The sequence below is a fragment of the Sander lucioperca genome, chromosome 19, assembly GCF_008315115.2.
Source record: "Sander lucioperca isolate FBNREF2018 chromosome 19, SLUC_FBN_1.2, whole genome shotgun sequence".
In the NCBI taxonomy this organism is placed as follows: Eukaryota; Metazoa; Chordata; class Actinopteri; order Perciformes; family Percidae; genus Sander; species Sander lucioperca.
This window is the reverse complement of record NC_050191.1, coordinates 18584272-18655922: the sequence shown is the minus strand read 5'-3', so window position 1 is coordinate 18655922 and position 71651 is coordinate 18584272. Positions and strand designations below refer to the sequence as shown.

Sequence of the window (71651 nt, the reverse complement as noted above, 5' to 3'; positions counted from 1 at the left end):
TATTGTGCTCCATTTTCCCTTTAATGAATATCAAATCACATGATCCTTTCCTGGAACACCCTAACAATTGACAGTTACATATTAATTTATTTCTAGGAAATCAAAGAAGTCTGGGACCTACAAAATAAAGTGTTACCAAACACACCAATGACCAGCAGACATCTCTAACAGAGACAATCACACAAGCCGAAGAATATCAAAATTCAAACACAGGGGAGTCTCAATCGTCACACTAGCTAAAGGCATAAGTAGGCCATTTAGTTTTTGTATAGCTAGCCAAACACTCCACACACACCAGTTCCAAAATAAAAGCCAAGCTGTCCTCTCTGAATAGCCGAGGTCTTTATGTAACGGTGTCATTTGGTTCCTCAGCATCAAGGCTCATTCACATTCAATGCCAGATCAACTGTAGCCACGAACAGCCTCATCATCTCCGGCACAGGGAGTCGGCGTTACAAGATTGGAGGGATGGGAGGATGAAAGAGAGGAAAGGATTTAAAGGATGGATGGCATCTGTCAGGAGACAGTGTGAATATGGGCATATGGGGCTCTCTGTCTATGGTTATACTGTAGGTGGGTTGGCTGAGAGAGTGTGTGTGTTTATATTACAACTCTAATATCCTGCACCTCAACCCCTCTGGCACTGCAGCGAACCCCCTAAGTGTGTGTGTGTGTGTGTGTGTGTGTGTGTGTGTGTGTGTGTGTGTGTGTGGTGTGTGTGTGTGAAGGCTGACTTTGGCATTGGTGACAGTGGCACTAGTGGGTTACATAACATAGGCTACTAACACACACACACACACACACACACACAGACACATAAAAAGGCAATCAACACAGCTTGAGTATTGTGGAGCCTCCTCTTCAGGGAAAGAGGGCCAGATAGGAAAAACACTGAGTGGACTTATTGTTAGTATTGCTCTCTCTTTCTCTCTCTCTCTCTCTCTCTCTCTCTCTCTCTCTCTCTCTCTCTCTCTCTCTCTCTCTCTCTCTCTCTCTCTCTTTCTTCCTCTCTCCTGATCTTCTCTCTACACCTCCTCCTCATTTCATTCAACTCTGGGATATGACCACAGATGCAGACACAAGATCAGTGCTCGGAGGTAACGTCTTCTTCATCGTCGCTTTTAATCCTCTCCTGTTACATGTTTTAGTTCTTATTTGTTGGATAAATATAAGTAGCTGTTCATCATTCAGACATTAAAATCAGTCTCATTTTGTACATCTGTGTCAAGTTATCAAGGTCAATGCTTTTCGTAGTTTTTGAGAAAGCAATATATGATGTTCAAGGTCTCGCTTGTTTGGCGCAAGATGCTTTCAAGCGCTGATGAGAGATGTCGGTTTATGTCCCATGTGGACTGCTGCTGTAGTGTTCAGTGGTGAGATATTGTGGATTGGATGCACATTGAAGGCTGGCAACCTGTGCTGTCTCAGGGAAAAATATCTTTTTCTAACAAACAGCACTAAATTCTTGTTGGTGCAGTGAGCAAGGGGCGTGTTGGACGCCTTGAGGGATTTTAGGAAGTACCTGATGTGCACTTTCTCCCCCTCTTCCTCTCTCTCTGTTTTAGCGAGAGAGAAATAGAGAGAGAAAGAGAGAGAGTGTGTGTGTGTGTGTGTGTGTGTGTGTGTGTGTGTGTGTGATCAGGTGGCTATGGGGGACAGATTAATAATATATCTGACCTGAGTTAAGGGAGAAACGGAGACAGCAGTAAAAAGTAGAGGCTATATTTAAAAACTGCAGAGTCACACTTTTCTCTGAAAGAGGCTGGGGGTCAATGGCAAAACAACACACTTTCTTTCTCACCCTTACACATCAAAGCATACCTTTTCTCACACAGTCCCTTGCTCTCAATTAGATAAGTGACTGAAAGGTCACTGGTAGCGTCTCATATCTGTTTATTCTTCGTCTGATCCACATTTCCAGGATGTTTTCCTTACTGCATCACCTGTCTACCACTGGTGTCCTCACATCTATGTTTCTCATTTATTCTCTCTGTTCTCTACTCTTTCACTCACTCCCAAAGACAAAACTCTGATAGGATAGCAATGCATCAAGAGTATTTAATGTGGCCTTAACTTGTTGGCAGCTCCAAACTTCGAATGAATGTGAACTCAGTGAATTTCCAAATCCGGGTTACTTTTTAATTCTGAGCTCAGCGGGTGAATGACAGCAGGCTGTATTGGAAAAAAAAAAAAAAAAAAACTGCCTTCAAGGTTACATTTATAGTAAGTAAGCCAAGTTTGCATTCAGCATTTTACTATAAGCAAGTTTTTTGTCTTTATGTGAAAGATTACAAATTAAGAAAAGTGTAGTTTCAAATGGAATGCAAATAATTGAGGAAGTGCTAAGCTAGAAAAATGTGTCCCCACTTAATGGTGTTAGTAATATATTGATAATGCATGGGACCAGGTGTGTAAATAAACATAGTTGCAGATTGATTCTGTTTCTCCTTTTATTTGGCTCAAAAAAACCCATCCGTTTCATGGGTTTAAATACCGTTCTATCCATTTCGTTGCAGGTGAAAGCAACGCAGATGTAAATTAATAAATGTATTATTTAATCATTTTGTTCGATTTTTAATGACAGTAAATAGAAGTGAGGTCTATATTTTTAATAGCTGAACTCGAATGTAGGAGCTTATGAGGACCATTTGAAGCCCCTCCCCCCCCTCCCTCCTGAGGGAAATTCATTCAGCATGCATGAAACACCAAACTGTAGAGTGGAAGGAAACAGAGGCGGGACGTCTCCGCCCTGAAAAGAAAGGGAAAAAGTCTTCTGGATGAAAATCTCGAAGAAGAGGAATGCAGTGTAGTTCGATTATATGCCTGCCGTGGACCCTGAAGTCTCTCTCCGTGTTGTGATTCGGAAAATAAAGCATCCCTATGAAAGACAAAACAACCGCTTTGACGTGTAAGTAGGCTGTAACGTTATTCATTTTAAACCAACAGCGATGGGTTTCTCCATTCGGAAACCATCGCCATAGTATTCCTATAATGCTCCTGTAGGGAACTGTAGTTCTGTATTGTGGGAATAAATGGTATTGCTTCGGTCTACCTTTTATGTCAGGAGTGTCTGTGGTTGGGAAGAAAGCACAGCCAGACATACTTGGGGGGGCGCTCTATTACCCCATAATCGCGTGACCTAGATTTATGATGCTGTTATCTATAGAAAAAGATCGCTGATAAGGAGCGTCTGTTGAAAGTGCCAGAGAAACCTGGGCAACTCTCTTTTGCAACTTGTTGAACGCCGAGCGCTGCAGGCAGAGAAATGAGAGTTCCTTCCGATCTGAAAGGTTTGTTTGTATTGTCTGGAAACTAAAGCTCATATGTCTTTTCAGGCTAAGAAACCGAATACCTGTGAAACTACACCGTGTTTTGATGTTTTTACGCAAGACTTTGTAAATTGTATATTGTGCAGCAAATTTACAGTTGAATAAGTAAAATCGTGCAGCGCCAATTACTTAAATTAGTTTTTGTTCTGTCTTCTTCCTTATGCACGGTTATTATCAGTAAAATGGGTTTGGCCTTCATAGGTGATATCGTCGTACATACTTTCATTCCACCCATGTATGTTGGTTAAACTTGAACCAGGTGCCTTACATAACTGTAGCCTACCTAACTGAGCCCGTCTGGTCTCCTGTCTGCCAGCGCACAAAACGCAAAAAGAGAGAGAGATTTTTCCACATAATTCCATTCTGATCATCACATTGAAGTATTTTGGCTTCTTCTGAGAGGCTTGCCGATCTGTGTTTTTTTCTCGTTTGAGTTGGATGTATTCAGGAGTTTCTGTCTGTACTTTTCCACTAGCAGCGGCATTTTCTTGGCATCGGACCTCCCTCGGCTCAGCTTAGGCTCTCCCTCCTTTTGTATACCGAGGGAACCTGCGTCACCCCCGGCCGTTTTAATTGAGAAGTAGCCAAACGGTGAAGCTGATAGGCCTAGTTAAGTATATCCGATTATTTGTACAGGACCAAGTTGCAGTCTCAGTGGGGGCTAGGCGGGGAACATGGATACACTGTAATAAAAACTATTCAGCAGCTTGGAGAATAATCCTGAATCTCATGAACTCTCTAGTTTCAATTACTAGTGTTCACATGTTTGTACAATCTGCAGTTTATTCTGTACTCTTGGCAAGATTAAGGGACACCATTAGTAGACACATCTGGATGTGATTAGCCTATAGGATTAGTTTTCGCAGCTTAGTGTAGACTGAAGTGTTGCTTTCTTGGTGATAAATTCAGATTGTGTGAAAAGTTGCCATGGTGTTGAACAAACATATGTGCAAATAGTACAGATCGACCTTTCAGTGAGTTGTGGTAAAGAACTTTTTTCCCCCTTTTTCCTATGTTTTTGACGCAAGCACCTCTTGAGGTGCGGCTATGACGCGCTAGGAGCGCAACGGCCTCTTATTGGTCGAGAAGAGGGTCGATCTTCTTCTCACGGTCCATTTAGCTGAAAGGAATGTTTGCAGAGTATCACGCCCACCAAGGGGGTGTGTGTGTGTGGGGGGGAGCTCCTCCCTCCTCCCCTGTCAGTTATAAAACAAGAGCCAAAGGCATGATAGTTATATTTTAGCTGACAGGCAGTTGATGAGTACAGAGCTGCCGTTCAACTCATCATGACGATTAAAACAGAGACAGAAAAGTCTGCCCTGACTTACTCCAAATCTAAAGGGATAGTGGCATTAGTCACCGGTACGGAACCATAACTGGATAATTAAAGCTGATTCTTCATGACATGGATGGACATCTTTTTGTTTTTTTATTTACAAATCTAAACATTTTTCTCTCTCTTGTGTTGCAGCATTTATGAAACAGAGGAGAATGGGTCTGAACGACTTCATTCAGAGGCTTGCCACAAACTCCTACGCCTGCAAGCAGTGAGTACCATCTGACTCATGTTATTGTTCTGCTTTCACTGGAGGACAAACATTTGGAAACAACCAGACATGCCAGTCATATGTCCTCTGGGGAAGCTTTGTGACTTAATGTGACTCCCAGATCAGCTGATTCACACAGAAAAAATCCTGGATACTTTAGATACTTTGTTAAATGAACTAAGTTTGAAATCTTTGTGGTTTTTTTTCAGTCCTGAAGTTCAGTCTATTCTGAACTTGAGTCCCCCTCAGGATGCTGAGCTCATGAACACAAACCCCTCTCCTCCTGTAAGTATATTTGCATTAAACAGTGTAATGTCTGCTTTTACCTTTGTTTAAATTTCACCGTATGCAGAGATACACACACATATCCTCTGTTTGCATGTTTACCATACATCTTGGGGTTCATAATGTGGCTATAACTTGCTCATCTCCTCTCACAGCCTAGTCCATCCCAACAGATCAACCTCGGTCCGTCCTCCAACCCCTCGGCCAAACCCAGCGACTTTCACTTCCTCAAAGTGATCGGCAAGGGCAGCTTCGGCAAGGTCTTGCTCGCACGCCATCGTGCAGATGACGAGTTTTACGCAGTCAAAGTCCTACAGAAAAAGGCCATCCTCAAGAAGAAGGAGGTAAATGTGCATGCCGACATACCAAATGTACGCATGCAACAAAAAGTGTCAACCCCTCTAACAGCCTGCTCTTTGTATTCCTCAGGAGAAACACATCATGTCAGAGAGGAATGTGCTGCTAAAGAATGTCAAGCACCCGTTCTTGGTGGGCCTGCACTACTCTTTCCAAACAGCGGACAAACTCTACTTCATCTTGGACTACATCAATGGAGGAGAGGTGAGTTACCGGTTGAACTGCTGCCAGAAAAAGATGAGGACATGAAGCAGAGATGATATAAGAGAAGGGAGAAGCTGAGCTATTTAAAGAAGGAGCTAAAGATAAACGAATGGCCTAGGAGGACATTTTAAATATGGATATAGCTGGAGGAATAATATTGTAGTGCAAGATGAGGTAGAAACACAGACAGACAGAGGGGATATCCTGTCATGAGAAGCAGAACAGAAGCTGTCGCTCTGTCTTTCTTTAAAGGAAACACCTCTCAGGAAATCATGTGGTGGGTTGGGACAGTGGGACAGACTTGGGCCAAAATTAGCAGCACCATTCAGACTCAGTGTGTTAATTTCCTGCGATTGTTGGACGAGCAAAGACAGTGTTGATTAAATATGGGCCTCATCGAGAAACAGGAAGCATTTACTCTCCTTCTTCCCTTTCTCTTTTCTTCCCCTCTTTTCCCCCTCTATCCTGCTGCGTGCCACCTCTGGCCCTCGTTCCATCTGTCTTCCCTTGTCAAACTTTTTAAGCTGTCGCCTTCCTGCCTCTTTATTTCCTCCTATCCAATTTCCTCTTTGTCTCTGTATTTGTCTGTTTATCCTTGGTCTTCTAATTTCCTATCTCTGCTCATGTCATTTTGTGGATAATCTGACATAATCAAGACATTTTAAGGTTTTGTTACTCAAAACACTCTTTTTCTCTGTCTTCCAGCTGTTCTACCATCTACAGAGAGAGCGCTGCTTCCTCGAGCCCAGAGCCAGGTTCTACGCGGCAGAGATCGGCAGCGCACTGGGCTACCTCCACTCCCTCAACATCGTCTACAGAGACCTGAAGCCAGAGAACATCCTGCTGGACTCACAGGGACACATCATTCTTACAGATTTCGGCCTGTGCAAGGAGAACATTGAACCCAACGGGACCACGTCGACCTTCTGCGGTACGCCAGAGGTAAGGACAAAACATCCGGTGATTCGGAAACAGCACTAAAAAAAAAGTCATATTCATAGTCATAAAAAGTAATATTCAGTACTGTAACTTACCATTTCTCTCTACAGTATTTAGCTCCTGAGGTTCTACACAAGCAGCCGTATGACAGGACGGTAGACTGGTGGTGTTTAGGAGCTGTTCTCTATGAGATGCTGTACGGCCTGGTGAGTAACATTCACATTCACCTTACATGCTTTTATAGTAAAGTTACACCCCACCCTTAATGTTTTCTTGTCAGAACTATATCTGATAATATTGAGTTATATTGTATTGAATTATACTGATTTAAAATGACGCAATCAGTGTTCGTCATGTGGATTTCTCGCTCCTTATTGTTGCCAAGATGCTAATCAGTTCTTTTTGTTCCTCCCCAGCCTCCATTCTACAGCCGCAACACAGCAGAAATGTATGACAACATATTGAACAAGCCGCTGCAGCTGAAACCCAACATTTCCAATGCAGCCAGACACTTGCTGGAGGGCCTGCTGCAGAAGGACCGAACCAAGAGGCTGGGCTGCACAGACGACTTTGTAAGTGTTTGGTCATGTTGATCGTATGTGTGTATCTGTATGCATATTAACATATTATTTACATTAAAGGACATTGTTTAATTATTTGTCTTTTGTGTCTCTTCGCAGATTGAAATTAAGAACCACATGTTCTTCTCCCCTATTAACTGGGATGACCTCAATGCCAAAAAGATCACCCCTCCCTTCAACCCCAACGTGGTACGTTCCTTTTTAATACCCCAATAAGTGCTGATTATGGCAGACTTTTGATTTTCTACAGGAGACTTGCTCATGTCCTAGTCCTCAGTATTTACATTTATATAACTAGACCAAGAGCATGGAACATCCTCGCTGAGGTTTAAAACATTTCCAGTTATGGCAAGGTATTCTACAGCCTGACTAATCCTCTCCTTCCCTCCTTCCTTCTTCCCAGACGGGACCCAACGACCTGCGGCACTTTGATCCAGAGTTCACAGACGAGCCAGTGCCAAACTCCATTGGTTGTTCCCCAGACAGCGCGCTCGCCACAGCAAGCATCAAAGAGGCTGCAGAGGCCTTTGTGGGCTTCTCCTATGCCCCGTCTATGGACTCCTACCTATAGTATTTAAACACAGGCACTCAATGGACTCCAATTCACACTTACAGGACATGAACTGTGGCGTGTCCATGGACTTGCATCTTGACCCCACGTTACATTTCCCGTCGGGATGATGGACAATCCCGAAGCAACGCTTGCAACAACTCTGCATCTGCAAATAATTTAAACATGTGTACTTGCCATGATCTCTCCAACTCTTGAAAGAAGACTTGCTACAAGAGGAAGCCTGCCATGATGAGATGACTTATTGGGGTTTGTAATCCTCCATCTTACCCTGATTTACCAACACACAAATACTTCAACCTTCCACAACAGACAGAGACGCTCTGCAGCCTTCATTGCCCATCTCTTACCAGATAGTGGAGGTTCTTTGCACACAGCTCAGGCAGCTTTAAAGCCTCCCTCGACCCTAAAGCCACAACCGACAAGCACACACACCAACTTCCATCTTTTCTCAAAAGAGGAAGGCTGGACCGTACCGTACCAGCCCTGACAAGGATTTCCATCTTCATCGATGTAGCGAATCATCTTCCTTCTTTTGAGTTTCTGTCTAACAACCCACAGGGGACCTACCTGTTGTGTTTGAATAAGTAGCTTGGAGATGACATTTATTTTGGTGCTTTAGTTTTTTTATTTACTGTCTGTGTGGTTGAACAAGGGAGTCATTTGAAGCTGAATGTTACAGAGGGGGATGTTTAATTTTTTTCTCTCAAAGGTGCCTTTTATTTTTTTTCTCTCCATCAGAACTCACATCTTTTGGGTTTGTCTGCGTCGACCTTAAGGTCACCACGTTTCATTTAGCTCCACACCTGACACCAGCAGGGGAGACGATCTGTTTTGAGAGGAACGATGTAGCACCAAATTAACACACCTGTTCTGGCTTTAACACGCGAGACGTAAAGAACTCAAACGATGTTTCATATCTTCATTTGCACATACAACAATAATGGTGATAGAGAGAGAGAAAGAGAGAGCACAGCTGCTAGGTGAGAAAGAGAGTGATGTGTTCAGAGGTATTTGTGTAGTTCTGCTTGCCAACTGTGTCCCCCTCATATACAGTAGTCTTCCATTCACCTCACAATAGTAAGCCGACAACATCGAAACTGAACATTCCATTTTAATATTGCTGTAATGCAGTTTGACGGTATTTAAGTTTGTTTGTATATTTGGAGTTATGTGTACTAGATTTAATGTATATTGAACAAGAAATGACTAAAGGTATGCTTAAATATGTATATGTAACAATTCATGTTAAATGTACTGTAAATTGTAAAATTGTTTAAGATTTATGTGACCATGTTTGGTTTGCAATAAAAGTTTAACTTTATTACACCTTATAACCTTGTTTGTAATAATTGATAAATGGACTACATGTACGTGAAATTGCTTTTATTGATTTTTTCTTTGGTCTGAAATGTGCAGATCATTGTTATATAATCTTTTCTTGATATTGCCAGTTCAGTCCAGGAGAGTCCCTATAAAATAATGACATCAAAGCATTTATTAGTAAGTTATAAAGTAAACTAAAAAATGTAAAAAATGAAGATCTGGTATACATTTACTAGTTCTGGTTGGAAGGAGTTTGGGCTACTGACTCCTGCCGAACGTCCTACATAAGTGTAGAAAGGACTTTACCCCACTCCATGCGTCAGCAGCTTCACACAACAATCATTGTGATGTTCATGTGTGTGTGTGTGTGTGTGTGTGTGTGTGTGTGTGTGTGTGTGTGTGTGTGTGTGTCTGTGTGTGTGTGTGTATGTGTGTGTGTGTGTGTGTGTGTGTGTGTGTGTGTGTGTGTGTGTGTGTGTGTGTGGATCTGTTTGTGGGGAAACTATTGGCTGACCTCAAATAGACTGATAAGGCCACTCCAGGTCAAAACACAATATAAGAACCAGAGCAGTTTTAGATAGCAGTAGCAGAGCAAGCTATGATTGCATTACTGATAATTTAGGTAAGAATGATTTAAATTTGTATTGTGTCTTTAATAAGATTACAGCAGGAGGGTGTGTTCAAGAGGGACAATGTACTTATGAGTCTGCTGGGTGTCTTTAAGGAGGACACTGAATGTTTTCCAGATCCAGGAGGTTATTGTGCGGGTGACCTCTGACCTCTAACTCCTTGGGAACGGGAGAAAGTAAAAAAAAGAATTTTGCCATGAACATTTAAATTATAAGAGGACTGTGGGGAAGATGTCCTAGTGGAAACCCATAACATGTTTAACTCTCTGGACTTAAACTCAGAACATTTTGACATTTTTGGTCTAAGAAGTTGCTTGAAAAGTCAGTGAATCCAGATCAAAATGTCCACACAAGGTTTATGCACAAGTTTTAAAAGAAACTAAATAACATCTTCAGAATTAGAAAATCTGCTAGAGCTGCTATTTCCCTATCTAAAATAATAATTAACACAAATCTTGCACATATTATATCTGAGATATCAGACTATTCAAATTTCGAATTCAAAGTTTGGCTTCACCCTTTGTATCTACCTAAACATGACTTTGAAAATAAAGTCCCTGCTGCTGCGGCTGCTGCTGCATGGATGTATTATATTGTGAGTAGCACAGTACATTCATCCTTTTCCTCATTAGTGTCCAATGGTATTAGCTTTCGAAAAAGATAAACAAAGGTACTTATTGCTGATTAACCCCCATAATATTAGCTTAACCTGTACTTTATAGGATCTGTCTCTTTGTAAAACGGTATTGGGCCGAAGATGTGCTATAATCTGTTCAGCAGCAATGGTCATGCACTGCCATCTGCTGGCCAAGTCCTGAACTGATAAGGTAAACAAGTTGATTGTACAACATATATAAAAGTGTATAGCGGATAAGTTCTCATAAAATTGTGCATTTTATGAGGACTGTTAGAGGTCAAATCCAAGACGGCCACTGGTAATATTTTCAAATTAATTGGGGATGCCCATTTGTGTGGTGAAACTTTTGAGATGGTACATTATTTTTACATTCTATACTATGACTTTTTTATGACTTTTTTCGAGATACTATAATATGACTTTTAAAAAAAATAAAAATGACGACACACTATACTGTGACTTTTTAATGATTTTCTTCGACATACTATGACTTCTTAATGATTTTCTTCGACATGCTATATTTTTTTTGAAACTAAACTATGACTCTTTTGTCACACATTGTAGACTACAGTGCTGTGGCTCAGTGGTAAGCACTGTTACCCCATTGAGAATTGATGTTTCAAAGTTTCTGGTATGGTTCCCAGTTAGGGCATGGTGTTTGTGTGGGTCTCCTCCCACCACAAAGACATGCGTACTATGACATCTTTGTCATACTATTACCTTTTTAATGACATTTTTTTCTTGATATACTATACTATGACTTTTTTTCGACATACTATACTATGACTTTTTTCGACATACTATATTATGATTTTTTTATTACTTTTTTCGACATACTATAGTGTGACTTTTTTCGACATATTATATTCTGACTTTTTTATGGCTTTTTTCGACATACTATACTATGACTTTTTTCGAAGCTAAACTATGACTCTTTTGTCACTTTTTCGACATTGTGGACTACAGTGCTGTGGCTCTGTGGTAAGCAATGTTGCACCATTGAGAGTTGACATTTCAAAGTTTATGGTTCGGATCCCAGTCAAACCATGGTGTTTGTATGTGGGTCTCCTTCCAACACAAAGACATGCATATTATGACATTTTTGTCATACTATGATCTTTTTAATGACATTTTGTACTATGACTTTTTTCGACATACTATGCTATGCTTTTTTTATGACTTTTTTCGACATACTATACATGACTTTTTTCGACATAATATACTATGACTTTTTTAAAGATTTTTTTGACACACTAAACTATGACTTTTTTTGTGACTTTTTCTACATACTATACTATGACTTTTTTGAGACTTTTTTCGACATACCATACCATTACTTTTTTTATACTTTTTTTTCGAAATACTATACAATTACTTTTTTCGACATACTATACTATGCCTTTTTTATGACTTTTTTGGAGATACTATACTATGACTTTTTTATGACTTTTTTGGAGATACTATACTATGACTTTTTTCGACATACTATACTATGCTTTTTATGACTTTTTTCGACATACTATACTGTGACTTTTTTCGACATACCATTACTTTTTTTTATAATTATTTTTTCGAAATACTATACAATGACTTTTTTTCGAGATACCATACTATGACTTTTTTATGACTTTTTTCGACATACTATACCATGACTTTTTTCGACATACTATACTATGACTTTTTTCGACATACTATACTATGCCTTTGTTATGACTTTTTTCGACATACTATACTATGACTTTTTTCGACATACTATACTATGCTTTTTTATGACTTTTTTCGACACACTATACTATGACGTTTTTTGTGACTTTTTCTACAAACTATACTATGACTTTTTTGAGACTTTTTTGGACATACCATACCATTACTTTTTTATAATTTTTTTTTCCGAAATACTATACAATGACTTTTTTGGAGATACTATACTATGACTTTTTTATGACTTTTTTGGAGATACTATACTAAGACTTTTTTCGTCACACTATACTATGACGTTTTTTGTGACTTTTTCTACAAACTATACTATGACTTTTTTGAGACTTTTTTGGACATACCATACCATTACTTTTTTATAATTTTTTTTTTCGAAATACTATACAATGACTTTTTTGGAGATACTATACTATGACTTTTTTATGACTTTTTTGGAGATACTATACTATGACTTTTTTCGACACACTATACTATGACTTTTTTTGTGACTTTTTCTACATACTATACTATGCTTTTTTATGACTTTTTTCGACACACTATACTATGACTTTTTTTGTGACTTTTTCTACAAACTATACTATGACTTTTTTGAGACTTTTTTGGACATACCATACCATTACTTTTTTATAATTTTTTTTTTCGAAATACTATACAATGACTTTTTTGGAGATACTATACTATGACTTTTTTTATGACTTTTTTGGAGATACTATACTATGACTTTTTTCGACATACTATACTAGGCCTTTGTTATGACTTTTTTCGACATACTATACTATGACTTTTTTCGACATACTATACTATGCTTTTTTCAACATACTATACTTTGCCTTTTGTAATACTCTTTTCGACATACTATACTATGGCTTTTTTTGACATACTATACTATGACTTTTTTAAAGATTTTTTTGACATACTATACTATGACTTTTTTGTGACTTTTTCTACATACTATACTATGACTTTTTTGAGACTTTTTTCGACATACCATACCATTACATTTTTTATAATTTCTTTTCGAAATACTATACAATGACTTTTTTCGACATACTATACTATGCCTTTTTTATGACTTTTTTGGAGATACTATACTATGACTTTTTTCGACATACTATACTATGCCTTTGTTATGACTTTTTTCGACATGCTATACTATGCCTTTGTTATGACTTTTTTCGACATACTATACTATGACGTTTTTGGACATACTATACTATGCTTTTATTTTTGACACATTATACTATGACTTTTTTAAGACTTTTTTGGACATTCTATACTATGACTTTTTTCGACATACTATACTATAACTTTTTTATTATTTTTTGACATACTATACTATGCCTTTTTTATGACTTTTTTCGACATACTATACTATAATTTTTTTCGACATACTATACTATGCCTTTTTTATGACTTTTTTCGACATACTATACTATGACTTTTTTCGACATACTATACTATGACTTTTTCATGAGTTTTTTAGACATACTATACTATGAATTTTCATGACTTTTTTAAACTTATTCTACTATGACTAAATGAAAAAGTTACACAGGCTCAGGCCGAATCTACTCATAAAATATAAGGTTAATCTAATTTTGTACGACATATTTATGACATACTAGACATACTATACTATGACTTTTTTGGACATACTATACTATGCTTTTTTATGACTTTTTTCGACACACTACTATGACTTTTTTAAGATTTCTTTGGACATACTATACTATGACTTTTTCGACATATACTTTGCCTTTTGTATGACTCTTTTCGACATACTATAGTGTGATTTTTGTCGACATACGATACTATGACTTTTTTCGACATACTATACTATAACTTTTTCATTACTTTTTCGACATACTATACTATGCCTTTTTTATGACTTTTTTTGACATACTATACTATGGCTTTTTTCGACATACTATACTATGACTTTTTCATGACTTTTTTTGACATAATATACTAGGACTTTTTTAAAGATTTTTTTGACATTTTATACTATGACTTTTTTGTCACTTTTTCTACATACTATACTATGACTTTTTTAAGACTTTTTTCGACATACCATACCATTACTTCTTTTATAATTTTTTTCTAAATACTATACTATGACTTTTTTCGACATACTATACTCTGCCTTTTTTATTACTTTTTTCGAGATACTATACTATGACTTTTTTTCGAGATACTATACTGTGACTTTTTTGGACATACTATACTATGCTTTTTTATGACTTTTTTCGACATACTATACTATGCCTTTTGTATGACTTTCGACATACTATAGTGTGACTTTTTTCGACATACTATACTATAACTTTTTTATTACTTTTTTGACATACTATACTATGGCTTTTTTCGACATACTATACTATGACTTTTTTCGACATACTATACTATAACTTTTTTATTACTTTTTTGACATACTATACTATGGCTTTTTTCGACATACTATACTTTGACTTTTTCATGACTTTTTTCGACATAATATACTATGACTTTTTTAAAGATTTTTTTGACATACTATACTATGACTTTTTTGTGACTTTTTCTACATACTATACTATGACTATTTTAAGACTTTTTTCGACATACCATACCATTACTTTTTTTATAATTTTTTTTCGAAACACTACACAATTACTTTTTTGGACATACTATACTATGCTTTGTTATGACTTTTTTCGACATACTATACTATGACTATTTTCGACATACTATACTATGCCTTTTTTATGACTTTTTTCGACATACTATACTATGAATTTTGAATTTTTTCTTATTCTACTATGACTAAATAAAAAAGTTAGACAGGCTCAGGCCGAATCTACTCATAAAATATAAGGTTAATCTAATTTGTACAACATATTTATGACATACTAGACATACTATACTATGACTTTTTTGGACATACTATACTATGCTTTTTTATGACTTTTTTCGACACACTATACTATGACTTTTTTAAGATTTTTTTGGACATACTATACTATGACTTTTTTCAACATACTATACTTTGCCTTTTGTATGACTCTTTTCGACATACTATAGTGTGACTTTTTTCGACATACGATACTATGACTTTTTTCAACATAACTTTTTTATTACTTTTTTGACATACTATACTATGCCTTTTTTATGACTTTTTTCGACATACTATACTATGGCTTTTTTAGACATACTATACTATGACTTTTTTAAAGATTTTTTAAAGATTTTTTGGACATACTATACTATGACTTTTTTCGACATACCATACCATTACTTTTTTGATATTTTCTTTTTCGAAATACTATACAACTTTTTTCGACATACTATACCATGACTTTTTTGTAACTTTTTTCGACACACTATACTATGCCTTTTTTATGACTTTTTTCGACATACTATACTATGAATTTTTTCGACATACTATACTATGATGTGATGTGGAGGCAAGGAATAGTGGACCCAAACGCAGAGATGAGGCAGGCAGGCAGGAGATGAATGCAACTCAGGGATTTAATACAAAAAAAAGCGGCAGTACATAGACTGGAAAACAGGCAAAAACACAGGCAGGAACACAAGCTGAAACAAGGGACGAGGGAGCAAAACACAGAACACAGGAACGAACACAAGACGATCTAACAAGAGACAAAGGGAACACAGAGGCTAAATACATGAGGTGATGAGTAAATCAGGAACAGGTGAGACAACAGGTGAAACACATCAGGGCGGGGCAGGACAATCAACAAAGGAGGGAAAACACAGAAAGTAAAACTAGACAAGACAAGACCGAAAACAGACTATCAAAATAAAACAGGAAGCAGAACATACACAGCGAAATGCAAACAAAAAAAACAACAAAATATACACAGACCACAATACACAAAATACATTTACAAGACAGGGAACAGAACCTACAGAAAAAAACAGGGAGATAACTAAACAGAAATATACACAACAGAAATATACATACAAAAATTTACTGACTTTTGTCGACATACGATACTATGACTTTTTTATGACTTTTTTCGAGATATTATATCATGACTTTTTTCAACATACTATACTATGACTTTTCAAGACTCTTTTCAACATACTACACTATGACTTTTTTTATAACTTTTTTCGACATACTATACTATGACTCTTTTTTTCAACATACTATACCTTGATTTTTCATGACTTTTTTCAACTTATTCTACTATGACAAAATAAAAAAGTTACACAGGCTCAGGCCGAATCTACGCATACAATATAAGTTTAATCTAATTTCATAGTGACACTTTGTATGCCATATTTATGACATACTATGAGTTTTTTTTCCACATACTTTACTATGCCTTTTTTATGACTTTTTTCAACTTCTTCTACTATGACTAAATAAAAAAGTTACACAGGCTCAGGTCAAAGCTACGCATAAAATATAAGGTTAATCAAATTTAATAGTGATATTTTGTACAACAAATTTATGACATACTATGACTTTTTTATGACAAACAGTATGACATTTTATGACTTTATGACATACTATATGAATTTTCTTGACATTACTATACTGTCATAATGTAGTATCCCATTATAATTCAATAAAAAAGGATTAATATAGTATATCAGAAAAAAGTCAGAAACAAAGGTTGTAGAGTATGGCATTGAATGGTATAGTCATAGTATAGTATACCATAAAAATGACTTTAAAAAGTCATACTATAGCATTACATAAAAAAGTCAGAAAAAAAGTCATACTAAAGGGTGCCAAATTCTATTAAAAAAAAAAAATTCATAGTATAGTCATCGTAAAGGATGCCAAAAAAAAATACATACTATGGTTTGCCATTAAAAATTCCATAGAAAGTAATACTATAAAAAATAAATACTATACTATTCCATAAAAAGTCATGCCATTAAGATGTTGTTAAAGAAAGTAGTATAGGCATACTATAGTATGCCATAGAAATATGATAGTATAGTAGCCTATGCCACAAAAATGTCACACTAATGTATGTCATAAAAACCCATAGTATAGTATGCCGTAAAAATATATCGTAGTATTTATTTGGTGGTGAATCAGGTTCCTGGGCTGGGTACAGCATTCAATGTAGGGTTACAGGACTTTCACAAGATGTCACTGTGTCCTTTCCCTTCATCCTAAAGGTAATTACAGCATCACTGGGTCATCATTTAATCACAGCATTATCATTTGAAATATTCTGCTCAAGACAGTTACATACAGATATTCAATTCTATATTATATTATATATATATATTCTATATTCAAATACTCATTAATTCCTAGAAGTGGAAACTTACTGGTGTATTGTATTTTTGTTTAAAGCTTTTCATTTTCACACTTTGAGAGGTACATCACATAAGATAATGACTTACTCGGTTTGTATGTAAAGTTAGTCAAGTGTGACAAAAACATAAAAGCACAACCTTATTCCCAGGAACCTTTGACTTTTTGGACTATTGGACTATAGCCATTTTATAGTCCAGGCAAAGTAGTAGTAAGAGTAATTTTAAAAGAATTTTTTGCAGCTTAGATCATTTCTATGAGGTGTCCAGAACAACATACTAAGGTCCTAAGAAATCCTAGTTGAGGAAATATGTTAAATTCTCATCAATCCGAGATGTGTGCCAATAAGGTCAGGCAACAATACACCCCAATGGGGCTATTTTTTTCCTTTACTCCTATCAAAATGAAACTTTACACAATGAAAGTAATGGGTACTTTCAAAGTAATTTTTTTTGTATTACAAATTTCTTTGAAAATGAATTTTAATATGCAAATGAGCTATACACTAATCGAATATGCCCAAAATACACCCAAATAGGCTTAATTTTTTCCTTTACTCCTACTACAATAAAACTTTACATAGTAAAAGTATACATGAAAAGTAACTTTTTTTGTATTACAAGTTTCTTTTGAAATGAATTTGAATATGCACATGAGCTCCACACTTATTGAATATGTCCTAATTTGCATAGGCAGAAACACGTGTATGACAAATACATTGGCCCAATCTTCATCCAATCATCCTACTGCCAATGGGTGATGGCAATGCTGCTTTTAGACTGGCCTCTAACCTGAAAACTGCCTGGCTTGGTAGTACCTGCCAGGGGTATAACCCCCACCGGTATAGTCTTCAGGGTCACAAAGGCACCCAAGCCTCCCCACCACGACAAGGTAGCAACAACAGGGGAGGGTTTTTTTTGGTGTTTTTTATTTATTTTTTAGTTTTTTAGTTTTTCTTTTTAAAAAAAAATTTTTAATGTTTTTTTTTTTTTTAAATCCAGCCTGGATCCTCGACCCCTTCTCTGTGGCTTTTGGTTCTGGCACCCCCTATACCAGTTCCTGGTTTGTTCTTTGCTTAGTTCTTCCCCTCTGGGTCATATTCATCTGATAAATCAGGCAACTGTGAGTTTGTGCAGCTAGTACCTTGACATTCTTCGCAAATGGCAGCGCAAGGGAGTCCATGGTTTTTGCATGTGCATCTCTTTGTGCTGCAGTCTTTCTTGCAACTACAGCGGACTACATCTAGTATTTCTGGTGGTGCCGCAGGCTGATCGGTCATTATTGGCATAAATCTCCCATCCAAAACATGCCACCCCCAGTCTTTTGGGTCCATACGTTCACTTCCCCCCCTTTCCACTCCATCATTTTGGTAAAAGACCCGAAGACTATGGAACCTTGCAGCTGTTGACGTTGGAGGGAGAGTTTGAGGTTCCACTGAAGATGAGTTCTGAGTTACTTTATCACAGAATGTATCTCAGCATATCCAGTGATTCATCTTTTTCGCCCCCATTCAATGACACTAGAGCTAGAGGCCTAGTGTTGAGCTCATTTGCATATTTAAAATAGATTTTTCCAAGAAACTTGTAAAACAAAAATGTTACTTTTCATTTCACTGTGTGAGGTTTGATTGTGATAGGAGTAAAGGAAAAAATAAGCCCATTAGGGTGTATTTTGGGCATATTCGATTAGTATATTGCTCATTTGCATATTCAAATTAATTTTCAAAGAAACTTCTAATACAAAAGGTTTTACTTTTCATGTAGACTTTCACTGTGTAAAGTTTATTGTGGTAGGAGTAAAGGAAAAAATTAAGCCTATGCGGGTATATTTTGGGTAGCCTATATCCGATTAGTGTATAGCTCATTTGCATATTCAAATTCATTTTCAAAGAAAGTTGTAATACAAAAAATTTTACTTTTCATGGATACTTTCATTGTATAAAGTTTTATTTTGATAGGAGTAAAGGAAAGAAATAGCCCCATTGGGGTGTATTGTCTGGCCTTACTGGCACACATCTTGGATTGATGAGAATTAAATATATTTCCTCAACTAGGATTTCTGAGGACTTTTAGTATGTTCTTCTGGACACCTTATATAATTGATCTATGCTGAAAAAAAAATCTTTTACAATTTGTTCTATTTTTGGCTCCAAAATGAGTTACTTTGCCTGGACTATTAGGGGTGTGGGAATATTTTATTTATTCAATTTACAACATATAAATACAAACGTAGTATAGTTGCAAATTGGCCATCTGCCATATAGGTGTCAAATTCATATCCCTATAAGTTCAAGAAAAGACTTTTAGATGACTGGACTTAATCTTCATGGCCTGAATCATCCTTCGCTGTATAATCTGAACCTGCATATCACTGTCCTAAGGTCCTATTGCAAAACTTAAAACTCCCACACATTTCGTAACAGCGAATTTTACTTGATATAATCTACATACAAAACATTAGATCAGTTTATACAATTGAATGCATTGCTATAAATTAAACTACCCAAACGTATATGAAGTAGTTAGAATTAGCTCCAACTCAAACAGCTACATTAAAATACTTCTTGCAAATATATGAATCAGCAATAATTATTGAATTATATAATACACTGTATAAAATAATAAGATTATGTCACGGTCAATCTGTTGCACAATGAATACTTAACAGTTAATACTGTGAATACAATTCATTTTAATACTTCTTTACTTTGAATGTAAAGTACATTTTAATGGAGTGTTTTTACACTGTGGCGCTTCTTTACAAATCACAACAAACCTATGTTTCATTTGTTTTTATTTGCTTGGACCAACATTGTGCAAGTGTTACCTTTAGACTTCCAATAGGTGTGTCTGCTGATTATATTGCCAATACTTTTCTGCTGGGTGAGCAAAACTTGGACTGCTCTGAATGTTTTTGATGAAAGAATCTTAAAACTGCATTCTATTATGGTATTTAAGTCACAGCGCTAAACCTAGATAAGCGATATGTGACTTTCCAAAAGATCATTTGCAAAAATACCTTGCCAAATAATCATATATTAATAGGCTATAATGATCAAGTTATTATTTGCTGACATAGTAAAGGCCACTCTCCAAGTAGGCAACCCCTAGTTTCGTTGGTTACTGAGTCATTACATAACACACATGGTCTAGGTCCACACACATGCCTTTGGTGAACTTAACTGAGGATCAAATGACAGTGGTTAAAAACAGGCCAAATTTTGGATTATATAGGACATGTCTGAACATCTAAATACATCTCCAGCATAAGTAGGCCAATCACAAACAGAGCATTACAGGCACATGCGGCTAAATTCTGTCAGCTGAAGCAGCTGAAGCAGCAGGGCAGGTGTGACAGCTCATTCCCAGAGCATTCGTAGAAATAGGTCACGGGAACCGAGCATAACAGCAGGTGGCCACCCCGTTTGTTTTCACATGCAGTATGAGAGAAAGAGCATTATTGATGCAGGTGTATTTTATTGATGGTTACTTTATAGTGACGATCACAGCAAATAAATAAAAACCTCATAATAACGTATAACGGCAGTTCGAAGCTATATAAAATAGCACAGAGAAAGATAAGCTAATTACGGTAGTAACTCTCTATACTGTAACACAACAGAGACATACTAGCCTGAACACATTTTTTCATTATTATTAATACATTATGGGCACTACCTGATAAACGGATTGGACCAATAGGATTTCATATTGGGCGTTCTAATGCGGAATCCACGTTTTCTATTGGCGGTCTGGGTCGACATGGGCGGGGCTAACCAGGCACTTTTCCAAAACAAGCTGCGTGCGTTCACTGATACTGGTAAAATAGTTGGGAGCAGAGAAGAAGTAGCCGGACTAGTCAGACAGTCTGGAGAAGCGAATGGACCGATAAATACGAGTCAGCTAACAACAGAGACACTGCTGGGACGTCAGGTAGGAATCTGTACGTGGTTAGTACAACTTAAATACTTGTTTACTGAAACGTCTTGCGAAACACGCTTAAGTTGTACGTAAATAGTGCAAGCCCACACTTGATCAGTACTTGTCAGTATGTTACAGAAAGCTGCTAAGTTTGGTGTTTGCTATAAAAACGTAGTGCTTTCCTTGGTGGTCTTTGGTTTCTGGCCTCCACAAAATGTAGGCACTATTGAATTCAAATCATGGACTTTCAGGGGACAGAAAAACAGAAAACACACTATAAACGTTTGTCTTTGTGCAAAACGAGTATGGTCTGTTAGATGTTTTCATGTTTATTTCGCAAAATGAATGATGTTTTTTTTGTTTGAATGTGTTGGTTTGTATCTGCTTTACCTGTTAGAGGTGGTTAACGATGGACCCCAACAGTGAGACCAAGAAGATGACCTCTAACCCCTCTGAGACCCAGAAACTGGCTCCACCCAGAGGCCCAGGCAACATTACACACAGTAACATTTATTCATCAGATAAAATAACATGTATTTTTTTTTATGTGAATACAAGTCTAAGCCATAGGAGTGCCATTGTTTTGTTAGGGATTTACATGTTACTTATTTTGAATGTTTAGTGAGGGTGTACCTGCTGAATTCAGGTACAAATGGGATCCTCCCTACAGCTTGCACTCGCTGGCTTTTACCACTGAGCCTCCACAAACACTTGAGCCTATCATAAAACTTGATTATACTCAAAAACAATATTTGTTAAATGCAAACCTGGGGCCTGTCTAGTAACATAAACATAGTTTATGTAAGTTAAGTAACTTTTCGAGGAAGAGGTGTAGGAATTTCCAAGAACATGATAACCGTGATCATTGGGCTTGAACAAAAAAAGTTGCAACCCCATCACTTGACTGTTTCTTAAACACTGATTAACGATGAAGCCAAAAGTTGTTTATGACTGTGTCCCAGGTCACTCTAACCTATGTGACATAATACCAAAAATGTCACACCACGCGTTGATCACAAACTACCTGTCCAAAAAAACCATCAACTTCATTAAATCAATTACCTTTATAGTTTATTTTTTGCCATGATGACCTGAAGAGCTGGCTTTAATGGGCACATACATTAAATCTGCTACTTTGCACTAAAGCATTTACTGGGACAAAATAGGTTTTGGATGAAAGCCTTTTCTGTGCTTAACTACATGTTGAAAATACCATTCAACTGATCCAATTACTATTTTGCTAACAATTGTGAACAGGATTTAAAATGATTTGCTGCACTTGCAAAGCAAAAATACGAAAGCAGCACCCCTCTGTTTGGACAGTTGTGAGGCAAAGTGTGATACTTCCAGACTTGGGCTTGATTGGCATGCATGAAAATGCAAATAGAGTGTGAAACCCTTTGCATTCAATGCACTGTATCTCTGCTTTAACTGGACTATTGATACTATATATGTAAATCAGCTATAACCTGAAAAGTCACTACAAGCCAAACAACATTTCCCAATAGCAAAAGCTTCACCCATGGGAAAAAGTACAGAGACCAGCTGAAAAATGTGCTCAAACGTTTTTGGATGAATTTCCAAGTATAGATAAAAGGCCTCATGTAACCTTATTAAAATAGTGATCCTAACATTTCCACACAGTAAAATGAGCCAATTCATATCTGTATCAGGAAAAAGGATTGGTTTAACCCTAGTCAAAAATGTTGCATAACAAGTTTATTATATACATCTATATAAATCTTTTTTAAAGGTTTCAGGAAAAAAAACATGAAATACTGTAGAAATGTCACTACAAGCCAATTACACAATAGCTGAAAGGCTTACTACAAGTGAGTCCAGTCTAACATTAAATATTGTAATCCAATTATTACATAATGTCCGTTATGAAAAACGATTGTGAGAGGGTTATGCAGTACCTAGTACAGTCAACGCAAATGTCTTAATAGAACCCAGCAGGTTGCAGCTGCAATTCTGTTTTTCTTGCATGTTGTGCCATGAGAATTAAATTAGAACAAAAAGAAAAAGTCTCAAAGGCATGATTATTAGGACTATTGCAATTAAATACATTTGCATTTAAGTGTCACACAACACACACACACACACACACACACACACACACACACATATATATATATATATATATATATATATATATATACATACATACATACATACATACATACATACATACATACATACATACATACATACATACATATATACATACATACATACACACAATGACTTACAACATCAGCATTCTTCCTGAACTTCCAACCTCCAATTCCACACAGTCAGCACTATTAAGGCAACTTCATAGTTGGGGAAACCTACAGGGAGAAAAGCTGTGACCCTGCCAAAAGTTATGGAATACATTATATTATATTATGTGTTTTTGCATAGTGATTTATTGATGCTATGTGGCTTTTATACTTATACTTATAGTGTTCTACATGACAACCTTTATTTGCATTTTTCTTCTTTTTCTCCCAATGGAATGGAATAGCCATTTCCCTATGTACTATTTTCTGCTTTTTACTCCAAACCACGAGGGTCCCACAACCAAACAGAGAATTAAGTTGTTTTATCCAGTGTTACTCTTTCTGAAGTCACGTTACCTGGGGTAGAGTCATTTGTGCGTGTAATTGTGTAATTTAATTTTTTTGTTTTTAAGTGTACCTTAAGTTTTGCACATTGTGAATATAACAATAGTCTTTATATGGTATAAAAACATAACACAGTCATGTCTTAACAAAAAAGGTAGACACAGTTGCTTTGAAACTGCCAACTTGTTTGTATGCTCTTATCAAAAAATGCAGCAAAATCTGTGGGACATTGTTGGGTTGCTGTTATCTTATATTCCCTCTCTCTTTGTTTCTGTCCCTCTTTCTAGGCTGCAGCTGGCTGATGGTCGTAGCGGCTGTAGCGGCCTCTCTGAGTGGCTTGATGCTGGGCTATGAAATGGGCCTGACCTCTGGAGTCCTGCTGCAGCTGCGGGACTTCCTCTCCCTCTCCTGCCGGGAACAGGAACTGCTGGTCAGCTCTCTCCTGCTCGGTGCTCTCCTCATCTGCCTGGTCGGAGGTCCTATTCTGGATCGCTACGGCCGCCGCTGGTCTTTGCTCCTGAGCGCTGCCCTGGTGATCGGAGGGAGCGTCGTTCTCATCGCAGTTACTTCACTTGTTGCACTCACACTGGGCCGGGTGATAGTCGGCATGGGAACATCGCTGTCAGGGACGGCAGCGTGTCTGTACATTGCAGAGATCTCACCAAGGGAGAGGAGGGGTCTTCTGGTGACGCTGTATGAGCTGATGTTGGTTGTGGGCGTAATGCTGGGATTTAGCTGTAGTTACGCTTTTGCTACTTTGCCCTATGGCTGGGCGTATACATTTGGACTAGTAATCCCCCCGGCGCTGCTACAGATCAGTGTACTTGTGTTCCTACCACCCAGTCCACGCTTTCTGGTCACCCAGGGCAAAGTGGAGCAGGCCAGGATAGTGCTGGCCAGAATGAGAGGTGGGGTTCAGGAGCATGTGGAAAAGGAGCTCAGAGACATCCAGGCAGGACTTAAAGAGGAATCAGAGCATAGTTTCTGGGAGTTGTTCAGTACCAAGGCCAACTTGCGTTCACGGCTGCTAACAGGTGTGGTCTTAGTATTCCTTCAGCAGGCTACTGGTCAGCCCAACATCCTCTCCTATGCTTCACCACTTTTCCGCAGTGTAGGCTTCAACAGTGATGCCGCAGCAACCTTGGCCTCCACAGGGTTTGGAGTTGTTAAAGTAGTTGGCACCATCCCAGCCGTGTTGCTGGTCGACCGCTTGGGAACCAAGAGCTTTTTGTGCGTGGGTGCTGTCGCAATGGGAATGTCACTAGTTGCACTTGGTACATTGACACTGCAAAGCCACACTCACCTCACCAGCCTGTGTAAAAGTCACACTATACCAAATCACACAATTACGCTGTGGGATTTCAACCAAACCTCTATAGACAACAGTGACATTTTTTCTACTGACCTCCCCAGCCAATGGAACAGTGAGGAGGCACAGCTAACTAACAGAAAGGGTGATGGGATTGGGGAGCCAGGAGGAGGAAGTACTTCCTTTCTGAAGTGGGCATCATTGATCAGCTTGCTGGTGTTTGTGGCAGCCTTCTCCATTAGCCTTGGACCAAGTGAGCACACACATGCACGCACGCACACCAGCCACAGTGGCAGGTGGATAAAAAAAGTTAATTTTCAACCCTGCTTTTAACATTGTTCTGTGAAGTACAAAGTACAACAATGGTTATAATACAATAACTAGTCCTAGGTAAAGTATAGTTTGAAACACTCCATTTCCTCAGATAAAGCAATGTGGACCCTGACTTAAAAGCCAAAATTATCAAATGCAGTTTGTATTATCCCTTGTTATACATGGCCCCCTACATCCTTGTATGTGTCTTGGTTTTCTTTCCTTTCCAGTGGTGTATGTGGTTCTCAGTGAGATATTTCCGATGGGAGTCAGAGGCCGGGCTGTTTCTGTGGTGTCGGCTGTAAACTGGGCCACTAACCTGCTCATCTCCATGACCTTCCTCACAATTACAGGTGCGTGTATGTGCGTCTTAGTGGTTATATTGCATTAATAGCGTGTTCAAGTATATGCATTTACTGAAGCTGTCAACTAGGGGAAGTATTCACTAGTAGATCAGCACAGTGTTTCTGTTCTGCAAACAAATAACAGGTAAACAAACATTTTATGTGTGTGCTAAACACGTTTACTTCCTGAAAAAAAAAAGGTGCGTCTCACATTGTTGCTACTACTGGTCTGTTACACTGTGTGCCTGCTATGGAGTCATAATACTGTAGCAATGGCAAAACAGGAAGACACATAAAACAGTTTGTCAGTATTTACAGTTTTTCTCAGTTGCTTTGGTACATGTCTAAGATCACAATTCAAATTCTCAAAACTACTTGTTCAATCTTCACATCATCCAGTCATTTGCGTCATAAAAGCAATTTCTCATTCTTTTGAATACATTGCAAATGTTTGATAAATTCATGCAAATAATTATGTGCAATTGCCTGCTGTTACCTATGTTATCAATTGCATATGGCATGTTGATCAAAGTGCATTATACTGGTTCTCTGTTGAATAGTCTTACCCCCCCAAAATTTAGGCATTAGTTCATTGCATAAGTCATTACATGCAAAATGGTTGAACCAGTTGCCAAGAATAATTCATATACATTTCTATTAGACTTTTTATATATATAAATGTTTCCTGAATTGATGAATTGTTCTCCGGTGAATCTGGACTTTTACTAATAATAGTAGGGATTGTGTGAAGCATTTAATCAACCAGTGATCAATTAGTTCTCTAAAATAGCTCAGAAGTGCATCTCATTAAGCTTCAATTGGCAAGCCTATATAGACAGAGCACAACGCAGTGTTACAGTTTACAATGAAAGTTCACCAAGTGAAATGAACAGGGTCCACAACCAGGAAGAAGAAGAGGAGTAAGAAGACTGCTGTGGACAGGTGTAAAGACTGCAATGCAATTCCCCATACAGCACTGCAAGTACATTTCTGTCTTAAGGTTGTTTCCTATGAATACATTTCTACTTTTGTATTTTTCTTTTGTGCTATGCAGTGCTGTAAAACAGTCTTGTCGTTTTCTTCTGTGTATCACAAGGACATGGTCTGTCAACCAATTGCAGTACAAAAAAGGCGTAATGTGGATCCCGTCCAATGTCTTGTAATCAATCTCCCGCATACAGTAATATGTAACCCTGTGCTGTTGAATTTGATATATGCCATACAGAAAAAGTGCAGCAATGTGCATTTTGAATGGTCATCAAAACCTTAGAGAGTACACTGTTACATAAACATTGACACAAGGACTTGTTATTCTGGCACTGACTTGTTCATTGACATACATATTTACTTTTACTGTGTTTAGCAGGAACTGCACGTCAAGGCATAATTTGCCTGTGCCATGACTTGATTGCCAATTCTTGTCTGTCAAGTACATCTAAACTGTATCACAACTGTAGCAGAGAAAGTATGGTATAGCAAGCGAAACATAACTGTATGCTGCCCGAGGTTATGTGCAGACATTTGAAGACATGTATTTCTTTGCTATTGTCTTTCTAGAAAAGATTGGCGTTTCCAATGTGATGTTCCTCTACGCTGCCATGAGTTTTGTTCTACTGGTGTTTGTCATCCTCTGTGTGCCTGAGACCAAAGGTCGCACGCTGGAGGAGATATCTAAAGAACTGGCCAAGAAGTGACTGGCATTTTACACTTAACCTTAATGTTATCAATTTTATCTTGGTGAACTAGTTTGTGAAATGGATTTCCTTATCTTCCGTCTCTGCTTTACCAGGAAGCATTTTGAGGCGAGGCTCTGCAGGCAGGTTCAGCCTCAGGAAAGCCTGATCCAGAGCAGCAGTACGTCCACAGAGATTCCAGAAAACATCTGACTTTTTTGTTTAACAGACCACAACTGTACACCTCACCTGAAGATGAGTCAAGAGCAAGGATCAACAAGGACAATATATTAGCACTGTTAAGAATTTGCGGTACAACTCGTACATCTCACCCACATCTGTACGTTGCTGCAGTTCCAGCTGATTCCTGTAATGATGTCTGTGTCACGTATAGGTCCTTCTAGCTACATGCTGTATGTAACGGAAGAAATCAACAGGATAGGAATGATGGAAATTACATATGCAGGGAAGAACTAAATAATGCCTAAGTATTTATGAATTTGCTCAAATGAGGATTTCTCAGGGATCACTCTTGCTTGTTAAAAGCCAGTAAAGAAAGGTAAACAACAGGGATTAATTATGTGATTATACAAAATATAGATTATTTAATTCCTTCCTTACTTTACCTCTCCATTTAAATATACAGCTCCAATAACGCAGAAAGGAATAAACTCCAGAATCAATTGACTTCCCACCAGCCAGTAGAACTGATTAAGCCCCTTTGGATGAATGTGCAAACTATACTACTAGACATTTTTTTTCTTTTCCATTTTGACCTGACATTGTGATGATCGACGTATCATGGGGAAATCAGAGATGCACTAAACAATCAGACACTAATCACTTTAAATGTCTATGTATGTAACATGTTTTTAAATTGCAAAGAAATTCCTTTAATATGACATTTATATGCTGCTCCCTGTCAAATGTAATGTAATAACACTAACAGGGCTCAAACCAGACAGGCCAGTTATGCTACAAAACACACTCTAATCTACATGGTGACAGAAATATGGATAAAGGCCACAGTAGTCTAACAGTAGGAAGAGTCCAGCGTCTCCTCTTTTACATTTTAGTTGAACAAGCGACAAACAAAATGATGATGAATCAGTTTTACTGTATGCCTGGCTGCTGACTCCTAAAAAACAAGCAGTTTGGCAAAGAAATACTAAAATAATCAGGTCTATTAGTAATATTGGCTAGAGTACAACTAATACTGTTGTAGTGTAAGAAGTGTGAAAAGTGTTTTTTTTTTTTTTTTTTTTTACTTGTGTCAGTGATGCCAAAATTATAGTGGGATGTTTTACTGCAAGACAGAATGCCTTGTGTGGCCCTGTTCATTTTCAGATCTGCACTTTGATACCTCTCCTGATCTTTTCTTAATGTTGGAACATGTAGACTGGTTTTAGTAGTCTGTTACACTGAAAGCTTGGATAACTTGAAAGTGTTTCACTCCACCTGTAATCAGGACATGCATGGACAAAAAGATGAAATGATTAACATGAGAGTAAAACAAAGTGACCAGTAGTCCTGTGGTGGTCTGTGTTATCATGAACTTTATTTTTTTTTATACAAAATACAAAATTCTGAACAAGTGTCACACATTTTCAGTTGACACTGGTTCAAATAGTCCATCCCACATACTTGAGACATTTAAGTTTTTATCAACATCTTTTCAAGCAGATGCCTTTATTATATACATACATCTACGTTGCCCGTCATTAGGTTTTCCTATTTAAAAACACTTAAGCATTGTTTGTTTTTGTTGTTAAGGAAAAAGGTTATTGTAGGGTTTATTTTTCAGACAGTTCAGGCACTGGCTAATGCTGTAAGCATGGCCTCTTTGAACACCACATGGTCTCATGTTGCTTCAAACACTAAAATGAATGTACTGCCAAACCTCTTGACGGGTGAGTTAACCGCCATACAACTTTGTATGACTTAACTATATGGCTGCTTTTGTAATTATGAATTATTTACTTAAACATTACAATCTAATGAGTTTGTGACTTTGTCCTGTGCCTTTCCAGCAATTTCCTAATACCAATTGTGTTTATTAACTTTATTACTGGCCACCTGAAAAATAAAATATACCTGAACCCTTCAAAAGTTTTCATTACATTCCAAAAACATTTACGACATCGATCTTGTTCTGTACATTGTCCAGTTTTGAAAAAACTTTCATATTTGCCTTGTGTTTAAAACTATTAGGAAATGTCGAGAAATGAAACAAGATAATGCCACAGTTGAGAAACAAGAACACATTTATAGTGAACCAACTAAGTAAGGAAATGTGACAAACCAACAATTAAAAAAGAGATAAATGCATATTGTGAGGGGATTTGTGCATCTGCATAAGGACCCGCTCTTACTTTGTGTACTTATGTGTGACAGCCCAGCCTCGGTCTGTGGTTTGACTGCTGTTATTCTCTATGGGCAAAAATATGGGTAATACAGTGGATGCCTTGATATTTGCGTTTACACATCTAGAAGTAAGCCATGGACGGAGATTCTTCTAGAGAACGTGGCAAATGGGACGACTTCTTGTATATAGGGTTAAAGGTGAGGCTTCTCAGTGCTCATATTATGCTTTTTGGCATTTTCCCTTTCCTTTATTGTGTTATATATCTTTTTTGTGCATGTAATAGGCTTCCCAAGTGAAAAAGCCCAAAGTCCACCCCAAAGGGACTTAACCATCTCCAACAAAAAACACTGTTCACAAACTGCTCCAAACAGCTCTATTGTAGTCCAGCCTTTACTTCCGTGACGAACGTGTGTCACTTTGTAACACACGTTATAATGCTCACGTAGCTGCTAGCGTGGCGCGCCCTCATACTCTGCTTCTGACTGGCTAGTAGTCCTTACCTAGCTACTGCGCATGTGCGACTCCCAACAAAGATGGAACAGAAGTGAGATGTCTCACTCTGTAGCTAAAACAGAGAGCTCAACACACAGGGTGAAAAGAGGACAAAAAAAATATGGTGTTTTTTGAAAATTAAACCATGTAAACCTATTCTGATATAACCTCTAAATACAATTATGAACCTCAAAATGAGCATAATATGAGCACTTTAACATACTGACTCTTCGCAATGGTCACAACAGTAAGCGTTAAAATAGTTAGATAGTTGAAAACTGGTCTTTTGTGTCCATGCAAAAACACCCAGAGCAAATTAAGAGCAGATAACTTCCAACCACTTCAGTGTCAGTCAAGTTTAAAAGGAGCAGTTTCCGCTGAAGGATATGATGTTTGAAAGACGTACTTGCAAGTTTAGGCTGTTAAAATCACAAGAGCCACACAATCCACAACATCAATAACATTTTGTGAGAGGGACACTTTAAGACTTCAACTAGGGTTGTTGATATCCAGTCTGTTGATTGTGTTAGAAGTTTGTGGCTGTTTGCCGCACAGCGATAAAATCAAGCAAGTAAATCCAACGATAACTTGCTTCCTCGCTTGTAACAAATTAATCAGATGTGCCTTCTCTTTCCGCCATTCCCTCCATCTTGGACTTTTTTCTTCTATTTGTAGCGGGGTTTCTGACACTCGAACAGTAGTGGGTAGACCTGCTCAACAGCTGTGGCCACATTCTGTACATTTGGTCCTGAATAATGGGATAGAGAGGAGCGGGGTTGGGATGAGAGCATACGAAAAAGCTTTGAGTACAATAAATTATAAAAACAAAGGAAAAACAATAACCCTGAATTGGGTTATTTACAAACCACTTTCTGGTTGTAAAAGACTATAAAAGTCCATTATGACAACGTGACCTCAGTCCCTTAAAGGTGCTCTAAGCGATGTTGGGTGACGTTACTTCTTGTTGAGGTTCAAAGTATTTTCAAACAAAACGGAGACCAGCTCGCTCCTTCCTCCTCCTCATCCCTTCTGTGCTTCAGCACACACCAACCCCCCAAATCCTTCTTGTCTCTCTGTCTACAGAGACCGCGTTTTTTTTACAGTGTGTTTAGGGGACCGGCAGCTTGCGGATAGTGAGGAGATGTTTGCTGTATGTGACAAAAAATGTTGTAGCCTAAAAAACACGTGACATCGCTTAGAGCACCCTTAAGCTGGTGTGCCCTCTATCTGTACGTAAAGGAAGGCGAGAGAGGTTACTGTCTGAATGTTTGTGTGTAGGAATGTAAGTGCGAGAGGTACCTGTAACTGTGATGCTGCCAGTAGAGAACACCTGTATAGTAGCCTTGATATGTTTGATCCTGTACGTGGCAGCAGGATGGAGCTCTGGTTCATAACTGACAAACACAAACAAACACATTGTTAAGTATCATACACTAAAGGCTTTCAGCACATATATCTCAAAACAAGTACATATACAGCTAAGGTTGTTTTACATGATGCCAGTAGTACTCCATATGTTGTCACATAAACAAGTGAATCAGAGGCTGACCACACCAACACTAAGGCTGGGTATCATTAAAAAATTTTTTTTTTACGATACCAATTTTATAAAATCCATTTTAACTAAAAGAAATAACATTTCGGTACTTTTTTTTCTCCAGCTCCTTTACACTTATGTGACGCACACTGTAGTCAAGCCTCTCAAAATACAACACACACATTTGAGCCTCGTCTGAGTTTTTCCTGCATGCCCTTTACGACGTGTAACGTTAGACAGCCAATCACAAGCATTATTAGATCTTGGTAGAAACATGCTGCATGCTTATTGGCTCACTGACGCTGATGAGATTTAGGCTATGTTTAGACGTTAACGATCTGAAGAGAAAACGCAAAAGTGGCGTTGCGTTCTCACTTTTTGTTCCGCGTTTAGACGAGTGTTTTGGGGGGGAAATCTGCGTGCATATGGTGACGCAAAAGTGTGTGAAACACCAGGTGGCTAGGTGGTAGTGTGAAGCACTGCCACACAACACCACCAAGTCCGCGCGCCTGCGTAGAACCTTCCTTCTACTTCTTTCCCTCTCCTCCTCCTCTCTCCCTCTCCTCTCCTTAGTAGTGCGAAACCAAAACATGGCGAAGCGAACAACAAAAGCTGACAATTTTGTCTGGACAGATGAGGAGGTGGAGTTATTGCTCCAAACCACCTTAGTTTACAAAGCCACATAAGGGAGTGGACTAGGAGTCCTGCCAGTCAAAATATATAGACACATGGACCGAATTTCTTCAGCAGTATCCTGTACCTGAAGGGACGTCATATCCACACGAGAAAGACGCTATCTGTAAAAGTCAGATATCATCAAAGCTGAAAGCCATCCAGACCAAGTATAGGCAGGCTATGGATACCCAACAGCGGAGTAGCCATGGGAGAGTAATCACTCTATATTTTGATTTATGTAATGAAATATGGGGTGAGACTTTTGCGTAGTTACCCTTTACAACACGACGGTGGAGCATTTTTAAGATTTCCACTCTGGAGGGTGGTTTCACTTTTTTTGCGTTTTTAAGCCCCAAAAACGCCTTCACTGTCTAAACGAAAGGCACATCTGGTAAAATATTTTGTTGTTTTCACCCGCAAGCGTTGTCGTGTAAACAGGGCCTTACTCCTTAGGTATTGAAATTTGGTATTGAGTGACAAGGCATTTTTTGATACTCGATCGGTGCATTATAGTATGGAAGTTCAGTACCCAGCCCTGACCAACACACACCAACATCTTCTGTCTGCTTGTGGTGCCCAATGCATTCTAAAGCTGGACAGTGCTCTCACCACTAGATGTCATCCTGTCCATGAACATAAAATCACTAGTAAGTAAAAAAATCAATGAACCAAAATGAGCATCATAAAACTTTCTGGACTGACATCTGAGGGGTCTGTACTGCGACAGAAGAATAAATCAGTACAATGAATTATTTCTAAACACTGCTCTGACCGAACTGGATGCTGATAAAAGTGATGATTTTAATGAGTGTGATGATGGTGGTTGTGATGTATAGTACTGTTTTTACCTGGCAATGGGTCGGTTGTTCTTAGTAAAGTCTATGAGGTGGATTGCAAACGGCATGGAGCAAACTGCCAGGACATTCACAACTTTGAAGGCTGAAAATCTCACCTGAACACACAACACAAACATGCACAGACACACATATGAATGTATTTATACTTACATACTTTCACATTAAAGGAGGACAGTTGTCTTTCAATCTTGGTCTTGTGGCCTTAGTGTTGGTAAGTCTACCTATAAGTTAGCTTCATTTGTACTCCCTCCAGTTATAGCAGAAGGATAAGCAAATATAAAGAACAGATAGCAGCGAACCTGCAGATAACATGCTGCTGTTTTGTTTACGATTCAGGAGAGGTGACCTGGCTAAACCAAATGAGAATTCAAAGTAAGAAATATAGTCATGTACACACAGTCAGTATCTTTGTGTTTATGAAAGAGCTGCTTTAACGCCTGAACCCGATTTTCGACTGGGCGCGTCTGTGCTGTCCTGTTTTGTCCTCCACCGCGCGCCATACCTCACCGACTCACAGATTTTATTGTCTCTACAAGTACTTGAAATAACAATCACGTGTTTTTAAGCTAGTATCTACCTTCCACTCCAAGCACTCCTAAAATTAAACTCCATGCATTCTCTTTTCTGGCGTTATAAAAAAGGATTTGTGATGTCTATTAGGTTTTTCCACCTCAAGATGAATCTCTTGTGGTCCATGGTGTTGTAGAGGAGACATATACGATATGGTGGGGGGGGTAAATTGACTGGATGCCGCCGCTGTTTCACTTCCTGCCCAGCTGTCCGAACGCCCCATGGATCGTGGTAAAATAGACCTGTCGCGTATCTTTAGCGGAGAGGAGAGCCGCTTCACACACGCTTCTGGGACGCCTCCGGAAGACAGTGCAGACACGCCCGGTGAAAAATAGGGGTGAGCCTTCTTGGCACAAATTGATTCTTATTATACTAACCTACAGCCAGGCATACTGTCTAAAAATATAACAATGAGACCAGGATTGTAAAAAAAACTCAGCTAAAATCCCCTGAAACAACAGGTACTTTCTTATAGACCTATTACTTGAGTCAATATTTACAGATTGTTACAAATATTACTTTTTTCAACACATATTGAAATATACTGATATAGTGATTTTGACAAACATTTCTAAAGGTTTCTTTCTGTCTAAATTAATACTACAATTCAATAACTCTTAGAATTCTCCACAAAATTACTTCTGAAATACTCGAGAACATAAACTGTAAATGTCAGTTCCAGGGTGAATTTATATTTCCATGCAAGACTTGAACCTTAACTAGACAATGTGAAATGCAAACCTTAAATCAATATTAAGCCTTATATAAGCCCTGTATCTGCATTGATATTCATGTTTCGGCATGTTTTTCCAAAAAGTGGCATCTGATATGATGATAACTAACAGTTATGCTCACCTTGAAGCCCAGTTTCTGCAGAAGGCGTGCTAACCTGCGAGCACCCAGCTTTGCGTCATCCTCACTGAACAAAGGAGGGGAGCAAAGAGTCAGCGGTATACATACTGTATTATGGTTCTGGCATGTAAAATAATAATAATAAGGTGAGACAAATGGTAATGCCTCTGCATTACTGGCAATTGATGGAGGATCTTGCTCCAAAAATCAGTTGAAGACAACATTATTGCAACAACAACAGAGAGCCAAGACATCAGCAGGCAGCATTTCTCTCACCAGAGTAAATGAACGGACCTTTGGCAACAGCAAGTCCATTTGTTATGTGTAGTTGCAGATTTTATTTACCGACTTCTAGTCAGTTAATGGTTTGTGTGTGTTTCATGTACAGAGTGTCTACCTTGTTGCTCCAGTGCAGATGATTTTCCCTGAGGACCAGATTGAGGCTGTTATCTTGGGTTTACGAAGCTTCATCAGGACTTTCTAAAAAATAAAAAGTGGTCAAAACTGTAATGCTGCCAACATGACCCATATCATGTCTGCTGCCGCTCGTGACTGGAACGCTCTGCAAAATATTCTCAAACTGGATAAACTAAATTCCATTTCATCCTTCAAAACTATCATATCACCCTTGTTCACGGACATATGCAGTTGCTTCTCTACATAATAATTTTTCCAGCTAAATATTTGAATGGTTTCTCCCTCTCTTACTCACCCATGTACCTGTGCACTTATCTCGTTATAAGTGTTTGTTTTCTATGTAGTGTTTCAAATTGTATTTATGTAATTTCTAAACTGTATGTATTTCTAATGTATTTTTTATCTAGCCCTCCTTCCCTTTCCCTAAGTGGCTATGCCACTTGTCAGGCCACCATTGTAAATAAGAACCTGTTCTTAATGACTTGCCTGTATAAATAAAGGTAAAATAAAATAAAAAAAATAAAATAAATCATAAATGCAGTAAAGCTGTACATAATCAAAATAAAGGTGAGCTGTTTTTTTTTTTTTTTTTTTTTAAATCTCCACATGTAGAATCTCCTTCCCTCTTTCTTTGATATCCTTACCCCTACTTCCGGCTTATAGATGACATTGGTTCCCTCTAAGGCAATGGTGCGCAGGTTGAGATGGCACCTGGTCCTGAAGGTTGCCACCACATTGGTGATAATGATATCAAGTGCTTCATCATTGCTGGAATCCATGAGGAAGTGTGTGTTGCAGCAAGAGGACCACAGGGGCTTTCTCCTCACACATTTATCATCAACGCCACAATCGCCACCATTTCACGGACGGACAGAACAAGATGAGCTGGAAGGGAAAAAAGGCCCAGGATTTATTTGTATTTTGAGAGTTAGAAATTATAAATGTCAGTTTATGACGAAGAACATTTCCTTATTTTGATTAAACATGTTTCACACACACATCCACATAAACTGTGGATTATTTTTAATAAATTTTTATTATAATTATTAATAATTATTTTCCAAAATGCCTTTGATTGTTTTCATGAGTCCCATTAGCACATCTTATATAGCTTACACATGCAAGTGCTGTTGTTACACCTGAATAAAAATTCATTACACGTTAAAATGTTATGGAGGGGGCTTAACTTGTCACCTTACTTACAGTAACGTTACCAATTCATCTGATTCTCAAGCTATGTGGTCCCCTTCTACTTGAGATATAGCTAGGAAACTGACTCAAAACAGGAATCACATAGTCATCTGCAAGAGATTAGAAGTAATTTAAACATATCTGAACATTATATATTTTTAAATGTACTTCTACGCTATTTTAGCCATGTATTAAGGTTAGCTTGCCCGCTACTGATAAAGCCTGATACGTTAGCTACTCCCTTTTGCTATTACCAAGCAACACAAATGAAATGGTGTATCGGAGGCTTAACGCGATATATAATGCATTTATCATTAAATACGTGAACGCGTATGATAAGTAAGGTATAGCTCGCAGTAGTTTTGTCTAAAATGTAAGGTTCATTGGCGTTGTCGTTATTGTCATCCCAGTGTTGTATCGCATAGCAACGCAACTGGTAAGCTTGTTTAACGTTAAGGAATTGATGCTAAACTAGCTAGCTAATCTTGCCAGCCTAACAACCCCGGCTGTCAACTATTAATCGCAAACTAACGTTAATTCAGCATGATTGACTCCATTAACTAACGTGTTGTTGTGGTCAGAATCCCACTGGAATTTAGGACTAAAAACAAACCGTAACGATACCTCACTACTGCACAGCTAGCTAGCTAATGTTGTGAATAAAGCTATCTGTTTAGCTAGCAACAAAGAAAGTGCACAGGCAGTAATGAATGAAAAGTTATAGCTAAGCTAGCTAGCAGGTTAGCTGTCTAACGTTATACTGAGGACGAGGTTAGTTCCAATGTTTCCAGGTGGGTTTGCGTGTCAATGGCAAATGTGTGTATCTGAAATGTATGCTTTAATTATTTAGCTACCTCTTCAGCTAGCTCAGTGCTGTAAACCCGAAACATAAACAGTCCAGTCAACCGTGGAATTTGTAGGCAAACCCCTTCCTCCACGGACTACTGGCCAGTAGCGAGCAAGCCACCTTCCTGTTTCAGCTTTCAAAATAAAATCAGGGTCACCTAGTGAACTTCAAAATAACTACATCTTCCGGTTACAACTTTCGAATAAATATTCATATTTATAGTAACTTAAAAAGCCAATGCTTTTTACACTCCAAACCATAAAGCTGCATACAGGTTTTCTAAAATGCAAAAATAAGAGCAGAACAACTATGGAAACATAGGCTACAGCTGGGGCCCAGCATAAAACATCATGTGCAAGTTGTGATAAAATAATTAAACATAGATTTTAGTTAGACATAAATCTATGAAAAAACCAAATTACAAACAATGAAAACAGTTACAAACGTGAGCAAAAATATTAAGTAAGAGTTAAGTACACATTAGAGTATTATAAAAAAAACAAAAAAAACAATTGTATCTATTCCTGAAAACATACAAGAGCAAATATGATAAGTGTGGGACTTTTGTCTTTTACTTTTTTGAAAAGTGAAGCTTGCTATTACATTTTTATGTGTGAACTGAATTCCTTTCAATATCAAATGATAACAGTCCTTTTCTCCAGATGATATTTAATTAACTGTATTAAAACCTGTGGAAATGTTTTAGTAACAAAGCTACATTGAATGGCAAAAAAAAAAAATCACAATTAACCCCACCAGATGGACTTGAACAGCAAGGTTAAAAACTGATACCATGCGCCGCCATGTGGACAAAGAGGGTTGTCTTGTGAGGAAAGAAAAATGACATCATTTTGAGATAAGAAAAGCTCAGGTTTTCTACACCATGTCCTGCAGAATGAGCTCACAACCTACTTGTAGTTATTAGTAAACTTGTTATGAATGAATTTTGATTCATTAAAAGTTATTATTTGCATATCAAAGTAAGGGTTAAAATGATCATTGACTGTAGCCAAATCCTGTGTCCACAAATTTGCCTTTGTGATCATCCACAGCTGCCAATATTACACTTAACAGGCTTATGTTAACACCATTTCCATATAACAATGTGTACCTTTTTTTCAATGTTTATGGTGTATTGACATTTAGGCTATGTGGATTATAACATCTCTGAGGAAAATGAGCACATCTGGTCAGTAAATGCTCTTCTGGGAATTCTGGACAGGCTACAAAAGAGGAGAAAGGAGTAAAGTTTGGAGGCGGTGGGGAATGTTTGTGTTATCAATGAGAGAGTTCACAGCCGCTCCTGTGGCTCATGAATGAATTTAGTGAATGGATGATGTCCTGTGGTGTCTGCACACTGTCGCATCCTGATCATGACCTTTAGGCAGGCTGATCATGACTTTATGAGGTTTGGTGTTGATTATACTTTTCTGTATGTGTGCGCACTATATTCATATGTATTTGTTTTTGAGTGTTTATATCCATAACTTATTGCTTGCTTATATGCACACTTGTGCATTGTGTCCTGTAACCCAGCTCTTCTGCTCAGACCACTGCAAACACTTCTCCCTCCTGGCCTACATCCAAACAAAACAGAAAAATAACTTCTTTATGATTCAGCCTTGTTGTTATTGTTCTTCCTCCCTGGTTACCAAATTGTCTCGTTTCCCTCTCATTTAATCCTCCTGGGCTTCTCCTGGTGATATATAGCTTTGTAATTCACATCCATTCTGCAGAAGAGCCTTGTTCAGATGTCCCAAGATGTTTATTATAAATGCTTGGATTTAGAGCAGGTTAGCAAAGTCAGACCACTCGCATTGATGGGGTGTGTGTGTGTGTGTGTGTGTGTGTGTGTGTGTGTGTGTGTGTGTGTATCTGTGTGTGTGTATCTGTGTGTGTTTGTGTGTGTTGTGAGGCGGCTGACGCAGGGCGCAGGAGTATGTTTACAGTTTGTTGGGCTGCACATCACTGGGGCAGTCTCTTCCCAGGGGAACAATGCTCTTATTCTCATAGGTCACAAGATTCAGCAAGTAAACACACAGATGTGAGCACTTACGTCTTAATAGATGCAGATATGTCTAAGAATAAATAGACAGTCCATCACTGTAACTACTCTGTGTGCACGTGTGTGTGTGTGTGTGTGTGTGTGTGTATTTTTTCATGATTCTAGAAAATATATATTTGTTTGTGTGCCTGAATGTGTGTGCATGTGTGTGTAACAATAGTTTTGATCTTAATTGTGGATGATCGGCTGTTGCCTAACTTGAAAGTGTTATCCCTGCATGCCCTTCCATTTATACTTAGGCCTAAATAACACGACACAGAAATAATTAATAAAGTAAGATATTTTCTTTTGGGTGGAACAATATTATCAACCTAACAAGGCTGAATAGAGGTTGCATGTCCATACGTCCTCAGGTCCCAAGGGGTATGTTATCTTCTCTATGTCTGGATAATCTGGACAGTTTGGTATTCTAAACTTTTGTATGACAAAAAGCTGACAAGGTCACACAATTTTCTCCAAACACCCAGAAAAACATACTAAAACAAAGTCGCTTTCTGTCTACAGCTTTCCAAAAACAAGATTTCTTTTAAAAACTTGAGTCGTGCATGTCAGCAGATGCGTCTTTGCAGAGATGTTCTGCTGGGGTGACCTCACTGTTGCCTGTAAACTGGGCGTGTTTGTCAGGACCCTCGTGTTCTGTTTATGTTGGGCGTACATCACAGACCCATTTCAAAAGGACTTAGAGAGCGAAGTTAAAGCTTTTGAGAGACTTTGCAGTCATGTTGTAAAACTAAGTTCAGTACTGGTTTGATGGCTTTGTAGGAACTCTGTGTCAGATTGCTAACTTTTTACCAGTTTGAGTTTCTTCAGCAGGGGTTGAAAAGGATGGGGTAATAACGAAGTCAGGCGGGATCCAGCAACAAGGCTAGGAATGATAAAAAATGAACGCGCGGAAAAGGCTGATAAAAGTAATGGAAGGAGATAAGACAGCGACAATTCATCCCTTAAATATGCATGTTTGCATTTCTGCATAGGTGCACATGTGTATCTGCACATACTACACGTGTGTACTTTGGAGTGTTTCTGTACGAGACAGAGATGGATAGTGTGTGAGTTGCGTCGTGCGGAGGGAATCCAGTGCTCTGGTAGTGCTGCTCTGGGGTCTCCCAGTGTAAACAGAGACGTGGGAACGACCAAGCCTGTTTATATCAGCTCCCATTCTTACTGGGACCAGTCAGCCAGGCATCAGGGGCACAGCCAACACACCGGTCTCATGTGCATACATGCTCACCCACATGTATATAGTTGCATATACAGAAACAAGCCAGTTTATTTATACATGCATCATCCTAAAATCCTAGATTCCCAAAGTGATATTGGTGATGGTTTGCATATGACAAGTTTTGCTTGATGCAAGAGAAAATTACTAATTCATCAAAGCAGGGACGTAAAGCCACTAAGAGTCAGTTTACCCATCTTTTAATGATTACCCATAGTAAATTCATATTTAACATAGAACATAGTAGCTTAAAGTAACATATGTTGTTTTATGGAAAACAAACAAAAATCAGAATTTTCTCTAAAAACAATGGTTTTAGGATAAAAATACCTTGCTTTACCCAGGATTTCATTTGCAATCACATAACTTATCTAGACCTTTTCTACTAACATCTTTTTTACACCTTTGAAGTCAGCTCATATTAAGGATGCCCCAATGTGTCAGCAGACCCCACACTCTCCATCCACTCAATCACCTAAATGTTGAGCAGTATTTACAACAAAGCCAATCAAAGCCAAAAAAACATTGTCATTCAACCAATTTCTACAAATAAGTGAAATCCTTTCAGCCTCCCATCACTGCTCCAGAAATGAGGCCGAGCTCAGACAGAGAGATAATCACTCCAATACTCATCATGCCAAATTTAGTGGCCTAACATTAACAGCACCTGCATAAATGTTATGGAGTTTCCTGCTAAGCCATGTTTAGACTAGTTTTGAAAATGATGACACTGCCATGAGCATTATCTGGTGCGACTCCAGTGCGCAGAGAAAGCACCTGCTCTTTTCAGAAAAATAGAAGGGAAATAATGCTGAGGACACTGGTTCAGGATGAAATGAAAGTTTTATAGATATTAATTTCTAAAACAAAACAAAGAGTGAGAAATGGCTTGGTTTCTTAATATTCTTAGGCAAACTTTATGTTTTAGATACATTTGTTGTACTTTTATAATTGATGTCTAATGTTTTTATTTGCCTCTTTAACTTGCAACATGAAAAATTAGATCATCTATGTTTTACTTAAGCTGAAGCTTTATTATGACCATTTACAGGTTAAGTGATTGTCATGAAAAACAATACATGGATTAATTCTACTAACTTAAAAACAAAAACAAAAAAACTAAGCTAAAACAAATCTAGTTCTTTGGGGAAGATGGGACTTGCATTAATAAGCTGTAATATATTCAGTATATTTCAGCCCTTTATTTCTATATGATTGAATAATTACTCAAGGCACGCCAAGCATATGCAAGCACCCCAAGGTGTAACTATGTGGTCTCAGATGGTTTTATAATCTGCATACCCTTAATTTAAATAAGAAAACACACACAAAAAGGAATACAACCTTAAAAGAACAACAGAGGAGGGATGCCTCATCCAGGGTGGACAGATATGATACACATGATGAGAAAATCTTCTAAAATAAATGTCACGTCTGTCCTTTAATGGCAGTGAAAAACTGGATTAGCTCATCTATCAAAAACGGCATAAAACCAATGCTTTTTGGATTACATCAAAAAAAAGGCTGATGGCAAAACCTTTTTTGTGGCCCCTGAACAAGAACAAACAATACATTTCTGCTAGAGAGCTGGGGCCCACACGCCATTTTGTCAGCACCTCAGACAGACAGACAACCAGTGTTTGGATAGAGAAGGAGTTGCTGTAAGCCTTGTGGAGTGGATTCTTCCTCTCTCATTAGAAAACGGAGCGCTCAGAAAACAGACTGCTGTATGAGCGTGGAGGAGTCCATATGAACGGCACCTAGCAATCGCAGAGGAAAACCACACATATGCTTGCTTGGGGGGTGGGGGGGAGGTCCCTTCAATTACACACCTGGTTGCCTTTTGAGATAAAGTGTGTGTATGTGTTTGCAATCATGAGTGAAATGCATCATTGTCAGTGTGTATCTCAATGTAAACTATGTATGTTAATGTATGTAGGAGGAGAGGGTGGGTGCCAAAACTATCTCTTTTGCTGTATCTGTGTGTGTGTGTGTGTGTGTGTGTGTGTGTGTGTGTGTGTGTGTGTGTGTGTTTAAAGAGTCTTCTAAACTTTGTGCTGGTAAAGGTCTGAATTTGGGTGGAATGGGGGGTGGGAGGTGTTGACATAGAAGGATGTTTTGGGGTGGCGTTTGGGGAGCGAGTTGGGGTGAAGGTGTAGAATGATGATAGGAAGGAGGGATATGTGATAAGGGTTGTTGTGTTTTAGCGGCTAAGAGTTTGGGAGTATGGTTTTGTACGGTGTGCGTTGTTGTTGCATGTTTGCAGACATGCACACACTTTCTAATTGATCTGCTTTTGCTCATACTTGCGTCTGTGTGAGATAAAACAAAGCAACAAAAATCTCCCACTCATATGCAAGCAACACACACACACACACACACACACACACACTCACACAAATGCATGCCCACGCACACACACAGACACACACATACTGATATCTAAATTAATGGTCTCCTTGGGGAGTCATCCAAAGGCCACGGGCGTTTGGGAGAAAAGATTCTTGGAAAAAGGCTTCATCATCAGAACATGTGCTCATTAGTAACCCCATCTTAGCCATCCAGAGAGAGAGAGAGAGAGAGAAAGAGAGAGAGAGAGAGAGAGAGAGAGAGAGAGAGAGAGAGAGAGAGAGAGAGAGAGAGAGAGAGAGAGAGAGAGGTGCACTAAGGAATACATGGACAAAGTCATATACTTATCATGTTGAAGAGGTATTTACTATACAGTCTCTCCATATGACGATGAAAGTGGTAGACAGAGGCGAATGTGGAATCAGCCATTGGTGTGAGGAGCAGAGACACAGGTAATGAGGTAATGAGCATATATGGTTCAAAGAAAGTCCAGACACAAAAAAAGAGTAAAAAAAGAAAGATTCTCACCGAGTTAGACTCCCTCTGTCTCCTTCAGTCTCACTCTGCGCAGGAAGTCATTAAAGAGTAAGCCAATAAAGCTATGTCAGATATATTGTATCCCCGTCCTCCACAGGGATATAAAATATTGGCCTCCCATTCTCATCAGACACAGGGATCAGCATTTTACAGGCTCACAATGTCCTCCTTTGGAGTTCAGAGAGTTTACTGAAATTATCAACTGTCTTGTTGTTGGTTTTCAACATAATTGTTTCCGGTTTTATTGAGCATGACTCATTCGAAAGGGGCATCCTGGGTAACAAAGGTTCATCTTAACAAGTCAGCAACTCAAGCATTGGGCCTTGAAGTTTGGTTTTTGGCCACTAAAACAACAATTAACTTGATTTGGGAATGATCCTTATCTGGAAAGCTGCAATGCAGCCACGAGGAGGCACATAAACATCAAACAAACATCATATCCTAGCTCATAAAGTTGTTAGAGTATTGTGTTAGCATACGATTGCCAATTGCAATTATGTGTTTTGCAGCCACTGAGCACCATTACATTCATTTGGAGTAATCTTGTAAGGCTACCTGACAAATGTAAATGCAATATTAGCTTTGTTTTGGTCATCAACTCCTGAGAAAGAAATCTAGCTATTTAGCTTGTTACTGTAGATGATCAACCAGGCACTTTAACTTCCTCTGTCTGCTGTTTGGTGCTGGACAGGTAGCAAACAGTGGGATTATTAGTGTTTTGCTAGAAACCATTGCATATGAGGGTTGATGAGAGTGGTAAGACTGCAACATACAGTAGATTTGCAAGTTCAAAAAAATTCATAAATTTGACATTTAACAATGTTGGGAATCAATGCAATGATTCATGTTGTGGGGGAACTCCACTGGAAACAGGTGAGGTTATTATTACTCAGTACTAGCTTAAGCATAACATTTTATACACCGATGCCCACACACACACACACACACACACACACACACACACACACACACACACACACACACACACACACACACACACACACACACACACACACACACACACAAAGGAAGTGGTTGATACATGCTCTTTCTTTGTACTCTTTGTCTTGTTTTCCTCTTCAGATTCAGATTTAACATATTTGGACAAGTATTTTATATCTTGTGCAAACAGAGAGGCTAGTTTGGAGGAAAAATAAGCAGCCCCTGTTGCTTTTTCTGTCGATAAGACTCTTCCAAAATAAACATGCACCATATTAGAAATAGAGCAAGAAGAGAATGTGTGTCATGGAAATTTTTAGTGTACTAGTGTGTTTTGTAGATAGATAGATAGATAGATAGATAGATAGATAGATAGATAGATAGATAGAAAATGAATGGTAGGAAAAGAAAAGAGCAATAAAACATGATGGAGGGATAAAGAAGGAGAAAGAAGGAGTAAGGAGACAAGGTTAATCCAAACAGACGTGTGCCAGGTTATTTTTACGACAGTCCCATCAGCCATTATCTGCCTGCTCTGTTATGGTTAGGGATAAATACAGACCTGGGCAATACCAAGGAGGAGTAGATTTGTGTGTGTGTGAATGGTTTTGTGCCTGTGTAACAATGTGTAGTTTCATGGGCGTACGTATGTGGTCCCTCTCCTTCTCTTTGGCTCTACTCCACTGCAGCAGCCAGGGAAGATAACCACGACAGTTTATTCCATTTCATCAGACGAATCTTCTGGCCATTTTAGCCCTAATTGACACAGAGCAGAACTCCTCGTTTTATCTTCTTGCTCAATAAAAATCTCAGGGCCAGTCTGCTCATGAGACTCTCTGTCTCTCTGAGCTAAATAAATATCTGCGTATTGAATGAGCTGGTGAGTGGGGGGGAAAAGAAATGTTTCAGTCTGTGTGTTTGTGTTAAGTGAAGTAGAGGGGAATTTTCTGTGGGAAACAATTGTGTGTGAAAGAGAGGACTTGAACATAGTTACATGATAGCATGATATCTGGCATCAGACTCATCTGTAAGCTCTCCAAACACCTGTGTTTAAGGCGTGGAGTGAAGATAAATGAGGGGTTTAAACTTAGACATAAAGAAATTAATCTGTGTGCGTTTATGTTTGTGCATGCAGGCATGTGTTTGAAAGATGTAGCGTTATGTGTATTTAAAAGCCCTTGACACTATTTTTATCATTCAATGCTTATTTAAACATGCATTTCAGTGTTGCCTATGCGACTATCGACAGCATTTTAGTTTACACACACCTGCTGCCTCAGGGAAAGCCCACAACCATGTGTCAGGCAAGTGTATTGTGTGCGTGCTCTCATCTCCCAAGCTCCCATCTGGCCATGTGAGTGTTGGTGCGAGAGGAGCAGAGGTGACGGTGAGTTTGGAGCTGCGGAGAAATGATCTGCAAGGTTTATTATCTTTAATTAGCATCCAGGGGGAAGGAGATAGATAAGGACCACCATTTCGCTGATGGATCTGCTCTGTGTTTTTTCCCCCAAAACCAAGAAGAAAGAGTGTAGTATAAAAAGCAGGAAAAACAGAGTGAGGCATCATCAGTCCTGGAAAGTCCAGATGCCTCCAGATATACCTTTATTTGTAACACAGATGGCTATACTGCATAGGCGTGATTTACAGGGCGGGTGGTTACAACCCTCCCAATAATCAAAACTAGCCAGTGCACCCCAAAAACCTATTATAATTTCCTTTACATAAATAAAGACATTTGCACCATAAATTGATGCAGACAAATTCACCAGAATGCAGAAAATGAAGTGTTTGAAGTTCAAAATTTCAATTCTGGTCAAAGGTAGAGATCTTAACCCCCCCAATGTTGAACCCAAAATTATGCCCCTGTATCTCCAATGTAATATGTTCTATGCCCAACTACTGAATTACCTAAACTGAACACTACATAAAAAGTTCCGTATGGATCTACTTGCCTCTGTGAATCCACTAAAAATGATAATTTCATTTAAATAATCGATTTTTGGTGTTAATCATTTTGCTATGTAGTAAGAAGAAATACATTTACTGTTATCAGTAGTAAAATGTGTCATATCATGACGGCAATGATGATTTTTACTTATTTATTTAAAAAGTTGAAGTTGAGTTTTTAAGCAAACTTATTTAGCTAAAAATTAAAACTATTAAGTGTGGTGGAGATGATGATGATGATGATGATGATGATAAAACTAAGAATAACACAAACACACACACACACACACTTCTCAACATGCTGCTGTCAAATGCTGCTGTCAATTGCTGCATGCTGCTGTCAAATAAATAGCCAAAAAGTAAATACAAACCAAACAGCTGGACAACAGCTGATAAACCACAGTCTAAGTGAGTGAGAGGAAGAGCAAGAAAAAAAGAGATTCACGTGTATACCGTGTGTGTGTGTGTGTGTGTGTGTGTGTGTGTGTGTGTGTTTTTCAGGAGCAACAGCACTTTTGGAATATGAGAGTAGGTAATTGCCTAACCGAAGAAAGGCAACAGGAGGGAAAGCGAGTTATACACATAAACACACTACACATAAAGAATGAAAGGAAAGTGGAAAAAAAACAGTACAAAAGAAAGTGGAGCGCTAATCAGTTTGAAAGTCAAACCTTTTGAGAGCGCACAACATGGATTTGTAAGAGCAGGATTCGATTTGTGTGTGATGGAGGACAGAATCGTGTGCGTGTGAGTTTAGTTGACACTAAATGATTAAAATCACATTCAATTGGTTGGCAAATAATCTAGTTTTAAGCCATTATCGCATTTAGTATAGGTACTAGCTGTAGATATCATAGTGACCGTGTTAGCTTCGTATTAAGTTCTATTTCTAGTGTGATTTTCTGAACCAGATGTGTTTTTTTTTTATTTCTTCGTTTTCTGTTTTTATGGATCATTTTAACAGACAGGAATTATTTGAACCAGTACTGCCCTCAGAAATCCAATGCTTCTGATATGAGGTAGGTGGGTTTACTGTGATCTGATCAGATAACACAAACTTTATGCAAAATGCTAGATGTGTGCAGCATGGCTTTATTGCATTCTGCCATGGTTGGAAAAGTGAGAGGCCTGCCTCTGTTATAATGGATTTAGATGTAAGAACACGGTTACAATGGTGCTTTTTATGAAACTCTTAAAATGCTTAAAAGAAGCAGATAGCTAAGAGTTTAAAATGTCAGTCAGTCTGGCAACAATAAAGTACAGATATTCTTTTCTAACAAGTGCCTGCAGTGTGGCGTCATCAGATGAATATGCAAGAACATGCACTTGCACTCTGTAATTCAGCATGATAATGTAATAAATTCTACAGCTAACATTTAGCACAGAGATCAGCAGACATCTGTTTGTGGTTACGCCATAAAGGTAAGGTGCTGTTGTGTCTGCCCTCCGCTACTAAGTGGACCTGTCTGTTAGCTGCACCGGAGCTTGGGTCACACCACACACACACACACACACACACACACACACACACACACACACACACACACACACAAACAAACACGTGCACACTAATGAGCTAATATGCACACACACACACACACACACACACACACACACACACACACACACACACTTGTCTGCTTCCTGCCTTGGGACTTGGGGTTCAGAGGATCTTAGGGGTCTCTTGAGATTTGATGTTAGACGTGTGTGTGTGTGTGTGTGTGTGTGTGTGTGTGTGTGTGTGTGTGTGTGTATGTGTGTGTATGTGCATGTGTCAGGGGCTTTTTTTTATCACAACACATCTCACCTCTTAGTCATCTCCTGTTAGCCTCCGGTAGCATTATGTCTGTGTCTCGTGGGAGAACTGATACACACACTCGCGCAAACACAGATTAGGTTGAAATGAGATGGGCGAAGGTGCTGCTAAGGTCAGCTACCTTAATCTTCACACACACACACACACACACACACACACACACACACACCATCGGTTGAGTGATATGCCAAATCACAAGTCTAAACAGCCAAAAATGTCCGCTCTATTTAATAATTTCAAATTCTTTTCTTTGGCTGTTTTTTTTATTTCCTTGTCTCCAGTTCCACTTTTCTGTCATAAATACAACCGATGGCTTTTCATGTTTATATTACACGAGTGTAGGAGATTTGTTGTTGTATATTCTATGACTGGCTTTATGTGGGTGTACAGTGTGTGTGAGAGTGTGTAAGAAATTGTACATGCAAGTTTGTAGAAGTTCCCTCCCTGTACATCAGGCCCACTCCTAGAGGAGGGGAGTATCAGCAGAGTAGCCCAGGAGGAGCCTCGATGCTGGGCCTGGTGGGGGTGACGGTTCCCTATGGGACCTGGAGGGAGATTGCAGGCTGGAGGGGAAGCAGCCAGGGTGGGATGACGGTATGTGTAATGTCTTCAACCACGAAGGCAGAGGTTTTCCTGCATTTGGGGCAGTCAACACGTCTCCGGCTATCAGCAGTTCTGGATGGTTTACCCGGAGATATCGGCAGGTTATGTGGGTGTATCTTACTTGGGCCTGGAGTTTGTTCATGTGGACAAGAGCAGGCTAACACCCCCTCTCCACAGAGACACATGCAAAGAAATACATAAATGCAAACACACACACACACACACACACACACACTACTCACAGTGGTGTCTTTAGGGACTGCTCCTATCTCTCTTCCTGGGGTCTGATAATACTCTCCCTCTGCACAGTGATCTACAGTAATTACCACTGAATGCCAGTGAAAGTTATAGATAAACAGTGTGTGTGTGTGTGTGTGTGTGTGTGTGTGTGTGTGTGTGTGTGTGTGTGTGTGTGTGTCTGTATCAGTGGTCTGTTTGTGTGCAACTATGAGCTAACCGGCCCACTGAGACAGAGGAGATATAATGTGGTGAGATTACTTCATCAAGGGAAAAAATTATATTTTTTCAAAATAAAATAAAGACGCTGCACTTACACACAATAAATATAATACTCTACAAACAGATTTTTATCCTCCTTGGTAACCACTTATTTAATGTAACGTGTTACAAAAATGTCTACATATACAAAAAGACACACACACCTGTCGCTCCCCACCCCATTCCTGAGTAATGAGAAAGAGGATCAAAGCACAGAACCTGATCCAGCCAATAAGAGCGCAGCACTGTTTATCATCCCTCTCCATCATCACCCTCTGCGTTAACAACAGCCTGAGTAATAAGGTGTGAATAATATCAGTGAAGGTCCAGCATTACATCGCTAATTAGGTGTGTGTAATGATAATCCTGACATTAAATCTCTTTTTCATTTACAGAGATATAGAGATATGAAATGATTCTGTCTTGAATATACGGTACTTTATGAAATCCTTTACTTAAACACTTGAACCCCAGTGATTTGTGCATTCCTCCTTTGAATCTTAAATCATGAATGTAATCTCTAAAATTAATGTTGAGTCTCTGTAAGGCACGCCGAGAAGCTCTAAACTTAGAATTGTGTAACATTGCAAACATCACACCACAAATCTTTAAGATGAAGAATGAATAAAAGATGAATACCACTTTAAACTACAGGTATTAGTGTTTAAACAGGATTGAGTGTGTGGCTGCATCTTGGCTGAAAAGCTTGCTTTTGCTCAACTGTTTTGACTCTATTTGTTTTGGCTGGATGGAGTTGACCAGACATCCAACAACAAAGAGTGGAGTCAGTAGAGGGGACAGTGGAGAGGGGGGGTCAAACGGCTGCTGTGAAGGATTTAGTAGGGTGCTGGGAGTTCTGGTCTGTTGGAGGATCAAACCACACACACAGACACACACACACACACACACACAGACACACACACACACACACACACACACACACACACACACACACACACACACACACACACACACACACACACACACACACATCCAAACTGTCCAACTGTGTGGAATAGAAAACTGAGCAGTGTCCCTCTCCCTCTCTCTGTTTATTAACTGTAGCATCACTCACAGTGACAGAGACCAGACCTTTGACTCTGAAACCCAGCACTGTCCTACACTGCCCGGTGCTGACAAGTAAAGCCACACACACACACACACACACACACACACACACACACACACACACACACACACACACACACACATTTTATCTGTGCATCCGATCAGCAGGTCACAAGTTAGACCAGAGGTTGCAGCAGAGGTTAGAGAAATGCCATACTGTAGCACAACACATGTTCACACACAAACACACTCAAACTGCAGCTGCATCACGTCTCACTTACTTCCGACAGGCCACTTTGGGCACTCTGCCAATTCAAGTTCAAGCCAATACAACTTAAGTAACACTCTGTGTGTGTGTGTGTGTGTGTGTGTGTGTGTGTGTATTCTGAGCCGAGCCACTGTTACTTCTCTGTTTCTCTCTATTCTTCTTTCCCATGGTTGATTTGTTCCTGACTGCCATCTGTCTGTTTTGATGTGTCTTCCTATCGCTATGACAACTGGCTTTAAAGAAACTTTAAGTTGGCTAGAGGAACATCAAACTAAAAGGTGTGGTCAGACAGACACACTCCTCTCCTCTCTTAAAGGACTATTCCGGCGTAAAATGAAACGAGACGCATTCGATTAGCATGAAAACACGTCCCAGAGAACATTCGACTAGGTACAAATATGTTATTAACCCCTAGGTTCATTTTACGCCGTAATTGTCCTTTAACTTTAATGACACAGATTCATAAAGCCCAAGGGTACATGAACAAGGATACATGAACAACGTCAAACTTTCCGCGTCTTGTTTTTCTGCGGACTTTGTATGCAGGAAGTGAAAACACTTTGCAGGGAACATCTTTTGTTGTCGTTCCATCCACACAGGTTGTTCATAATCATATCATAAAACTTCGAAACTGCTTGTAAAACTTGATAAATCTGAAAACGCTGGCCCTGTGGCCGAGTGGAAAACTGTGCTTTTGAAAGCCAATGACCTGGTCAGAGGCTGTAATTAAGTTGTATTTATGATGATTTTTGGTGTTTGTGATTGTGGAATAGGGATTTCATCAGTGACTCAGCACAGCATTGCAGGGGTTACTCTTGACTAAGCAGATGTTGACTGAGATGCACAGTTTTGTTGTTAGAGTCATTAGCCACTATCCTATAGAATAGGTGTTTCAGTGTGGACGGAGATCTTTACAAAAACAGCTGAAAAACACAAAGGTGTCGATGCACTTAATTGAACAGGTACGGGTGTGAAAATGTCCACCATTATCCTCCTTTATTCAAGCTAATACAACGTCTTTGAGCACATTGAGAACGTCCCAGATTTGTTCTAGTCAAAACACACTATTGTTCATATCATCTGATTGGTCAGTGAGGTTCAGGAGAGGACGTTTACTGTAAGCAGCCCTGCATATCACACGATTTCTTCAGATACGTTCCACCACATCCATATCCATCCTTCACACACATCGTGAAACCCAATACATTTACCACAGATGCACACATATGCACTTATGCAGATAATGTGTGCAAACATTCCAGAGACCAATACACTCCAACTCCCTCCCACTGTAAGGACAAGACTTCCAGGTCATTAACCTACACTGTGACAGAATATCAGTCTTATTCTGGAGAATCACTGTTAGCCTCCCCCCGGATGTTCCTGTCACTGAATATCAAAGGATTGTAGTCTTTTTGAAATATAATATGATATTCCCACTCCGATAAACTTCTTCATAATTCTCTCTTATTGCCTAGTTTGTCCATCACATCCTTTTTTTTTTCCACGGCTTTCACCACTCCCTGCTGTATTTGTGCACTTTCTGCAACCTCTCTTTTAATTGTTTTACTTTGATTTTTCTTCTTTTTTTAGAGGTACTTGAACTGAGGCGGAAACCAATTTCTGCATATGTGTGTGTGTGTGTGTGTGTGTGTGTGTGTGTGTGTGTGTGTGTGGCTGTGAAAAGAGACAGGGAACTGGAGTGCTTAGACAAAGATGGATGATGTTTTTCTCACCCCAAGCCTCACTCTAAGATTAGCCTACAGTTTCTCATTCTGTTCTTTACAGCCACCAAGCAACTTCTTTCTTTCTTTTTCATTTTTTTGTTATTTCTGTTTTTATATAGGCCTATGTCACATAAAAATTCAAGTGGAATGTTTTGCCAATAAATAAACCAATATTTTGCTACAGATTATGCTCCCTTTCTCTTACATTATTCAACTGTTCCTCTCTGAATTGTATTCTCCTCAAATTGTTTTTGCCCTTTTCAGTTAAGGTTGGAAAAATTGGGTGAGGAAAGAAGATGAGAAAAACAAGTTTTTATGAAAGTGTGTCTATGAGAACATCCAATTGAAAAAATGAAATTTGATAGAGGTAAAAGGGACTTTTAATCTTCATAACCAGATTAATTATTGGGAATAAGAGCGAGCACTGTTGATAAACTAATGTCACAGTGAAGATACAGGAGCTTTTAACATCAATTACAGCTTTTTCTTGTTTTCAGTTTCCATTTTTGTTTTAAGATTTTTAAGTCAAATTTGAAATCTCACTTGTTTGTGTAAGAAAGCAATGGCACTTGAAATCCTGATTGAAAAAAAATTGACATATTTGTGGAAACAGTATCTAAGTTTCAAGGCTCTCGATGGGAGTTTCCCGTGTTTTAGCCTAACTTGCTAACGTTAAGCACTGATTCCCACAAGCCGTTAATTTTCAATCATGTTATTTCAACGCCTGTAGAGTCATCAGCAGCTCCTGCACACAGTGTTATATTTTCCATACATTATAGGAGGGTGTCTAGCTTGTGTTAGCTGTCTCTTTTTAGTGGGTCTAGATGTGATTGCAGAAAATAATCTGCCAAAACTCACAGGTAGTCCTGTGTATTTGGAAGTCTGGTCAATGGCTAACAACGTCGGCGCCCAGCTGATTGGCTGCCTGTGTTATCAAGTTAACAATTTTTAGTGCTCACCCACACAGATATCGGACCATTTAAATATTTTGTAATCACAACAAATTCACACTCCCTGGAGCATGTTATTATGTATTCTCCTACAGGATATTCCCATAACAATTTCACATATAGATCCACCGTGTCTCAACATATGCATTTAAAAAAGGTGTTGTGTGCATGTGTGTGTGATAGAGAGAGAAATGATAATGACCCGAGGTATCAGGTGTCCCCCTCGGTGGCCCTGCGAGCAACATCTGGAACCCGTCCCTTCGTGGTGACATCACACAACCAGCCTAACCTTTGACCCCAAACCGGCTAATTAGCAGCAAGTCCCTCCATAACGGCCAGGGTCCCCTCTTTTTTCTCTCTCCATCTTTCTCACTACCACCCCCCCCCCTCCACCTGTTGTCTCATGTCACCGTGTGTGTGTGACCGGGTCTCTGAGTGGGAAAAAAGCGATCACTGAGAAGGTTTCCTAAACAATCGTTTTACATAATTTTACCATTCACATGCAGAGCCGTTAGCCTTTGCAAGTGCCAATGATAATTATGACGGTATTACATTAGGGTCAGTGTTTTTCTGACACACAGGGCTGTGCTCTTTCATGAGCTATTTTAGTTCATCTCCCTCTCCCTGACTCTCTCTGTAACTCTCTGTTGGATCCATGTATCTCAGAGGTGATCATCAATCTAGCAGACTCTATTATTACTTTTCCACAAAGTGCTTTGATTTCCAGCCCACCCAGGAGATTAAGCCCCTCCCCCTCCTCTCTTTGCTCTCCCTCCGTCCCCTCACCTATCTATTCCTTTCTCTCTCTTTCTGTCTGCTCTGTGTAGTGCTATCTCTCTTTTCCTCGAGTGTCAGTCCTGTAAACCTATTTCCAAAAGTGGCTAGTGGCTAGTGGCTAAATCGTATGTGCTGGTGCCTGTTTAGATGCACTGTGACACCGGAAGCAAAGAGGTTAAAGGTCAGCTCTCAAGAGACACACCTCTGATCCATGCACATGCATCAGCTGTGCAGGCAAAAGCATTGTGCGCACACACACGCACACACACACGCACACACACACAGATGTACTGCTTTAGGTACACAACACATGTTTCAGTGTCTCAGTATCACTGACAATGAACAATTTATATAAAAAGGAAGTCAGCGAGATGCAAATGACTATCATCGGTACTCCCCTGGTGCAACATAACGTTTTCCACTTAAAGCAGCTCCAGAGATTTTGTTGTTTGGACTTGGCCCTGAGTGGACCGGTGCATGGAGCATCAGTGTGGAATGATGTGGAAGGCCAAACAGGGGATTGTGGGTGCCGGGGTATCCATTACATCAGAGGCGACCAAGGCGCCAGTTAGCCATTTGAGACGTGACACCCCCTTGTCCTTGCACTTTATCCTGTTAACTGGCAAGATGTGCTGAAAGTTATGTGGGTGCTGTGAGTGGAACAGGCTAATACCAAATACTTCGACATTTTAATTGTAAGGTAAATTCTACAATATTATTATGTAAGTATTGATTTATGATTTATTTAGTATTTTAGTTTTACAACTTTGGATTTAGGGAGCAACGCAACCTCTTTAATATAATATTATAGAAAACAAAATAATCAAATGCAGCATTTTCTTTTATCTAATTTCTATGAGAATAAACATTCTAATGAAAATCACATCTACAAGATGATACATAAAAATCAAGTTGACCAAAGTTTGAAAAAAAAAATGTTTCAGGTTTTAAAAGTGCAACAAAAATGAGAGTTGCACATTAGAACCTGCCATCACTCCCAAATTATTATTATTTTTACATCAGTAATATTTGTAACCACAATCAATCAGGACGGACAAAGGTTAAAAGTCTAAAATCTTGAAACATATGTGAATATTACAGATTGAGCCTGTGTTTATAGGCCCCAGACTTTTCTTTCTTTTTTACAGATATACTATGAATCACAAAGTAAAGTTCAGCCTCCCCTTAGGGGTTCCTTATGTAAATAAAATACATCAGTATGCTAATTAATCCATTTTTTCGCAATTGTTCATTTTCCAAAAGGAATACATTACATTACATGTCATTTAGCTGACGCTTTTATCCAAAGGTACTTCCAATTAGGTGCTTTCAACCACGAAGGTCCAAAGTCTGCAGCAGAAATCAAGTGCAAGCACATTAGCTTCAAATAAGCCAAAAGACAAAAAGTCACATGTAAGTGCAACTGTAAGAGGACGTTTTAATAAATACTTAGTGAGTTAAACTGCGGTTAAAATAAACGTTATATTCTGCATTTTACTGGGGACCCATCCAGGGTCCCTTCAACACATTTCCCTTGGGATCCTGGAACCCTTTGGGGACCAGCATCTTAGATCAGCACCAGTGTCTCCTCCCAGCATGAGGTAACGCCCTCTCTATCCATAGAGATAAAAGTCTGTTCCTATCTGCTCTGTTCACGCACAGTTAGCAGTTGAGGAACACATGCGTTTGACCACCCTGTTCATTCGTGTCCAGCCTCTGCTTCCTGCTCCCATGTTTTGAGCCTACGGCAGTTGGAGACAGTTCACCATGTCCACCGGGTCTCTCAGCGATGTCGACGACGAGCTCCTGGACGGCATTCTGAAGTTTGGCTCCTCCGGTAAAGACTCCAACGAGAGCACGGAGGAGAGCTCCAACTGCGAGGGCACTTGCGCAAACGACGCGCCGGGCAAGAAACGGAAGACAGCGTCCAGGAAAACGGCACCCAAGGGTGTGGCACAGCAGGAGGGCAAGCATGTGCAGAGAAACGCGGCCAACGCCCGGGAGAGAGCCAGGATGCGCGTCTTGTCCAAAGCCTTCTCCCGGCTGAAGACCACCTTACCCTGGGTACCAGCGGACACCAAGCTCTCCAAACTGGACACACTGCGCCTGGCGTCCAGCTACATCGCCCACCTCCGGCAGATACTGGCCAACGACAAATATGAAAACGGATATATCCACCCCGTTAACCTGGTGAGACTGGGCTAGAGTGGAGGGAAAACCCAGCTAAAAGTTGATTTAGCCTATGTTGGAAAAAAAAAAAAAAAATCTGAGTGAGGGAAAGTTAAAGTGAAGTTTCAAAAACATCCTGAAAATTTGAATTTTGTCAAATCAATGATGATGGTTTGTTTGCCTAATTATAATAATATTTTGTATCTAATGCTACACAACTGGAGTATATAGATCTGTAATGATTTTAACCTGGGTTGCAGACTCTTGCTAGGCCTCATTGGGACCAATGTGACATATGAGGATGTTAGCTTTGTAAAGCAGGTGCATGAGAGCGTAAAAGCAACAATTTCTATTTATGCTGCTGTTTTATGGCAAAACTCAGAACAAATATAACCCTTTATGAAGCATAATGCTACGATGAATGAAGGCCTAACATTTTTCGAAATATTGCAGCTGATGCAGTATAAAACTGGGCCTTCAATTATTAATTGAAAATAGCTTAAATAATTGTGCAATATCCCAAATATCATACTAGATCTCCAAATAACCATTTGGATTTTTTTTTTTTATCGCAGAGACACTGCTATAAACCCATACACTGTTGAGTCGATTAGATACATGTTAAATCATATAATTATACTTTTTTTATTCAATGCATAAACATCCGGTGTCCGTTCCTGCCTGAAATCCATTATGTTCACCTGAACCGTGCAGGTGATTCATTGACACGTAATTGGTATGAATTGTTGTCTGACTTCGATTTAATGACTTGATGAACTGTATTGTAAGAAGCTGTCGGTCCTAATTGATTGTATTTTCCTCCGCAGACGTGGCCTTTCATGGTTGCAGGCAAGCCGGAGAACGAGTTGAAGGAGATGCTGAACACAACCCGGTTATGTGGAACAACGGCGTCATGACGAAACCAAGCGGACACCTTTGTACGTTTTCAAAGGAAATATGATTTTCCAAGACAATTTAAAAAAAGATTGTGACTGAAATGCACGTCTCATCTCCGCAGACTTTGAGTGGGAATAACGGAGAGAGAGAGAGAGAGTATCCCCTCTCCTTCGTTCCCGTAAAGAAAAGTTGAATTTTATTTAAATGCATTTCTGTCACCTATCTTTGTCTTTGCTGGTTCAAAGATAAATTGCTTGTTTGTGTTTTAAATTGCTTTTTTTATACTCTGCAGATGCATTTTTACTCATGCAAGCCTGTTTTGGCGGCTGCATTATGATGGATGGATGTGTCCACTGTCTCAAATGGTTGTACAGATTTGTATATAAAATATATTTGTATCACTTTTACACCTTGTGTGTATTGAATGTTTTATTTTTTTTATTCCATTTATTTCTGTTTTATTTCCGTGTGTGGGCCAATGCTCTGACCTGGTAACCCTTCTTATCACTCCACTCCTTCACAATAGCAGAACCTGAGCACCAACGAAGCGTCAATGCAGATACGTGTCTCTCTGTTGTTTCTAAAAGATAACAGTGGACGCGGTTGTCATTACATAAACACACGTTTGCCTTCAAAGACTATTTGGGACCCTAAAAGCAGTTAGTCCTCTTGTAGTTTAAACAAGTCAATTTAAGTTTATTTCCCTGCCAATTTCAATGATAAATGCACAACAAGTTAAAGAAACTCGGCAAAATAATGTGAGACTTATAATGAGCTAATACTGGTATAATTCCACTTTTAAATGTTTTAATATAACAGGTCACTCAACAATATTAGACCATAATTTATGCTGTGTAAAGCTGTGGCTTATTCTTTATAGCAACAACAACGCCACTTCACAAGTTTACATGTGAAACAATATCACTACGAAATGAGTGTCGGATGGTATTTTTAGGTACAGCCTAATTACATGTATGCTATGCTAATTAACTGTGGTAAACTATATAGGATTCAGCCAAACATAAGTGAGGAGCGGAGAGAGTTGCAAAGAGTTGAGTTGTTGGAGGTCAGAGGACATTTTAGACATTTTGAAAGTTGTAGAAAACCTGCGGGCTAAAATTTAATCCCGCCCAGACCAGTTGTTTTAATTCGCTCGGGTTATGACCGCTATGTTTACATCATGCCGACAGTTATTTATGCAGTCTGACACGCTCTCTCTCTCTCTCTCTCTCTCTCTCTCTCTCTCTCTCTCTCTCTCTCTAATGGTCCATGCATTCACTGGTAGCATAACCTGCCAAACACTGCATTATAATTCCATCATATGTAAAGGCCTTCTAATAAAACACATAGGCTATTTGTATTAAGACAAATAGCCTTGTAAATTGTAATGACAATCAGAATTGCATTCTTTTGAGGTAGGCTATGAAGGAAGTCTTGTATTTTACTAGGTATCTTTTCTTTCATGCTATACATCTTCTACTTCCCAATGAGTGCTTCTGCTTTTGACACTTTGAGAACAATTTGCCAATAATACTTATGCATTTTACTAAAGAACATTTTGCATGCTTCAATAACAAATGGAGTTTTCTCATTTGTCATGGAGATATTGTTTGTGTATTGATACAGTGACTAAGAGGAGGGATGTGGCTGACTTTAATCAAACATACTTGTTCACTTCACTTTGCCCACGCAGAAAGGACAGTAAGAAGTATCCTTTACCAGGAAGGAAGAGTGAGTGCTATAGCAATAAAAGAGTCCCACCGACATCTCTTCAAGGACCCTCACCTAATACATCAGCGGCGGCATGGCAGGGGCCTCGCCGCCACCTCAAAGGGACCACCGTGGAGAAAATAAACTTGGCCGCCTCTCTCCTGGGGCCAGCTGCAGAGAGCGAGAGAGGAAGAGAGCTAGAGAAAGGGAGGGAGGGGTCTGCATTAGAGCAGGGCCGGGATTCCCATACTTGCTAATTGTTTTGTTGGACCGCTGCCCAAACCGTGATGTGAAAAAGGTCCACAGACTGAGGGGAGGAAAGATATCACATTGTGCTCCAGCTGATCCCATCATGTTTTCCAACTGCCCTCATGTAGATCTGTAGATCACTTGCTTTACATTGGCATGGCTGTTTTTTCAGGGGTGATGTGGCTATTGCATTATAATAGTGTGAAGGCTATAATCAACAGTTTATACTGTGTATTCCAACATCTCTATCTCTCTCTTTCTTTCTCTCTGTCTGTCTATACATACATATTGGACAGACTTATGAGCCAATGGAGGGACATATACAGCTGATTTATGATGTTTTTTTTCATTACTATCCCAAAACTCTCCCCAGGCCACACATCTGTCTGTGCATGTAGTGACCTAAGACTGCCATCTTCTGGACAAAATATAATGTGTTTTTGGGGACATCTTTGGACCTGACAATCAAACTCCAGGCATCCCTTTAACACCAATGAGAGTGTTGCAGTAATTAACATGTAATTTCATACTGTGAAATGTTACATATAATAGTCCCTGGTTTGAACATGTGATGTAAAAAATCCACTAAGCGATAGAAGAAACAAAATTAAAATGAAAATTATAGATTAAGTATATTTATTTATTTTGGTGATTATAAAGTTATGCTGATAATTGAAGATGGTAAATATTATTACTATAGCCTACTACTATATACTATTACATTGACTGAGTAGACTTTAAAAACACATTAATCAATTAATGAATGAATTCATTTTAATGTATTTAATTTTGTTGGGTTGTTCCAAATTGTATTAGATTGGCATCACATTTTGAAAAGCAAAAATTCCCTAAATGTGCTGTGATTGGTTTCATTATCAAAGATTGCATACTCCTCTGGGAGGACCAAATGTAACTCATCACCAACATTCAGCTCTAGAGCAACAGCAAACATTATGGATCTCCCGTTATGAAATAGTTGCACTCCCATGAGGCCCTTTGCTGTATGACCACATATTGTAAATCTGAAATAGTACACTCCTTTCTGCGGTGCAGTGAAGAAGCCAGTGGTTGGACTATAGGCGCCACCAATATTGGTGAAGACCTCGATGAACTTTAGGACTGTTGGAGTATTGTAAGGCCCTGCACCTTGTGAGTCTGACAAAGCAGCGTAAAATGCCACCTTTGCATTCTCTTTGATGTGACTATCCACCCTGCTCTCAGTAGTGTTCATCCCGTCTATTACAGATGCCAGCTTAACTTCTTGAGCTGCGTTCTGAGCCTGCAAGTCATCCATCCTGCGTGTTAGGAGCTGCAGCTCACTGTCACCGACTGTCACTCTGGCTTCTATGGACAAAAGTTGTGCTGCATGGTTCTCAAGATCAACCCTCAGCTCCACATTTACTTTTTTAATTTCTTCCACTTGCTTGTCACTGGCATCAAGCCTCGCCCTGAGATCTTCTCACTGGCTCCCAGTCTCTCCTCCGTGGTAGTGTGATCTCTCTTCAGCTCCTCCAGGCTGGTTTTAGTTAGGAGGAGATCCAACTTCTGATCATCTGCCTGCATCTCTTTCTCCCTCAGCCTGGCTTCCATGTTCCTCAGCTCCACCTTCTGCTCCACCACCATGTCCCTCAGCATCCTCACCTCCGTCCAAATGTCAGGGCCGGTGCTGGTTTGGTCATGGGGCTCATCAGCGGTGGTATCAGGGTCCAGAGGTTGCTTTTTATCAGGCAGGAAATCGTGGAGTTTGGTCTCCTCTGCTTCACTTGCTTGCAGGGAGAGAACACATGAAATCAAGAGGCAGGGCAGCAAAACCAGCAAATATAAACCTGCCCTCATTCTGATGGCTATTGATGCCCCTTCAGGGAAATATGGAGCTGAATGGGGCTTGGTTACCTTCTTTTTATAAGCAAAATACGTAGCTGATGTCATGAAAGCTGCAGCATGTGTTTTTGCTCTCCAATTATAGAAGTAAAAGGTGGCACAAAGATAAGTTGACACATGTGCAATAGCAGGCCAGTCTACAAGGTCATGTGAGAAACCCCAGATGGTCCTTCACTGGGGAGGGTAGGTGTTGTGGTCGGGTTGTTTAGGGATTTAGAACACTTTGAAGAATGTTTACAGCTAAAAAAAGAAAAGCTTGTTAATTCCTTATTTATTTTGTTCTATTTTTGTAATGTATACATCATTTTATTCCATATGAGTAGTATCATCTTTCTTAGTTCTTCTGCCAGTTATATGCCACAATATTGAGTGCAAAAGTGAAAAGAAAGAGAGTCGCTGGGCTTCTATATAGCTCGTGAAAGAACTAACCAAATGTTGAGTAAAAAATACTATTAGGCATTTTTTGTTGTGTCATTTTCTATGAGTGACAGAAGAGGAAAGTTTTGCTGCCCCTTTTTGGTTTTCAAACTGTTCTGCCTCAGCATTAAGTACAACCTTGTCTGCCTATTGATGTTAATGACATTACCGCCAGAAAGTATAACTAACAGGACACAGAGAAATACTAATGCCTTCTTTCTGTTATTGTGTATATCACGATTTAAAAAACGGTATAGTCCTTGCTTAAGAAGCTGCTGTACTATGCTTTTATATATAGTTATGGATGGCTTTGGACTCTGAATTGAGGTGGTGTTTATGCAAATGTTTGAAAAATGCATGATTTGATGCATAATCTGTTTCTTTTATTTGCATAGTTTCTAGCTATAAAAAATTCTACCAGCACCATTTGGGATTTCTCCCATGTCTCTCTTTAGCTATCTGTGTGCCAGTTTGTATTGTTTAATTAGAGACCCTGCCAAGTTGTTGATCAGAAACACATGCTGCTGCTAAAGGTCAGCTTATCACTTTGCTCTGTGGAAAGAACCAGACCCCAATCGTCTTGGTTTTCTGTATGTCGAGAAGAATACCATTTTTATTTCAAAATAACAGTAAACGTCTTTTAATGACTTGACATTATATGACCAGACATTTGGTGACACACATCATTTTTAGGTGTTGGGGGGGTGGGGGGGGCTGGTAAAGGAGATTAAAAGAAATGGATGAATTTGACACAAACTGACATCATCATCATCACCATCATCATCATCATCATCATCCTTTTTGGGCAATATTTTAATGCACAATTGATATGCAGCTTTACATAATTTAAGATGGCACAGAGATGTCCATCACAATGTACCTGCTAACAGTATCTATTTAAACCAGTAGATGGCAGCAGAGGATCCCATATAATGAAAAGTTGTGAAAGTAAACAAAAGCAATATGGGCAAAAAATGTAGGGGAGGGAGAAGTGAGAAATAAAGATGCATCACATGAATCTTTGAGGATTTGGGGCCATTGTAAGATGATGACAGGGTCTAGCAATTAAATGGGGCACAGCGAGTGGACACACTGGAGCTGAGGTAAGGGTTGTGGAGAGAGGAGAGAGTAGAAAAACACAAAATTGTGTAAATGTTTTGGTGAAACAGGGCTGACTGTTGTGACCTGTCTGCCTCTTGTGCTTTCTGAACACTTGATACAGTCAGTGTTGGACGTCCATGTGTAGCTTTAAAGTATGTAAAACCACACACTCATCATGCATTTAAAATAATTGCCAGATATACTAACATGACTGAGGTTAGGGAACAGCTGGTAGTGGTGTCAATTTGTATCAGATGGTATGGCAGCCTGGCACAGCGGCCACTAGAGCAGAGGAAATGCCAAAGATAGCGTTAGGCCTGTGCAGATCACCTACCCATGTTTATTGAAATGCTCACACTCTGTGTGTGTGTGTGTGTGTGTGTGTGTGTGTGTGTGTGTGTGTGTGTGTGTGTGTGTGTGTGTGTGTGTGTGTGTGTGTGTGTGTGTGTGAGTGTGTGTGTGAGAGAGAGATTGTTGGCATCAGTTTGTGATTATTAAACGGAGTACAGCAGGTGTCTGCCATGAGACTTCTGGCCTTTACGTCATTGCTGGAGCAATCTATTGAGTAAACTAACCATCTTTTTCTCCTTCATTCATTTTGTCGCAGACTTTTGCCTTAAAAGTACACAGGTCATTTTGGATAAATCACAAAAAACGAATATTTGTAAATACCGTTAATTGTATTGAGCCATACAGGTAGGCTAGTTTTGTTTTGTTTTTGGTGTGTAATGATCTATAAAGCCATATATCATGGTTTGCATATACCAATACTTTGAACCTTAATCTATTTGACTTAATATGTGTTTTCTCTGTTCTTTGTCAGTTTGACCTTTTGTCAGTTTGTGATTTATCATTGAGGTGGCTAACAAAAATGCCACACAGTGTGTATAGGCAAAGGAAACACACTCATTTGTTAGAATAACAATTATGCCTTTTTATGAGGAGAAAAGGCGGGGAAAATGTCCTGCATGTTTAAAGGATTATTTTAATATTTGGGGAAGTCTCTGTTGGTTGCCTGGCAACCTCACAGTGACAACAAGTCTCCAGAAAGTCACTGCATAAGCCCAAGAAATAGCCCTGTACATAACTGCATTTTACATTTTGTATGGATTAAAAAAAAGAAGCTAAGTATAATGTGTTAATTAATGAGCTTTAGAGGTGCTGGTACCTTTGGACAGAGCCAGGCTAGCTGTTTCCCTTTGATTCTAGTCTTCTCATCAAACTCGTTGCAAAAAACATACAGATTTGTACTTTATTTTGACACTTTTTGTAGAAAAACACTTAAAAGCTTTGCAACTTGTTTTTGTTTTAAACAACTGGTGATGCATTACAGTGTACAAGTGATGCCACAGCCTGCTACTTATCATAGTCAGATCAAAGCATGACAGAAAACATGACACTAGCACACATAGCTGTTAGGTAGACAAGTAGAACAGATGGATATCCATCACTGCTTGGGTGCTTTCAACCATTCTCCTCCTCCTGAACTATTATACGGCACATAAGTGAAAAACAATAAATTTCACTGTGAAATGTTTGTTTCTCGAGCCTTGAAGTACAGTACTTGCTTGCACACACACAGATTTATGTAGCCCGACTTACTTCACATTCAGCAGACTGTGAAGGAATTTGACCTAAACACGGTGGCTGTCAGCCCAGGCTTTAGTGATTATGTTACAATAATTATAATCACTAATATGGACTAACAAGCACCTAGAGGCCGCTCATTCTACAAGGTAAAGGAGACAAGAAAACAATATCAAAAGGCTATTTTATTTGCACGTGTCCTTTAATTAGGTAGGCCTATTTATTTGATATCTGGAAGACTGAGGATAGATGGTCAACTTTACAACAACATGGTCGGTTGCCTGCACAGAGAAGCAGTCATTTTACTCAAAGCCTTGAACTTCTAATCTTATAAAATACAGTATTGTAATTGGATGGTTTAGGGCTTAGGGAGTGTTTATAGTCAAATGCAATTTGCGATCAAAAAGCACGCTCCACACACACACACGCACACACGGACACACACGCACGCACACACACACACACACACACACACACACACACACACACACACACACACACACACACTGTAAGAACAGTGTTAGGAAAAGGAAGGGGCGCCTGACTAAATGATGTTTTCCCAGGTGGGCACAATTACCTGTGTGGTGTGTGTGTGAGTGTTTCTGTGGGTGCATGCACACAAGCCTCTGTATGTGTGTGTCTGTGTGCACATAAGAATTATCTACATGTTGTTTTTAGAGGATTCAGGTCTATTCAAATTAGGAAGACATGAATCAAAGTCAGACTCCACTTACAGGTAGAACCATCAGCTGAGCAGTGGAGAGTCAGACAGTGTCCTGATGCTTTTCTTATTATTACCACTTAGAATAATACCGTGCAGACAACTACGATACCTAAGCAGCGTCCCGGGTTTATTGAACAAGTGGCTATTCATTCGCGGTTAGAAAGCACTCACAAAGCTAGAGGGAGCAGGAGGATGATGGGTCACTGCATAGGGGAGCAGAACACAAGCTCTCACTGTTGAGTCACGGAGTTTATGAGAAGCCGAGGCTAATCCTTAGTGAGTCTGTGTGTGTGTATTTGGACAAAAAGCCAGTGCCAGTATATTTGTGTGTAGGCACATGGCGTGTGCAGGATTTCACTAAGGCAGTGATACAAACACCTGCTTTAGTGCTTATCAAATCGGTGAGTGTGTACGTGTGGCCTTGTGTGTGCCCATTTGAACTGGCGAACATGTGTCTCATTATAAGCTGAAATCACTCACAGGTGACTTTGTTTATTTGATCTCAATTAAGCCTCCGCCTCTTCCCACATGGAAATCTGACCAAGACTTAAAAAAAAAAAAAAAAAAAAAAAAAATCCACTTCTATTAATTCCAAACAGCGTTCCAAGGATTGTGGTGAAAATGCCAAAGAAGAAGAGGAAAAGAAACAGATTTGTCAAAACTGTGCCCGCCCTGATGGCTGTAACAACATACCATTTGTATCCACTCCACCAAAACGGGAACACCTCAGAATACCGAGCACACATGGGCTCAATTATTATCCCAAGGAATTCCGCAAAAAGTAAAGTCGGCAATAAGGAAAATATTCCTCTAATCTGGGGTCTTCCTCAAGCTGGGTGTGAAGGAAATTTAGGGGGTCCCCGTTTTAATTGGGTCCAGATTCGACCACCCTATTGAAACAGGGCCTGGACAGTTTTTTTAGTGGGGTTATTTTGTTGGAAAAAACGGGACAATTTTGGTTGAACGTGAATAAATGTCAGATTTTTCTGAGGGGGTTTCTGCAAAACCAGATCAAACTGCCCCAGTGTTATAGGAAGCAGATGGACAAGACCAAGGAAAGAAAACAATGAGTCCCACAAGAGAGAGGTTCACAGTGAATTACAGAAAGAGTTAGCATGACAGAAGAAAATGTGAATATGAGAAAAAAGAAAAATTGCTCTCAAGTCTCAGCCTTATCAATCAAAATGTGTGAATGCAAGAATTAAATAGTTTAAGACAGTATGAGTATATTCTGATCACCTACTTTTTAATGAGTTTAACATGCCAGGCCACACATTTAACACCATGAAAAACCACTCATCTCCACACACACACGGTCACACACACACACACACACACACACACACACACACACACACACACACACACACACACACACACACACCTGTAGTTTGACAGATTTATCTGGTGAATGGAGAAACGCAACTCACAACAGCACTTTTCTTCCAATGACAGCTCTGAGAGGCCGCTGTGAGAGTTAAAGTACAATACTGCAGTACACTTAGCAAGAGGAGAGTGAAAATTGAGTGACTGGCATATGGAGAGTAAGAAAGACATTAAATTCTTCCAAAAAATCTTTAAAAACAAATCTTTATTTTGTAATGTAATAAAAATCGTAGTATATGTCTACAATAGCGCACTGTACTCTACAGCCTTGTAATTCAGAGAAAGGTTGTAAAATATAACCATTTCCAGTACAAAGTAAAAAGTAGTTCCAAATACAATGTTGCTTCACAATGTATATTTGTAGAAAAAGTTAACAGTATTCTTTATAACAACACAATGATGTTCAACAATATCAATCTATTTTCTGTGCAAATAAGTGTTCACAGATATCCAAACCATGAAATGAAATAAAATAATTAATACAAATATCAAATAAAAAGACATAAAGAATCAAATAAATGTATTGCACTTTCTAATGACACCATCATGTATTTTTCCTTTGTATAATATTTCATATTACTATTTATCCTATCCAACCTTTCAGTCTTGGGTTTAGTAAATGGACGATCTTACTGGCATAATGGGTCACTTGTAACATTTGGGCATAGAAAGTTATATTGTAACTAATCAGATCATGTTTGCTTGTTCACACACTGTGATACAACAGCTTCCAGTAGATGTGCCTTCCACACTGACAGCAGGCACTAAAGACACTAAATCACATTTTATAAATTGTCATAATTTTCAGCACAAATCTCCCCTTTTCCAAGCTTTCTGATCAAGTCAAGTCAGTTTCATTAATGTAGTGCTGAATTATCTGGCATAATTAATTATACCAGGGCCTTTTTATAGAGCAGGTCTATACTATACTACTCATTAATATTAATTCTTATAATATTCACTCAATGAGCAATCCTACCTGCCCACTCTGAAATTATGAGCTCATGGCTGCTGCTTGGCTCTTCATTGTCACTGTTAGCAGCAAACTGGACTAGTGGCTGCTGCCACTTTTTTTTTATATAAATGAACGTCCGTTACATTCAAGCCTTTGCCAAATGAGTTGCTACAAAGCTAATTAAGACTATCAGCTCCACAAAACTCTCTCTCTATTTCTCAATATGGCTATGTTCAGAAACTGGTGTTGTCCGGTGACTTTCGCTCTGTAGTGCAAGAATGTAGCCTAGCCCTAAAGAACGGTGGGCTGCAAGAAAGAAATATATAAAAAGTGTGGGCTACGAGTGCAGGCACCCTAGGGACAGCATCCATTATATATTTCAACTATGATTTTAACCCAGTACCGTGACTGAACACCACCGGCCCTCGCGACCAAAAAAACAGACCGACCCACGGTGCTCCCGATTTGCCAATTTGGGCCTGAATACACCCGAAAAAATGGCATCCCATTAATATAAGATTTTAGTGGTCGAAACTAAAAAATATAACATGACTCTCAAAAATATAACATGACTCTCTTATACTGTAAGTGGTAACAAAATCACACAATTACACATTTTACAGTAACTACTAACCAATTATATAAGGCAATTATTAGAATGCAACAAATGTTTACACATGCTGCCTCATTTCATGTGCAAATGAAGTGATCCAATACCTGTGTGGATAATTGATGTGTTACTGTAGAGTGTAGGCGATAGAAAACAGCACAGAGGGCATCAACTCAAACACTGAAGAGTATACATCAGAAATTACCTTGATTTTCCTCACTATTGTCAAGTTTCTTTAATTGTGCCTTGCTCAAAACTCATTGGCTTTTTCAGTTCTGCAGTTCAGAGCATCAGCCTGCCATAGTCTTAGTTTTGACAAGATTCTATTCAAAAAGTCAACTTGCAGCGTCATCAGATATAATTTTGCTTCTTTGAAACGCCAAAGGCCCACTCACACCAGTGACCTAGTTATTTTGGTGGCAAAATAAATTAGTTTCAATGAAATTGCTTTGGTGAGTGATTCACTCGCAGGGGCAAAGTAAATTGATTGCATGAATTTTTCATATCAATCCACTTTGGTGAACTTTGACAGTCAAATTTATGCAAAGCACAGAAGAGTCAAAATTAAGGAAGCTAGTGTAGCATGTTAGCTTTGTAGCACCATTTATTTTACCTCCCCAAAACAGGAATGGTTTGCAGACAGTAATGAGACAGGAATCAATGGTACAAATATATCTTTTGAATAAACTGTGTGAACTTATAGTGACTGAGCTAACAAGCTTACTGTTTGACTGAGCTGACGAACTAGCACTAGCACAGCTACTAGCCCCTGACTCGCCAGCAGTGAATAGTCCCCGTGTCTCCGCCTTTTTTTAAAGACGAGTAGATTAATTTTGCTGTGTCACTTTCTGGTGTGACAAGGCCTTAAAAGTAGGGAAGAAAGACACCTCTAAAAGGTGAGCCAGTAGAAGAAAAATAGATTTATTAGCAATACTATATTCTCAAGCTACTTTTATGAGGGAAAGAAAAAACTCTCTTGTTCACACGATTACACTATACTATTAAATAAAGAAGCACAGTGGGGCATCTTCTCTTGTATGCCTGCCTTAAATTCACACAGATGTATGAGTCTATAGGTTTTGAATAGACTTATGTGTACATGAGAGTCAGCAAGACAGAGGCACTGATACTAGACCCCACAAGTTGAGTTTCATCAGCATGTTAACAGTGCTCTGTCTGGAGGAAAAACACTTCACCCTCACTCTCCATCCCGTTCTCTCTAGATGCCATTTGTCCACCTTGGTACTCTGATGCCCTTCCGGAGAGCCGAGTATCAGCTTTCTTCCCCAGCGGCCCCCAGCTCCCTCCATCATGCATATTTAATGGACACACTCGTGCAGCGGACAAATGATTTTTATTTTTGACAGGGGAGGGTTGGCTCCAGTTACATAGGGATGAGGAGGGAGGGAGCGAGCACACACTCGAGTGTGCACGATGACAAATGCACACACACAAGACTAAGAAGGAAAGTCAAGAATGACCAAGCTATCCCCTAAGTGCTTGAAGACCATCTTTCCAAAAATGCATATAGACAGCCTTATTAGACCATGTATTTATTTAACACACACACACACACACACACCCACACCCACACACACACACACACACACACACACACACACACACACACACACACACACAGACACACACACACACACACACACACACACACACACACACACACACTTGGATTATGATGGGCTGAAGTCCAGGATGATGAAAGAGGCAAGAAGCCCACCAAGGCCTTCATTAAACCAGGATTAGAGCCAGTCTAAACCCATTAACTCTGGCTTAAAACCACTTTAATTCCAATCAAATCATAATTAAAATTCACACTGTGAGACTATGTGCATACATTGTGACAGCAGTCTGCTGTGTGTTAAACTGTCTAACCATGTGTGTGCTTTACATTATAATCTCTCCTGTGCTGGCTTTGCCCCTGGACTCTGTGATTTGTTCATTACGAGAGGAGAGATATCACAGAGTACTCTTAATAGAAACTCCAGTATTACCAATAAAGGCATATTCCCTTTAATTTGAGGTGAGATGAGTTAAGACTTGAGCTGAGATGTATAGATATAGGGCAACACAGGAGGAAATTAAAAGAATAGTTCGACATTTTGGGAAATGCTTATTGGCTTTCTTTCCAAGAGCTAGATGAGAGAAAAAATGCTGAATAGACAAGTCAGTTATGCAATATCACGTAGCCACAGCCTCAATCGAAAAGTATATTATTATGAATAAAAAGCAAAAGAACAACATGTCAGGAAAATTAGCTGAGGGGAAAATCACATTTCAGTGGGTTCAGTGGGTTTCTGCAGTGCAGTTTACCACAAAGCAGATGAGACCAAATGGTATGAATCCTAAAAGATATGAGGGATAGACACAATACCTAATATCATTGCCAGCATTCATGTTAAGTGTGTAGTCACGGTCATCAAATAAAACAAACCTTGTTCTTGTGTTATTCCACTGCCAAACTAGTTTAAAGGACAGGGTGTCTGTTATTTTCTCTTTTTTTCTTATTGCCTTCAAATCCAATAATAAGACAAAAACCAACAATGAAAACAACTTTATACATTCTGACTTCCCTACCCTGTCTGTGCCACTCAGCCCTGAGCCCATTCTTTTTTACAGAGTCTCTAAATAGGTTTCAAATATATAGTTTAATTTTTTGAAGATTTATTTGAAGATGTCGATTAATACACATTTGGTGCTCTGAGTATTTACAGCAGCAGGACGGTGTTGCATGAACATATCACCCAGTGCAATGTTGTGGCTCATTCAGGTTTTTTTGGAACACTATGGAGCTCTATGGCACACAGGAATTAGATATATCAGTAGGATCAATTCATTGTTGTTTTTTTTTTTTTTCATGGGATTTGTTGACAACATGAAACATTGACTCAGCTTCCCCTGCTGAGCCTCCCCTTCATTCTATATATTTCCTAAATGTTTGAGTAAATAAATTGCTGAAATGTGAGCAGACTGCCTGGGTTTTACAGATTATGAAATGATCATAGGTTGATACATCATGGCCAATTTGTAGTGCTGTCCTCCAATCTGTATTTCTCTGTCCCAAACACCAACACTAAGCATTTTCTCTTTAAGTCTCTCGTCCTTATTAAATTATTACAGGTGGGTGGTTGATTTATTGCTTTTTGTTTACACATGAAGGACGCACACAAACAGATGTAGGCTACCTTCGCTAGCCATTCTTCCCTAAATGTCGGCCATCACATGAAAGGATGTCATTTTTATTTATTTTTAATCATGGACGGGACATCAATGTATTTCTGCCACTAACGACATTCCTGTTTTGCTGAGTTGTATCTTCATGTATTGTGAAATCATGTAATGACTTTGTTGTGAAATATTGGATACAAACAAGCCTGTTGGACCGACTAAATGTACTTTATGTTAACCCTCTCTGTCCGTGACTCTGTTGTGTTTAATTGTGGCAGTTTGTCTTGAGAATTATACGCAATAACACTTCACTGTATGAAATGTTATTTGTGATATATGTGTTATATGTGAAAAGTTATTTTGCCTCAGTATCATGTGATACTACCAGGGCTTCAGATTTACACCCGCCAACCCGCCAACTGCGGGTAAAAATTAACTTAAAATTTTGAAGTTATAGCCAATTTGGCTGGTGCTGAATGAAGTGAAGCGTCTGTTTGAATCAGCAGGCTGCAGAAACGATGCAACAAGTCAGTGTTTCCAGATTGGTCTGTTTTCTGCCAAGACAGTTGGGCAGTTTTGTGTGTCTTTGGCTTGGAAACGTAATCTTTATCTGGCAACACTGCTTGTAGTACTAATCCTAC

The 71651-nt window shown here is 39.0% G+C and overlaps 5 protein-coding genes and 2 long non-coding RNA genes across 18 annotated transcripts in view; 4 read left to right on the top strand and 3 right to left on the bottom strand.

The window, feature by feature from the left end:
• Nucleotides 1–9147, top strand: part of sgk1 (serum/glucocorticoid regulated kinase 1) — a 34023-nt gene extending 24876 nt beyond the window's left edge. For 2 of the 6 annotated variants that reach the window (XM_031321767.2, XM_035995218.1), the window contains 9 exons: nt 4801–4876; nt 5086–5161; nt 5317–5505; nt 5591–5722; nt 6428–6664; nt 6772–6867; nt 7078–7233; nt 7342–7431; nt 7646–9147. In XM_031321767.2, the coding sequence (XP_031177627.1) occupies nt 4801–4876; nt 5086–5161; nt 5317–5505; nt 5591–5722; nt 6428–6664; nt 6772–6867; nt 7078–7233; nt 7342–7431; nt 7646–7813 (1220 nt within the window). In that variant the 3' untranslated portion in view covers nt 7814–9147. Of the gene's footprint in view, nt 1–869; nt 1098–2696; nt 2909–3250; nt 3291–4536; nt 4692–4800; nt 4877–5085; nt 5162–5316; nt 5506–5590; nt 5723–6427; nt 6665–6771; nt 6868–7077; nt 7234–7341; nt 7432–7645 lie in introns of those variants that run through there. The other 4 variants (XM_031321771.2, XM_031321772.2, XM_031321773.2 and 1 more) reach the window with 4 other exon arrangements.
• On the bottom strand, nt 6787–7035 carry LOC116066034. The gene is made up of 2 exons (XR_004108879.1): nt 6922–7035; nt 6787–6888 (listed from the first exon to the last, which is right to left on the bottom strand). It is a non-coding gene; the product is annotated as an uncharacterized LOC116066034 (long non-coding RNA).
• Nucleotides 9148–21180: 12033 nt separating the features above from the next.
• slc2a12 (solute carrier family 2 member 12) lies at nt 21181–30000 on the top strand. 4 transcript variants are annotated; one of them, XM_031322083.2, is made up of 6 exons: nt 21183–21337; nt 21723–21813; nt 24222–25496; nt 25786–25908; nt 27457–27589; nt 27689–30000. In XM_031322083.2, the coding sequence occupies exons 2-6, from the start codon at nt 21735–21737 to the stop codon at nt 27783–27785; spliced, it is 1707 nt and encodes a 568-aa protein (XP_031177943.1). In that variant the 5' UTR covers nt 21183–21337; nt 21723–21734; the 3' UTR covers nt 27786–30000. The 4 variants fall into 4 exon arrangements, with proteins under 4 accessions (XP_031177947.1, XP_031177943.1, XP_031177944.1 ...); XM_031322084.2 differs by having other exon boundaries at nt 21196–21347; XM_031322085.2 differs by having other exon boundaries at nt 21206–21354.
• Nucleotides 30001–30565: 565 nt separating this feature from the next.
• Nucleotides 30566–37646, bottom strand: tbpl1 (TBP-like 1). 4 transcript variants are annotated; one of them, XM_031322429.2, is made up of 8 exons: nt 37383–37515; nt 36532–36638; nt 35982–36222; nt 35318–35400; nt 34924–34987; nt 33490–33593; nt 31729–31823; nt 30566–31177 (listed from the first exon to the last, which is right to left on the bottom strand). In XM_031322429.2, the coding sequence occupies exons 3-8, from the start codon at nt 36114–36116 to the stop codon at nt 31095–31097; spliced, it is 564 nt and encodes a 187-aa protein (XP_031178289.1). In that variant the 5' UTR covers nt 36117–36222; nt 36532–36638; nt 37383–37515; the 3' UTR covers nt 30566–31094. The 4 variants fall into 4 exon arrangements, with proteins under 4 accessions (XP_031178289.1, XP_031178288.1, XP_031178287.1 ...); XM_031322428.2 differs by having other exon boundaries at nt 36541–36638; XM_031322427.2 differs by having other exon boundaries at nt 36537–36638; nt 37383–37514.
• A 5635-nt stretch (nt 37647–43281) lies between these two features.
• LOC116066491 lies at nt 43282–57611 on the top strand. The gene is made up of 2 exons (XR_004108961.1): nt 43282–43318; nt 57348–57611. It is a non-coding gene; the product is annotated as an uncharacterized LOC116066491 (long non-coding RNA).
• Nucleotides 55772–57611, top strand: tcf21 (transcription factor 21). The gene is made up of 2 exons (XM_031322591.2): nt 55772–56328; nt 57135–57611. Exons 1-2 carry the CDS (start codon nt 55906–55908, stop codon nt 57222–57224), a joined length of 513 nt encoding a protein of 170 aa, XP_031178451.1. The 5' UTR covers nt 55772–55905; the 3' UTR covers nt 57225–57611.
• A 2206-nt stretch (nt 57612–59817) lies between these two features.
• LOC116066189 lies at nt 59818–61329 on the bottom strand. The gene is made up of 2 exons (XM_031322096.2): nt 60619–61329; nt 59818–60586 (listed from the first exon to the last, which is right to left on the bottom strand). Exons 1-2 carry the CDS (start codon nt 61090–61092, stop codon nt 59987–59989), a joined length of 1074 nt encoding a protein of 357 aa, XP_031177956.1. The 5' UTR covers nt 61093–61329; the 3' UTR covers nt 59818–59986.
• Nucleotides 61330–71651: the final 10322 nt, after the last annotated feature.

What these genes read in the sequence shown, in the direction of transcription:
- slc2a12 (XM_031322083.2), top strand. Translation starts at nt 21,735, where the DNA reads ATGGACCCCAACAGTGAGACCAAGAAGATGACCTCTAACCCCTCTGAG. An exon ending in CTCCATTAGCCTTGGACCAA is followed by an intron (nt 25,497 to 25,785) that starts GTGAGCACACAC and finishes TTTCCTTTCCAG; the next exon opens with TGGTGTATGTGGTTCTCAGT. An exon ending in TCTAAAGAACTGGCCAAGAA is followed by an intron (nt 27,590 to 27,688) that starts GTGACTGGCATT and finishes CTGCTTTACCAG; the next exon opens with GAAGCATTTTGAGGCGAGGC.
- tbpl1 (XM_031322430.2), bottom strand. Translation starts at nt 36,116, where the DNA reads ATGGATTCCAGCAATGATGAAGCACTTGATATCATTATCACCAATGTG. An exon ending in TCTATAAGCCGGAAGTAGGG is followed by an intron (nt 35,401 to 35,981) that starts GTAAGGATATCA and finishes TTTATTTTTTAG; the next exon opens with AAAGTCCTGATGAAGCTTCG. An exon ending in ATCTGCACTGGAGCAACAAG is followed by an intron (nt 34,988 to 35,317) that starts GTAGACACTCTG and finishes TCCTTTGTTCAG; the next exon opens with TGAGGATGACGCAAAGCTGG.
- tcf21 (XM_031322591.2), top strand. Translation starts at nt 55,906, where the DNA reads ATGTCCACCGGGTCTCTCAGCGATGTCGACGACGAGCTCCTGGACGGC. An exon ending in ATATCCACCCCGTTAACCTG is followed by an intron (nt 56,329 to 57,134) that starts GTGAGACTGGGC and finishes TTTCCTCCGCAG; the next exon opens with ACGTGGCCTTTCATGGTTGC.
- LOC116066189 (XM_031322096.2), bottom strand. Translation starts at nt 61,092, where the DNA reads ATGACATCAGCTACGTATTTTGCTTATAAAAAGAAGGTAACCAAGCCC. An exon ending in GACTGGGAGCCAGTGAGAAG is followed by an intron (nt 60,587 to 60,618) that starts ATCTCAGGGCGA and finishes GCCAGTGACAAG; the next exon opens with CAAGTGGAAGAAATTAAAAA.